This window comes from Lipophrys pholis (genome assembly GCF_963383615.2).
Source record: "Lipophrys pholis genome assembly, chromosome: 10".
NCBI classification, from domain to species: domain Eukaryota; kingdom Metazoa; phylum Chordata; class Actinopteri; order Blenniiformes; family Blenniidae; genus Lipophrys; species Lipophrys pholis.
The window spans coordinates 2,427,576-2,496,767 of NC_137640.1; the positions used below are offsets into that span (position 1 = coordinate 2,427,576).

At 43.7% G+C, this 69,192-nt stretch overlaps 6 protein-coding genes across 9 annotated transcripts; 1 reads left to right on the top strand and 5 right to left on the bottom strand.

Moving 5' to 3' along the window:
- The first annotated feature begins 5,437 nt into the window (after window positions 1-5,437).
- Window positions 5,438-14,787, top strand: LOC308115709 (E3 ubiquitin-protein ligase TRIM65-like). Its single transcript, XM_080473389.1, has 9 exons — window positions 5,438-5,701; window positions 7,140-7,489; window positions 8,150-8,245; window positions 8,395-8,628; window positions 9,899-10,061; window positions 10,355-10,396; window positions 12,012-12,068; window positions 12,267-12,502; window positions 13,548-14,787. Exons 2-9 carry the CDS (start codon window positions 7,145-7,147, stop codon window positions 13,884-13,886), a joined length of 1,512 nt encoding a protein of 503 aa, XP_080329515.1. The 5' UTR covers window positions 5,438-5,701; window positions 7,140-7,144; the 3' UTR covers window positions 13,887-14,787.
- A 41-nt stretch (window positions 14,788-14,828) lies between these two features.
- Window positions 14,829-30,810, bottom strand: eef1db (eukaryotic translation elongation factor 1 delta b (guanine nucleotide exchange protein)). 2 transcript variants are annotated; one of them, XM_080473390.1, is made up of 8 exons: window positions 30,701-30,810; window positions 21,128-21,245; window positions 19,590-19,661; window positions 17,401-17,503; window positions 17,136-17,248; window positions 16,047-16,250; window positions 15,764-15,958; window positions 14,829-15,130 (listed from the first exon to the last, which is right to left on the bottom strand). In XM_080473390.1, the coding sequence occupies exons 2-8, from the start codon at window positions 21,239-21,241 to the stop codon at window positions 15,092-15,094; spliced, it is 840 nt and encodes a 279-aa protein (XP_080329516.1). In that variant the 5' UTR covers window positions 21,242-21,245; window positions 30,701-30,810; the 3' UTR covers window positions 14,829-15,091. The 2 variants fall into 2 exon arrangements, with proteins under 2 accessions (XP_080329516.1, XP_080329517.1); XM_080473391.1 differs by lacking the exon at window positions 30,701-30,810 and adding an exon at window positions 30,053-30,158 and having other exon boundaries at window positions 14,838-15,130.
- Window positions 30,811-31,768: 958 nt separating this feature from the next.
- On the bottom strand, window positions 31,769-40,642 carry pycr3 (pyrroline-5-carboxylate reductase 3). 2 transcript variants are annotated; one of them, XM_080473392.1, is made up of 7 exons: window positions 40,558-40,642; window positions 36,436-36,517; window positions 36,273-36,337; window positions 35,977-36,156; window positions 34,365-34,577; window positions 32,333-32,425; window positions 31,769-32,178 (listed from the first exon to the last, which is right to left on the bottom strand). In XM_080473392.1, the coding sequence occupies exons 2-7, from the start codon at window positions 36,509-36,511 to the stop codon at window positions 31,981-31,983; spliced, it is 825 nt and encodes a 274-aa protein (XP_080329518.1). In that variant the 5' UTR covers window positions 36,512-36,517; window positions 40,558-40,642; the 3' UTR covers window positions 31,769-31,980. The 2 variants fall into 2 exon arrangements, with proteins under 2 accessions (XP_080329518.1, XP_080329519.1); XM_080473393.1 differs by having other exon boundaries at window positions 31,850-32,178; window positions 36,312-36,337.
- Window positions 40,643-41,623: 981 nt separating this feature from the next.
- Window positions 41,624-46,835, bottom strand: LOC308115912 (GDP-L-fucose synthase-like). 2 transcript variants are annotated; one of them, XM_080473782.1, is made up of 10 exons: window positions 46,778-46,835; window positions 45,738-45,883; window positions 45,539-45,653; window positions 45,330-45,422; window positions 45,178-45,251; window positions 43,942-44,075; window positions 43,582-43,713; window positions 43,428-43,507; window positions 42,294-42,393; window positions 41,624-42,192 (listed from the first exon to the last, which is right to left on the bottom strand). In XM_080473782.1, the coding sequence occupies exons 2-10, from the start codon at window positions 45,866-45,868 to the stop codon at window positions 42,137-42,139; spliced, it is 915 nt and encodes a 304-aa protein (XP_080329908.1). In that variant the 5' UTR covers window positions 45,869-45,883; window positions 46,778-46,835; the 3' UTR covers window positions 41,624-42,136. The 2 variants fall into 2 exon arrangements, with proteins under 2 accessions (XP_080329908.1, XP_080329907.1); XM_080473781.1 differs by having other exon boundaries at window positions 45,330-45,458; window positions 46,778-46,829.
- Window positions 46,836-49,980: 3,145 nt separating this feature from the next.
- On the bottom strand, window positions 49,981-56,922 carry LOC308115914 (GDP-L-fucose synthase-like; the record flags this gene model as incomplete). Its single annotated transcript, XM_080473784.1, has 9 exons — window positions 49,981-50,118; window positions 50,220-50,319; window positions 52,855-52,931; window positions 53,004-53,135; window positions 53,370-53,503; window positions 56,232-56,305; window positions 56,384-56,512; window positions 56,593-56,707; window positions 56,792-56,922. 9 exons carry the CDS (start codon window positions 56,920-56,922, stop codon window positions 50,063-50,065), a joined length of 948 nt encoding a protein of 315 aa, XP_080329910.1. The 3' UTR covers window positions 49,981-50,062.
- Window positions 56,923-60,626: 3,704 nt separating this feature from the next.
- serpinb1 (serpin peptidase inhibitor, clade B (ovalbumin), member 1) lies at window positions 60,627-67,075 on the bottom strand. Its single transcript, XM_080472805.1, has 7 exons — window positions 66,817-67,075; window positions 65,566-65,754; window positions 64,126-64,263; window positions 63,908-64,025; window positions 63,664-63,806; window positions 62,570-62,737; window positions 60,627-61,067 (listed from the first exon to the last, which is right to left on the bottom strand). Exons 2-7 carry the CDS (start codon window positions 65,731-65,733, stop codon window positions 60,660-60,662), a joined length of 1,143 nt encoding a protein of 380 aa, XP_080328931.1. The 5' UTR covers window positions 65,734-65,754; window positions 66,817-67,075; the 3' UTR covers window positions 60,627-60,659.
- Between the last annotated feature and the right edge of the window lie 2,117 nt (window positions 67,076-69,192).

Genomic DNA, 69,192 nt, shown 5'->3' on the forward strand with positions numbered 1-69,192 from the left:
GAGTTTGCTGATTCTGTCCAAAGCCCAGATAACAAGGGTTACACTTAAACCCAGGTTAAAAACATTTAGGACTAAGTCGTCAGCATATAGTGATGAATTCCACATATAGATGGTGAGGATTTCTGTGTAGTGGATCGGCGCTCGTGAACAACAGTGGACTGGCTGCATACCCTGACAGGTCCCCTTGACAACTGAGTTTGCGAATGCTTATGACTTGCAACGACTGAAGCTTTGGGGGAAGTGACAAAGACCTTAATCCATGAGATGAGATTAGGCCCATATCCAAATGTTTCCAAATATCTAAATGAAAATCCCTGTTCAACAGCTGATGGATGTGCTTGGCAAGAAGCTGAGTGGATGCAGGTGGATTGAGGGATTGAGGAGTAGGAGTACTGATATTAATATGTGTGTGTGTGTGTGTGTGTGTGTGTGTGTGTGTGTGTGTGTGTGTGTGTGTGTGTGTGTGTGTGTGTGTGTGTGTGTGTGTGTGTGTGTGTGTGTGTGTGTGTGTGTGTGTGTGTGTGTGTGTGTGTGTGTGTGTGTGTGTATACGCCACCTCTGCCCCCCACCCCTCATTTCTTTTCGTCTAACTGCACAGAAACACAGGCTGACATGTTTTCTTTATTCTTTCTCTTGCAGATCGTTCAGTAATAACTCTCGGACCCACTGGCTGTGCAGAGTTGATGTTGCCGTTGTGGTTGTTGGTTTTGTCTGTGCAAATGTTGTCGCAACAATGAAGAAGTGAGCGAATGAAGAGATGGGTGCAGAGAAGCAGGGTCAGATGTAGATTTGTCAACATAAAATGTCTATAAAACCTTTTATAACCGGCACGGGTAATTAAAATGAACTTCACTTCTCTGCACTTTATCGAAGAACTCTTTGTTTTCACATCCAAAGCAGGGCAGCATTGTGGTTATCGCCATAACGTCTCTGGTTCAATTCCAGACTGAGCTCTGGGGCCTTTCTGTTTTTAGTTTGGTTCTTTTTGTTTTTGTGTGTTCTACCCACACCTGTGACCCAGAAGCCCCTCCCACACCAGCCAAAACAATCTTCCCCATCACTCTTAAAAAAAACTTCCATCACTATGAACACGGCTCAAAACACAGGCGTAAATATGCCAGGCCTTTAGGTGGCGCTGTAACTCAGCCACAGAAATACTACAAAAACAGTGAAGAAGACAGAGACTATTGCTGCTCTTCCTCGTATTTGACTAATCTAGCATATCGTCTTATGAAAGCGATGCAGCAGCGGCTTCTGCAGATCGTCCGCCATGTTGGTGTTCAGTGACGACACAGAGAGGGAGGCGGGGCTAAAGGTCAAGAGGCGGGGCCATGACATGTAGGAGCTATTTTCTGTTTGATATATATATTCAATTGTTTGTTCCTTCGTGATTTCTGTGTCCAGCTGTAAACTGGGTTTATGTGCAGGTAATATGTTCACCCACTAGGGGGCGCTTGGGCAACGTGAGGAGGAAGTGTGGCTCCAGGTGATGGTTGCCAGGTGATCAGGACATGGAGAGCAAACAGTTTCTGGACCGTGTCAGCGTGTCAGAGGATCTCAGGAGTTTATTATAGTATATTGGAATTCAGTATTGGGCTGAATAGACCATGACAGGCATCGACTGTGGAACCTGAAGATCAATAAATGGATTGGTCATAACCAGAGACGAAAAGACACACTGGACATTGATTAATCCGTTATATTGGACATGTGTCTAACCCGGTTGCCCGTCCTCACCAGAGCAGCCTGAAATTGGTTAAAGTAACAGTTTAGTCCCAGTTTAGTTTTTAATTTGTGGCACTTCGCTGATATCCCGGGAGTTTTTGAACCGTTCTCAAATTTGTGTGAAAAGTAGAATTTATGAGAGTTCTACAATGTGTTAGATTTCTCACGTCAGAAAGAGTCGGAGGTCTAGAGAGTGTTTAGAATTAATTAGAAGTATTTAAAGGAGTATACAGGAGGGTGCGAAGGCGTTTGGACTGTAGAGGAGAAAGAGAGGCTGTTTGGACGCTGTGTGCACGAAGCGGTCGGTAACGTACCAGCAGAGCCGGCCGAGTTGCTTTAGGAACAGTGAGGTTTGTGTTGACAGGCAGCCCGGACGACTCTGAAGCACTGAGCCGTGGAGCGTCGTGATAACACCCACATGAAGGTTAGCGACGCTGCAATGGGCTCATTGTGAACGAGGACGGTCTACAGACCGTTACACACCCCGTGAAAAGCCAGGATGCACATTTCTCCAAGTTGATTTAGACTCAGGAGATCATTGGAAGCTCACACATTAGTTTTGTGGACACACAGAGCACGAAGGAGCTTTAAGGGAGACGCAACCAGAAACCCCATGTTTCCTTGTAGCGGCGCAGGTAAGAGCAAATATCATTAGACGTTCAAATTGTGAAATCTAGCATGAATGTTCTTTATCGTGCACTTTTTCAGAAAAGCACGCCAGCCATGCATATTTTCAAGATGGCCACCATTTTTCAAGATGGCGACCGTCTGCACTGTGAAATTCGATGGAATTCATTTGTCTGTGACCCTAAAACCATTCAAATGACCAAACAAGCACCAAAGTGTCATGGATGCTCCTCGTGGAGAAGGTGGAGAACCCCTGGTTCAGAGGATATGAAAACCTTTGAAGAAAAGGAACGAGGAGGAGACGAGTGAGAGCACAAGAGGAAGCTCTTGACAGTCTTCAATAGGAAAAAGGACAGGAACGGCTTGAGAAGAAATGAAAACAACTTGTGTAGCTAAGAACCAACTGGATGTTGTTTGAGCCGGTTGAACTGATTCCTGGAGCTCCGGTAGAAGACGAGTGATTCTGCTCGGTGGCTCGGTGACACACATGAACGATACTCATTTGTGCAATAATGTGAGTTTCTGGCACAACGTTCAGTCAATGATCAGTCATGTGTGAGCCCAAAGTTGATCTGTTCAGTGTTAACACACGAGTTTAGGGGAGATTCAACCCAGAACTAGAGAGGCGTTCCTAATGAAGTGGTCGGTAAGTATATATGGGGACAGTAGAAGGATAACTGGATAGTTGATTTTTTTTAAAGAATTGACTCGTTCCATGTCTGGCGCCCTCTGAGTGAGAACCTAACCCTCTGAGTGAGAACTTAACCCTCTGAGTGAGAACCTAACCCTCTGAGTGAGAACCTAACCCTCTGAGTGAGAACCTAACCCTGCGAGTGAGAACTTAACCCTGCGAGTGAGAACTTAACCCTGCGAGTGAGAACTTAACCCTCTGAGTGAGAACCTAAGCCTCTGAGTGAGAACCTAACCCTCTGAGTGAGAACCTAACCCTGCGAGTGAGAACTTAACCCTGCGAGTGAGAACTTAACCCTGCGAGTGAGAACTTAACCCTCTGAGTGAGAACCTAAGCCTCTGAGTGAGAACCTAACCCTCTGACTGAGAACCTAACCCTCTGAGTGAGAACCTAAGCCTCTGAGTGAGAACCTAACCCTCTGGGTGAGAACTTAACCCTCTGAGTGAGAACCTAACCCTCTGACTGAGAACCTAACCCTCTGGGTGAGAACCTAACCCTCTGGGTGAGAACCTAACCCTCTGAGTGAGAACCTAACCCTCTGAGTGAGAACCTAACCCTCTGGGTGAGAACCTAACCCTCTGGGTGAGAACCTAACCCTCTGAGTGAGAACCTAACCCTCTGAGTGAGAACCTAACCCTCTGGGTGAGAACCTAACCCTCTGAGTGAGAACCTAACCCTCTGGGTGAGAACCTAACCCTGCTGCCCTACGTCTCAATGTCGCCCACTTTCTCTCAGACTTCCCCCTATTCCCACTAACTGCCCTGATGCATTCTGGGTAAACACCAGCAGGGGGGCGGTAATGAAATAATTCATGTCTTATTGGCTCATCAATCTCATCCCTTATAGCCACTCGGTGTTTACCACTCAGACTGAAGTGCTGGTTGTTGGGTCGGCCTCCATTGAGGCGGTGGAGTTTTATGAGGCTGTTTTTTTTTAACGAGGCGATTCTTGGAAACTCTCCAAACAACAACCACTGTTCAGTTGGTCTTTCCACAGTGGGAATGCAGACTTGTTGCTGGGTCAGTTCATCCCAGTCACAAACGGCACAATCTTACTATTGAAAGAGACAAAATATTTGAATTGATTTGAAGCATTTCATCGGTGGTTGTGTTTTCTTTAGTGCTTGTTTGTCGGAGGTTTTTCTGCACACCTGGTCCAAATGATTCTGTCGTTTACACTTTTGAATTTTGTCCACACCAGTGTACGTCTACTATTTACGACGCCGTCACTCCGTCTGCCCGCTGAATGTTTCTGCGTTGCTAAACACACACACACACACACACACACACACACACACACACACACACACACACACACACACACACACACACACACACACACACACACACACACACACACACACACACACACACACACACACACACACACCTCTAACTACCAGCCTGGCATGCAAACCATGGCGTTTCTCACCGACTCATTTGTACAGCAATCATCATCAAATCCCTGATGTCTGCACGATTTCTCAAGACCAAAGTGGAAAAAACGATCATTTACAGCAGCTCGTTCTTGAATAAATATGACCTGGGTGAAGCACGTTCACTCATCACTGACATTAGTCATGTAGCTTTTATCCCGTCCAGAGGCAACGCTGTCTAACATGTACTTTATTGAAATATTTATTTGAAATACATTGATTGGGGGTTTCTAACTGAAAACCAAACCCGGCCCACCAGAGAGGACGATCTGGACCACCATGATCTTACAGAGTATAAAAATAAAGACCTGGACTGCCGCCGTTCAGCAAAGGAAACGTTTTGGACGATACGGACGCTTTCACACCAGGATATCTAGAGACGGTTCGACTGGAAGGGAAAACCTTTGCAGAGCACTTTTTAAAGTCAACAAATATAGACAAACTGATTGAATATGACATTGTAGATAATTAGGGATGCAGCTATTAGTCAACACAGGCGGGGTGTCACGGTATTTGTTTTTGTCCCGTGCCGTCACGGTTCAGGCGTCGTCACGGTTCATTATATGAAGTTGAATACGTCTGAGTGAGTATTCAAAAAGCATTTAAATACCAACAGTCGAAGGAGGACGAGAAGGAGAAGAAGAAGAAGAAGAAATGGATGGAGGGCAGTCTTTAGGTTGTGGTGCAATATCGCCCTCTTCTGGCTGTAATCGAGCCTCACAGCAGGTTGATTCCCTTCAGGAGAACTAATCCAAACCAGGGGGTGCGTCCTAACAGTCCCTCCTATCTCCTAACAGTCCCTCCTATCTCCTAATAGTACCTCCTATCTCCTAACAGTCCCCCCATTGCATCTAATGTATCTTTTGGGGTGGAAAAACTGATGAATTAAAGCTTGAAACTGCAAGCTGAAGTGACGCAAGCCCACCAAAAAAAAAAGAAAAGTAATCACATGTCAGGTTAAACTAAAATGTTGTGAATTTATCATTTAAAGATGACAAATAAGATTATTTCTTATATCAAACACTATCATATAAAGGATCCTGTTAGATAAACACCTGTGTCTGTTTCATTGCAAATTGTCATTTTCTGATTTATCTTTTCAGAAAGGGTTAACGTCCTGAACCTTGCAGTTACAGTGTTTGACCAGCAGGGGGCGGTCGAACACAAAGTGCTTGTCCTCCTGTTTCCGGTTCCTCTGACTGACTGACTGACTCCTCTGGACGGTAAGAAAAACACTAAATAATCAATAAAGTCATGTTATCATCGGATTAAAGCTCAGGAATCTGCCCGGCGCTTAATTTAAATGTGTAAATGTCGAAGTAAACCGCGTAGCTAATCCCAGCGACTCTTTAAAACTGCTTACTACTGTGACATACAGAAAGTTCAACTAAATAGTGTACTGTACAATAACACCAACACATTTAGAGATGTAAGCATTTCACGTTCACTAAACCATCACCAATATATACAGGTTAAATTCACTAAACTGCCAACAACATATTTGTATAAATAATTTATAATATAAACAACAGACACATTAAAGTGCCACTAAAATATTCACCAATAAAAACAGAATTTACCAAGCTAGTAATAACATATATAAAAATATATGCAAAAAGTAAAGTATTATGCATTGGCACCAATATTTTTACCAATATAAACAGGTTAAATCCTCTAAAGTACCACCAAATATATTCGAAAATATAAATAGGTTAAACCGTTTGCATATATAACAATATATAGAGATTAAATCCTATAGAGTAACACTAATATTTAGCATTATAAACAGATTCACTACTGTATAGCATAAAAACACTAACTTACTGATATATATATATATATAATATTTCTTATATATAATATACACTGAACCTACACTGGCCTTTTGAAACAATACAAATGGTTTATGCATTACTTTGCTTTTACTAATGTTATCTTTATTTAAAAGGGTAATATTTAAAACTTTGTGTCACACTAGGTAGACGCTTTGTAAATATATGAATCCTTACAATACAATAATAAGTTGTATACATCTCAATAGTAGCAAAAAAAGGAACATTGTCAATTAAGAACAAGTGAAGGTAAATTGATAGTATTACACACCTTTTGTTGGGTTTATGTAAATAGTTATTTTTTTTAAATGTTATATTTTTTATATAATTTTTTCCCCAATACAAAGCTCCACTAAAATATCTTCTTGTGTATTTACGCAGCTCTTCTGCTCATTATGGCTCTAAAGCCGGTGCATTTTGAGGCGCTGCATCGGGTGCTTGTGATTTGACACCAGCATCATCTCCTCACGTGGACGACGAGCTCATGAAGCAGCTCACAGTTCTTACAGTCTGCTGCCTGAGCTGCCTCTGGAAATTAATTACTTAGACGTTTGGATAACGATCACATCTTCCCCAACAGTGCATGCGCCTGTAATTTGACACCAGCAGTTTAACGCTGGAGCTCCTTTCTACTTGAACGTGAATAACTCATGTCACTTTCGATGTTTTCACAATTATTTAACTATGACTAAAGAGTCAGAAAACAAAACATTGTAAGTCTCCTTTAACGCCTAAATATTTACAAGTGCCCAAGATGAGGATGAGGATGATGAGGATGAAGATGTGCCACTGTTAGTTTTTAACAAAAGTGATTCTTCGCTCCGCCCAGCCGCCATGGCTCAGGCCCTGTTTGCTTCAGACGACAAGCCGTTCAGCTGCTCCATCTGCCTGGAGCCCTTCACCGATCCGGTCACCATCCCGTGTGGCCACAGCTACTGCATGAGCTGCTTGAAGGACTACTGGGACGGGCAGCGAGCGGCCAGCTGTCCGCAGTGCCGCGCCGCCTTCAGCCCCAGGCCCGCGCTGGGCCGGAACGTCGTGCTGCTGGACATGATGCGCGAGCTGGAGGCGGTGAGCCTGAGGGGGGCGCCGTCCGCTCCACCCATGCACGAAGTCCCGGGCTTTGAGCACGCCACCGTCGACGTGTCCTGGGAGCGCCCGGGGAGGAATCCAGTCCAGGTGGGGGAAGTCATTCACGTGACAACGGCGCTCGGAGACACTGGAAATGAAGCTTTTTGATAACGCGCCATCAGTTCTCCAAACAGTGCTACTGCGCACCACGGTTGTAGTATATAGCTCTTCTGCACATGCTCAGTAGAGACAATCAGAACCATGTTTCCTCCAGAGTGTCATGACTCCCAGTCCACATTCTCCTGGGACTTGGTACTTTTATTTTGACAGTCACTGCGATAATAATCCAGATTAGTCGTCTGTCTACTAGAGCGTCAGTGTTCTCCCGTTAACGTTCACAGCGTATTGTTCTCTACGTATATATGTGTGTGTGTGTGTGTGTGTGTGTGTGTGTGTGTGTGTGTGTGTGTGTGTGTGTGTGTGTGGTTTCATTACAAAAACAACCAACTAGTGGCCAAACATGAAAACTACATCATTTTCAGTGTTTCTGCCCATTTCTGTGTAAACAAGCATTTTGTATTTGAACCGCTGTAATAATATTTATTTCTCTTGAGTGACCATTTATGATAAACGCTGTTCTGTTGATGTTTTAATCTAAATGTGGCACAAAGCGATATTTACAAAAGGCTTTCAGTGGCTTGTCCAGTTCTTCTTCTGAAAGGAAAACTCCCTAATCTGGTTCTAATCCACATTATCTGGCCGTTTCAGAAACTGCTGGAGGAGACACGGAGATGTCTGGCGGCGCAAATCGAGGAGAAAGGCCAGGAAATCAAGCTGCTGCAAAATACTATACAGTCCTTCTGTGTGAGTAGAAATACAACTTCAAAATCTGACTTCTTTCAAAGGAGCAAAAACTAAACTTTAGTCACAATGAAGCTGAAGAGTTCATATCAACTCTTCCTCTCCATGTTGAACTATCATGACGTCGGCATCAAACCCAAACTCTTCCTCAGCTCCAGGCCTCCGCCGCCACCCAGGACAGCGACAGGATCTTCACGGAGCTGCTGGACTTCCTGCAGCGGCGGCGAGTCGAGGTGAACCAGCTGATTCTGGCTCAGCGGGAGGCCGAAGTGACTCGAGCCGAGAGCCGCCTGCAGCTTCTGACTGGACACATGGTGGCGCTGAAGAGGAGGGACGCTGAGCTGATGAAACTCTCTCATGTCCACGACACGAAACTCATCACAGCGGTGAGGGGAAACACGTCTTTAAAGGTCCTAGAATATATTTCTTAGAATAATGAATACTTCCTATATTTCCATATACATACATTCAAAAAATACTACTTATACTTTCTTATACATACATTCTACTTCTTATAGTTTATTTCTCCAAATCCAGACCTTGGTGCTGGAATATAGTCGACTGAGCCGGGTTCAGTGGTCAGTGTTGCCAGATCGGGCAGGTTTCCGCCCAATCGGGCTTCAAGAGGAGCCTGTTTGTGTTTCTTGTTTTCTTTGTTTATTCGGTGCAGTTGTGCGTCCATGATGTGTTAATTACACGGGTTTCTCCAGAGGTTGAGACCAGAGCTGGCTTTACGTTGCGTTTCTGACGGAAACGGCGAGTCAGATCTGGCAACCCTGGAGAAGACGCTGCTTTCCGTTGCCACGCGCTGACGTTCTACGGTGGATTTCTACGCTGTGGCTCGTAGAAACTTGTGTTTTTCAATGATTTTAAACCTGAATCTGACCCAGAAGGTGAAGCTCCTGAAGAAGTTCAGACTCACCGGCTGCAGCAGGACGTTTCAGAAAATGTTTAGTTAAAAGTATTGTGTCTGAATAATTTACTGAGTTCGGTAGTATGACCTGTTACAGTTACTAGCAAGTAGCTGAGGAACGCTACTGCAGGGAGAACTATTGTGGTTTTTCATATTATACAGAATTTATTCAGTGTATCAGTAAGGCAGAGCTCCAGCACCAGAGGGAGGGGCTATTTCCCCGCATGATGTCATAACGGGAAAATCTCTGATTCTCCTGTACGAGTGCAAAAAGTAAAAAAAGTGGAGGAAGTGAGGGAGACGACAGATTCTCCTCTGTCATTCAACACACATTACTTATATATTGGATTTTGTATGATATATAGGACCTTTAATTCAGTCTTGGTCTTCAGAATGAGACATGATAAGTTAAATGTGACATTTGATTTGTCTGAGCTGCAGGTAATATTGTTGAACTTTTATTTTTAGCTAAAATAAGTTACATGCGTCCGTGTGACATTTAAATATTCTGTACATTGCACATCAGTCCATTTAGTTTTTTTTCTGCAGTTGTGTAGAAAAGGAGCACCAACTACTAGTTTTATCTTCTTTGTGCTCCTTTTCGATTATGTGAACATTCAATGGAATGAGCGTCATGAAATCTGAGAAGAAGAAAATAGCATGACGGGACATTAATGAAAAGAAAGAAAGAAAGAAAGAAAGAGCTTGTATTCAGTTCAGGTGTTTCTCTCGCCTTGTTTCAGATGTGTGAGTCACTCGGCGTCCCCCCGGTTGCTTCTGGTGGCGGCAGGTCCTGGACTCTCAGTCCTCACGTCTCCTTTGGACCCGTGAGGAAGACCATCGCAGACGTGAAGGAGCAGATCCAGAGTCTGTATCGCGACGCCTTCCCGAGTGTCGCCTCTGCAGGTCGGTTGTGTTGTTGCACACTCTAAACTGTCGCATCACTCCCTCCCAGGACCAGGAAACCACGGAAACCTTCGGCGGCGTTCGGGAATGTTGCGTCTAACTACCGCCAAGCGGCTCGTTTTGCCACTCCAGGGTGTTTAAATGGAAGCAGAATGAAACTCGCCACCAGAGGGAGCCGTTGTCACGTCTTGCTTTGAGATGGTCACATATGGAACGTTGACAAACGAGAACAGTCGTATTAGCGTGAGTCACTGCATTCAGCCCTCATTTGTCTCCATTTCTTGTCTCCACAGTAAAAGCCGTCAAGCTTCGAGAGATTGAAAAATCCCCCGAGGGTGAGACTCCTCCTTACGTTTTGTCGTATTAATAACTTTGTGAGGTGGTGAAGTCTGTGTTGGCTCACGTTGTTGATTGAACTGTATTCTCTGAGCACAGCAGATTAAAGTACCGTGATGTCTGGACTTTAAGCCACGGGTTTTTTCACAGGCTTTCAACCCTGCGGCTCAAACAATGAGGCTGACTCATGGATTTTTACGGGTTAACGAGTTTCATGGGTGATGCGTTCAGGGGCGTCACGTAACTCTGACCTTTCTTTTTTTATTTGGTGGGTGTGGGTTATATTCAGATGCGCGCAATAGTCCAGAAATTACGGTAACTAACCAGTAATATCTCAGAAATGTAGTCAGTTTTTTAATTATCTAAATATAAAAAAAATACACAAAATGTACCTGTACTTTAGTAAAAGCAAATCAGTAATTCATTCAAAAGGGATTTTAAAAAAAAGGTTGAGGCACGTTACCAGCGTTCCACATCCCTAATAGCCCTGTAATTCCACTTTGCATCACAAGGTGGTGTCGTGAGTCGTACTGCACCTTTAAGGCATAGAAAGTAAAACTACTCATTTGATTATTAAACTTGATTTAAAATGTGGAACGTATATGCAACTGTAGAAATACGTCCGTTGTAGCTCTCGTCTCCGTGGAGGACTAAATAAACCCTAATTTAAATGAATAAATGCACCATTACAAACTTAAATGTGTCATTGATTACAATTGGAATTAAATATATAAATGTAAATTCATTAGAAGACCAACTGATGACAGACTTATGTATTTAATTCCAATTTTAAATAAATGACACATAAGAGTATTTATTTAATTGTGGAGCATTTATCAGTGAGAAACTATTCAGCCGTGAATCTCAGTGTAGCCCGTCTATCACCTTGTGAATAGAAATAGGTCCCGGAGCTCTTTTCGTATTATTTTAGAAGATCCAACTCATTAAATTATCAAGATATTAGTTTTGGTTAATTGAAAACACAATGAAACCACAGTAGCAATAGATTATGAGTATAAGCAATTAATGTTTGTGGACTTTAAACCCATTGAAAAACATCCAGTTACAGCAAACAATATCACTTGGAAATCAGAATGGAAGTAAACAAATAATGTCTTACTTTGTTAAAAACAATAAATTTCACCAATAAACAACACAAAAGGCTGGGCGAAGCCGGCATAATAAAAGTTCTTTAAATCAAAATAACCCGTTGCAGACCCGTTTAACTGTGAAGCTTCAGTTCAGGAGTCTTGATGCAGCTTGTCGGTCAACAATCCTTTAACAGGAGCAGTTCGACGCCGAACTCCCTGAGACCTTCCTGCTGCGCTCTCACCTGCTGTGTGAAACACACCAACCCCTGCTCACCTGCACCTCAGGACCCCTATTAACCAATCAGCAGCGAGCTGCAGGCAGGACCGCCGACAGCTCAGAACATTGGTTTTACAAAATAAAAAGAAAGGGAATCCACTAAAAAAAATCAAATAAACATTTACAAACCAAAATGATATGTATTGTAATCACTTTTAATACGCTTTTATATATTTAGTAATATATTTTACTGGCCGACACCTGAATAATTTTTTCTTTCTTTCTTTATTTTTTTAACCTCAACAGAAGTTTGTGATCCTGCGTCGGTTCCTACTCTGGACAGCAGAAACGATCTGATGCAGTGTGAGTTGTTCTGTAGCTTAAAACAATAAACAATACATTTTTTACTATATATAATATAATCTTGCCTTCGGTGACATAACGAAAGGCTCAGGCCAGCAGTAACATCGATAGTAGACGTTTAAAACTTATTCGTCGCTGCTTTAGCAGAACAAAGAACCTGGAAACGTGCAGCGGCTCTATCTGTGCCTCTCCTCGCAGATTTCTCCGAGCCGTCTCTCGACCCGTTCACGGCCCACAAAGAGATCTCCCTGGCAGAACGGAACCGCGCCGCACGCCGGGGGGGGGAGGTCCAGCCGTACCCGGACCACCCGGACCGCTTCGACTCCTGGTGCCAGGCCCTGTGCAGCGAGGGGCTGCAGGGCCGCCGCTACTACGAGGTGGAGTGGGACGGGACGGTGGGTCTGGGACTCGCCTACGAGAGCATCGGCAGGAAGGTGAGTCCTCTGAAGAGGAAGATGCTCTTGAAATTCTTGGCGAACTTTCATGAACTAATGACGAGACGAAGACTTGGAACAAGTCTTATGAGAGAGGAGCTAATGTTGCTAAAGCTAACCGCAGGCTTAATGCTGATGTTGCCCTGAGTGGGGCATTTCTTCATATTGCTGTCAGGATGATTGTGTCTTTCCTTCATCGGACTGGAAGTTCGTAAAATAGTAACTTTGAAACAAAAAAGCTTTTGGCCATTTACTATTTTTTCCCTTCTTTTTTTTGTGCCTGTCTCTTTAAGAGGCGAGGCACAAAGATTACTATCCGAGGAGGCCATTTTAAAAAAAATATTTTTTTCTCCTGCCGGAAATTTAGTGCATAACTATTCCCACACCATTGCACGCACACATAAAGAACATCAAAACCTGCGGAATTTCAGGACGAGTGCGCAGTGACGTGTGTTTTTACGATTCGGCTAACCGTCTCCGCCAAAAAACTGTGAAACATTTGACAGTCAAGCACATCAAAACGTGCGGAAATTCCGCGACAAGCACGCTCTGAATTTTGCTTCAGTAAAACCGTTTCCACAACAATCCGCGAGAAATTTGAGACGGGCAAAAGATTTGAGAATGGTGCACAGCGACTTTCGTTAAAAGGATTCAGCAAACGGTTTCCGCAAAAATGGCAAAGAAAATAAATAAATTTAAAATTTGAGAGTGTAGAACATCAAAACGTGCGGAAACTTGAGGGATTTGCTTTTGTAAAGGACTGGTGAAAGTGGGAGAATGTAACACAAAACGTGCAAAACCCTCGGGAATAACGTGCTGCGACTTTTGTTAACGATTCAGCAAACCGTTTGTTCAATGGGAAAATTTTGGGGGGAAAAATGTGCCGGTCGACGTGGAGTTTGGTGAAAAACACAAAATGGAGGCGATGCTCGTCGGCAGCAATAAAAAATTTTTATACGAAATCTTCTAGTTTAGCTTTTATTTTTGTGATTTTAGATTCAGTGTTCCTTGTTGCGAGTGTGAGGTTGTTGTTGTTGTTCTCCAGGGATCAAGTGACGGCTGCAAGCTGGGACACAGCGACACCTCCTGGACGCTCCAGTGCAGCGCCGCCGGCCTGTCCTTCCTGCGCAGGAGGCGCGCGGTGCAGGTCTCCGCCGCCGGCCACCGCCACCGCAGGATCGGCGTGTTCCTGGACCACGGCGCCGGCGTGCTCTGCTTCTACGCCGTGACGCCCTCGGAGCTCCGCCTCCTGCACCGGGAGGAGACCCGATTCCAGCGGCCGCTCTTCCCCGCCGTGTGGCTCGGCAGCAGGTCGGCGGTCTCCTTCTGCACCGTCGACTCGCTCTCCGCCGACGGATCGATAAATATTTCCACGTTTAAATGAGTTCTATGTTCTGCCAGAAACAAGAAAATGATACTTGAGTACTAACAAGTATCCGTACTCACCAACTGCTTATATAGACGTCGGGCACAATTTGCATTTTACTTTCTCCCGGACTCATAACCAGTCTTGTTCTTCTAACTGAAAAGTAGACATCGATTACAGTAACTAGTTACTTTTGGAAAGTAATTACACTTCATTCATAAGCAGCACATTACCCGTTCAGTTTGTAGTTACCAGTCACGTTCTTAAAAGTAGTGCGACACATTATCCCTGGTGAGGTTCTCCTCCCCAGAGAGCAGTTTAGTGAACTAGTTACTGAAGTGACTTGGTCAGAGTAGAAAAGTGTTAATCTGCTGAGTTATAAGACCAAAGTATTCATACTTTCAACTAAAACACGATATTTAATAGTTGAGTGGATAATGTGTATATATACATATATATTCTGTCACTTTGCAAACAGAGACGTCTTCAGGCTGAACGTCCCTCACATTGTCAGAACAGGTGAATAGAACCTGTTTGTGCTGATTAACTAACGTGACGCCGTCAGAAAAACTTTAAATATTTTTTATCTCTTTATTAGAGCTGCTTCTACCTCCACAAACTACCGACCATCAACCTCAACTGGAACGTTTAGGAGGTTTAATTCACCCTGAGAATAAACATCCACTTATCGTGCCGCCGACTGCCGAGAATTTTAAGAGTTATTTTATAAAGTCGTGTTTTTTTATTATTATTATTATTTTCACTCCAGTACAAGAGGATCCTGGTGTGGACGTTTGTTTTTTGTTGAACACTTCAAGTGAATGATTGTTTTGTTCCGCCTCGGCAACGATCGGGTAAAAGGATGTAGAGTTCATGCCGAGTGTTAAATTAAACATTTATAAAGTAACTTTGAAGGTTGTATCGGCCTCGTTAAATAATCCACATCTAAAAAAGAAAATTAGACTTCTTCAGTGCAAGAGTTTGATTTTATTCTTCTTAACCGTTGATACAATCAGTTAGGGATGTAACAGTTTGATTTGGAACCTCGCTTTGTGAAGACCTAGATGGGGGTTGGGGGGTTGGGGGGGTTGGGGGGGGCGGCGGGGGGGACAATGAGTTTCTAAAGCCGAGGAGGTTTCACCGTGTCGCCTTCAAACCGTCACACCCCTACAATCAGCAGAGACACGAGGCGGGACGACGAGGACGGGAAACACATGGTCGTATCAGATCTTGTTGAACGCTGCGACGTCGACACTCTGAACCTGCAACGACACAAAAACAATTGTTTGTTTAAATAATTGGCCCAAAGGTGCTAAACTGCCAAACATCTTTCTCTCACGTGAGCCTGATTTCAGCATCACTCGACTTTTTGTCTGAAAATGTAAGTCGGGTTCACGACACCGCGGCCAAACGTCGTTCTTATCGTCACTCTACTGAGCATGTGCAGGAGAACTATTCACTACAGCTGTGGTGAGCAGTGCGCACACTAGATGGCGCTGGCTGTCCCAACAAATGTTTGAAAACACTTCATTGCCAGTCCTTCAGCCTCCATCTTCAAACCAAGAGCGCCCTCTGGTGGAGAATAAAGAAAGTGCTTCATGCTGTCTCCTCAGATTGTTACCGTTGGTCTGTGACGGCGGGAAATCGCACCACGTGAAGCGGGAATTGCTCGTCTACCGATTCCCCTCAAAGCCGTTTCCTCTCTACTCTTATTTATTTTCGTGTCCCGAGTCATTTTAAAGAACCTGAAATAATTAAATCAAGCTGACGACACAGTTTGTTGATTTTAAACCTCAATCACGTTCCTACTTTGGAGGACTTCAGTCCTTTTTAAGAGGGAAGACAAAAGTTTACAGAAACATCGGAGGAGTACTTTTCCCCGGCACAGTACTTACAAAGTCTTCAAACTTGGTGATCTCCTCCTCCAGCATGTCCGTCCCCACCTTGTCGTCCTCCACCACGCAGGCGATCTGCAGCTTCTTGATGCCGTAGCCCACCGGGACCAGCTTGGACATCCCCCATAGCAGCCCGTCGGCCTGCACCGAGCGCACGCACTCCTCCAGCTTCGCCATGTCCGTCTCGTCGTCCCACTGCGGGGGAGGACAACACCGGGGGATTTCAAATTAAGTGACAATGAAAAGAAAGAAAGAAAGATCCAGAGCCCGGATACAAACTCACAGGTTTGACGTCCAGCAGGATGGAGGACTTGGCGATGAGCGTCGGCTTTTTGGCCTTTCTCGCCGCGTATTCTTTCAACCGCTGCTCTTTCAGCTTCTCGGCCTCTTCGTCTTCATCGCTGCCAAACAGATCTAAGTCGTCGTCATCGTCTTCGTCTTCGTCGTCTTGAACTGGGACGCTGGTCTTCTGCTGGATGGCTGTGCCCTGAACCGACACCAAGAACGTCGGTCGTTTTAAACGTAATGAAGCCATTAATGTAGTAAAGAAGAACTACAAAGGACTCGACAGGAAGTCCTACGACTGCAGTTATTTGACCTTTAATTGATTCTGATCGATCAATGTAATAGAATGTGAACAAAACATGACTAAATGTTTTGTCTTCAAATGGACAAAACTCTCACATTCCTAGTTGCTCCTGCCTCTTTCTTCATCCTTTAGAGTGAGGATATATGATTAACTCGTTTCACTAATACGAGCTTGTTTATTGGAGGTTTCCTCTCACTTCTAAAAGTAGAACCGGAGGCGGAGCTTCACCATATTGACAAAAGTATTGGTTCACCGGCCTCCTGGTGACGGCCAAATGAAGCTTCATGAACAGCTTTCTATAGTTTATTCTATGTTATTAGATAGAGGCTGAAGGACTGGCAATGAAGCGTGCTTTCAAACAGTTGTTGAGCAGACAGCACCATCTAGTGGCTCCAGAAAATAAAGACTGGTTCATGAAGCTTCATTCGGCCGTTGCTACTGCATTCACACTCGTCTCCCGAGTCTTTTCTATATATAAATGGTAATATTAAGTATTGTCGTAATTATTTGTTTTCAGTGTAAATAAAAAACATTCTTGACTGACAAAGAGTCTCAGCAAAATATTAATTATAATCTATTCCGATAAAGGACGACGGACCAGACTCCATCACTTGATGACAATTTTGCCATTTTAAGAAAAATATTGGACGTTCAGCTTCGGGAAGGTCGTGGAGCTCCGTTGTTTTTAGTTTTTAAGCTCCCACTTCATTGGGATTATTTTGTAATTCTGGGTTATGATGAAAAGCAGAGTTGTTAGCTGTAACAGTGATAAACCAAACTCACGTTGGTGTAAGGGACTGACGGAGGTCGAGCTGGAGACGCAGCCGCAGGAGATTTTTCCAGAACAGAAACCCGACATTCCAGCTTGGAAAGAGCCGCCCTCAAGTCGTCCACCACTGAAGAGACGGAAGAAACAGAGTCCAACAACTCAAAATAAAGAAACTAGAGCCAAACTATCAGCCGGCTGTCCAATTCTATGCCGAATCAAACCTCCAACCTTCAGACTGGAGGCGCCGCCAGCTGACCCACGGCCAGTAAACAAACCCACCTTTGTTTAAACTCTGGTTCTCCAGCTCCAGACTCGATATGCGAGAAATCAGTTCACCTTGGTCAGCCGTGGCTCCGCCGCTCGAGGGGCTGGGGGCGGCGTTCTGCAACACGAGAGGAGGAGGAGGAGGAGGAGGAGGTCAACGCACGTCAGTGAGAGAAGATGTCTGATGTTAGGGGATAAGAAAACTGAACGTTGGTTCATGTTAAGGATAATCTGCAAGAACACGGCACACGGTCAGTATCCGTCTCGGCTGGAAGCTGAAGCTCAAACATCCAACCTGCAAATTGACCCTTTGCAGGAAAAACCAAGCGATCAGCAGCTACTTGAAACCGAGTCGGCGTCACTGCACACACAAGTCAGCAGTTTGAAGGGCGAGGAGGAACAGAGGAGCTTCCTGTGGCACACGAGGCTCGGAGACACTTACGATGTGGGACTGTTGAGTGAATGAAGGCTGAGCGGAGGCGGAGCCTCTGTGAGACAGTGTGGTCTTCAGCTGGCAGGAGGAGAGATTAAGGATGAAGCATCGGGAAAAGGACTGACTGCTGAGTGACGAATGGGGCTGAAGATTTAGAGTGAATCAATTTATAAACTTGGAATGAATCATGTCGTCGTGTACTTTTCGTTTGTTTCTCGCCTCGGCGATATGTCACGTTTCTTTTTTAGATTAATTCAAGTTTTTTGCTGCGGACAGTTCAAAAAATAAGAAACTCAAGTTTTTTCTTCTCTCGCCACGGCGACCTTCCGTAGCTTCAGTAGCTCCATGGCGCCCCCTGTCTTCTCTCACAGAAATGCACACACAGCAACAAGGTGGCTCCCGCTGACGGGAGCGAGACGTTTGCTCATGAAAAAGGAATAGTATCGTCAGGTGAACAGGTTTGGGTCTGTGGCGACAGACGTGCGACAAGTGAGTCGCACGTCTGTAACGTTTGTCTGAAGGCCGTTGCTACAACAAGCAGCAGCACAACCAACTTATTCTAACGTCTAAGAGACGTCCAGCCTCAATACGTCTTCAGGTTAAGACGTATTGAGATAATTCCTTGTTCATGTTTTGGAAAATGGTGCAGCGATTAATGTGAACAATTCAGTCTCTTTTCAAACTGCCGAATTATCTTTATATATATATATATATATATATATATATATATTTTTTTTTTTTTTTAAACAAAAGAACAGCTGGCCCTTTAATTCCAGGAGGTAAACATGGATTCATTTTGTTAAGTTTGATGAAATAAAATTAAAACTTGTTTTGAGACTGTGATCTGTGTCTTATGTACTTTTTGATTTCTTTTTAAAGTAGGGGAAAAACAAATTGGGAAAAAATCTTAAATTTTTTGTGAGAAAATCGGAGGTTATATTTTCAGGCCATATTGTCCAGCCCTACTTGTTTCCATGCCTCCTTCTTATCTTTAAGAGATTTTAACCGATGGAGTCGACGTCTCCCATTCATGCCCAATGAATCATTACGTCGGTACGAGTCTCGACAGTCAGGAGAGCAGACAGCTCACAGCGGTGGTCCCAGAACGCCGTCCTCCTGAGGAAACCACCACAGGGCATCCTGGGTACACAGTCATGAGTCTCCAAGTCCATGAGATGCATGTAGTCTGGACTGTCGCACCTCCAATCCCATAATCTGTGAGAGTCTCGAAAGGTTTGTCTGCTGCTCAAAGGCTGGGAGGTTCGACCTGATCAGTCGGGAGTCCCAGCATCACATCCACACTACTGTTCTCGGTCCATATAATGACGCATGATGAAGTATAGTGTAGTATCAGCACTATCACTCCATAAATCCAAAATGTCACGTGACAAGATGGTTCAAAAACATCTGCAGTCATTTTAACATCAACTTCACAAACCCACGACGAAAAGTCTCAGTAGTGAACTACTACTTTGGATCTACACATAATTTTCTTCTTCATAAACTATGTTCACATTGTATTTTGTTTAATTTACTAGTGTCGTGTTGCAAGAAAAACAGGGTGATTGTATTCCACTTGCAGAAAACTAAAGTTTACTTACAGAAGAACTGATAAGAAAAGGACAAGGATATCTTGAACCCAATTTGAAATAAGTATTTACTGTATCAGTGGCTCCTATATACATTCCGTTAAAGCCAACACTTCATCACTCCAGCTAAACGCTTTTAAAAAGGAAAGAAAAGGTTGATAAACCCACATGATGGTACTCACCCCTGCTAAAGATTTCTGGATGTTTTCCCGGGCTCGAGCAATGTCTTGCAAGATGGAGTTTGCTCCGACATCCTAAAAAAAAAAAAAAAAATTTAAAAGTTAAAGTTCTTCCATCTTTTATTGTTAAAAGAGCAGAACACTGAGGAGCGACACAGCTGGTTAACATGGCCTTGTAATTCTTTTTATACAATTTAAGATATCCTTATGGTTTTCTATAACTGGTCATTTTTTCCACCAAACCATCCGGTGGTTTATTTGCTTTGCGTGACCGGAGTGTTCAGAGGTTCATCGTCTAACTGTGACCCTGGTTGTGCGACAACGTGTCAGGTGAAAACGCATCGTTTGTACATCTTCGTTCTAGAGAAGTTTGATGGTAGAGCTGGGCGATACAGCCTTTTATCAATAGCTAAATATTCTTGCGCCATATCACAATATATATCTGGATGAACATACTTTTGTCATGTGATATTGGCGCTATCTGGAAAGGGAAGACGCCAGACTCGCCGGTTGCTTCGGCTCCTTCGTTGTCGTGGAACCGGCCGGAGGCGTTGACGTGGTCGCTTCAGACACTCTTCATCTCTTAGTGGCGGATTTAAAATGGTGATATCAATCTGTTGTGCTGCTTCCGTTTGTGGCGACGCCGCTAAGACATATTTTGCACAACACTGTTGTTTGTTCCACATCTTTCTTGAATCCAAACTGCCGCCAATACGATGGATCCCCCGCTCTTCTTCTCTGGAATGAACTCGTCTTCTTCCGCCTTCCGTGTCTGTTTGCACATTCCGCTACCCGCGAGCTCGCTGCTAAGCTAAGGTGTGTGACTTAGCTCTGGATGACTTGGAGTTTCACTGAATTCGTCGCAGAAACTCACTAATTCCCGCGGTTAAAAGCTCCAGTGTGAAACTCGAACGTTCACGATATCGTTGTTTTCTATATATCGCACAGAGAACAAGCCGCGATACACCGAGTATCTTCGATATATCGCCCAGCCCCAGCTGATGGCAATGTGTTTGAAAACGACATCCGGCAGAAACACTGAAAACAATGTCAATGTTGGGCCAGTAGTGGGAGCTGTTGTTTGTTTTTGTCATGAAACCACAACGAAACACTGACAAAGGGTCCCAGGAGAATAAGGACTGGGAGTCACGACACTCTGGAGGAAATATTGTTCTTATTAGCCGTCTACTGAGCATGTGCAGAAGAACTATTTGCAGCTCACGGTGAGCAGCATGTGTTTCCGAGCCCGGGTGTTTTCAGTGGCGGCGATCGCCGCTGGCTTGGAGCAGCGAAAGCTTTACTTCATCACAGTATCGTTCAGTCCGACTGACACTTTAGAGAATATTGTGTTTGTGTAAATTGTTTTTACTCTGCAGCCGGATCAACATAAAATAAATGGCCAATTGTTTGAAGTTGTGGAACCCCGATCATCAGATGACCCCAAACCCCCCCCCCCCAAGTTAAAACGATTGCACATATTTGTTGAACTAAACCCACCTCGTGCTCATTTAAAGGAGTTACATAAAGTTCAGCGCGTTTACCTGTGCAGCTTGCGACGAGCCATTCATGCGCTCGTAGAAGCGTCGCTCAGCGTCGTCATAGCGAGGTTTGTCGAACCAGATCTTCTCCTGGGCCAAAAAGTCTGTGGAGCTCATTTTTCTACAGGAAGTGAGAGCAAAGAAGGAGAAGACAGGGATGTATGAAAAGGACACGGGAGGTCAGGGAAAAAGAAAGCAAATGTGTATTACTACAAAATATATTAAAATATACTTATTTAGTCAAAAATAATTAACATTCTTTCATTATTAACTAGTCTACTGTATTATCTAAAATCTATTCCTCCTTAAAAAAAAAAAAAAAAAGACAAAAGGGAATAAAAAGGAAGTTGACAAAACACAATTAATGGTTCCAATCATCCAGAAAAATTAAAAGGCAAAAGAAGTGAATGAACCACGATCAAGGACCCCCCCCCCCCCCAAAAAAAAAAAAAAAGAAAAGGTGAACGGAAAATCTAATTCACACACTCCGAAAAAGAAAGAAAAGATGGTCTAAAGCAAAACAAGGATGAGCTGAAACATGTGGAACAGCTCCAATCTCCCGCTTTGTCATACTTGTCCCTGGGTGGGGCAGTGGAGGCAACTGACGAGGCTTCAGGCCTCCGATTCTTCTTCGCCGCCGTAACGGCTTTTTCGCCACGACAGCCATGGAAGAGGCTCTCCGCGGCGTCATAACGCCACTTGTCCGACCACACCCGCTCGCTCTCCGGGTGGAGGAAGAACTGAACTCCTGACGCAAACGCCTCTTCCTTCTCTGGGACCTCAACTGGTTCCTCTTCCTCCTGGATCGGGTGCAGGGCGTGGAACACTTCGGCTTTGCCCTGCGAAACCGCCCGTTTTTCTTCCACCACCACCTCATCGTCTTCGTCCTCCTCTTCCTCCTCTACGAGGCTCTGAGGGTGGTCGCTGCTTCTGGAGGTGGAGGAGCAGCCAGGGCGTTTGGAGGAGTTGTTGCCGTACAGGTTTTGGTAGAAGGCCGCTTCAGCGCGGTCATACAGTGGTTTCTCCAGCCACACGTCTCGGAGCAGCTCCACCGGGATGCGGGGGAGTCCATTGATTGATTGCCGAACGGTCGATGTGATGGTTGCCTGTTGGATGACGGGGGTGGCCGGAGTCGGGGCTAAAGACTGATACCCTTCGTCGGGTGTTCTGGGAGGAACGGAGCGGTTAGGCGGAGCCGGGAGGTCCAGGGAGTTTGGAACCGACGGCTGCGATGCCCCTTCGACAAAGCGACCTTCTGCTTGGTCGAAGGTCGACTTATTCACCCACACCGCCTCCACAACGTGGTGGCAGGCCACCTGATCGCCATGGCGACATGCCGGCCCAGTGGAAGGTGGAAGCGACGGGGAGGACGGCGCGTTTGAGCGTCTTCCCGAGGACGGAGGCGGCCGGTTTGACTTGGCGGTCCCGTTTGAGGAGTTTGCCAAGCGGCGCTGGTAGAGGCTCTCGGCTCGCTCGTAGATGCTCCGCTCAAACCACACGTTGGCGCACTCGGACTGCAGACCCATGAGCCCAGCGCGGGGGTCAGGCGGCTGGCCGGTTCGCTTCTCCGCTTTCTCGCCTTGCTTGCTCTTGTCGGCGTTCTCCTCCGCCCGGCTCTCGGGGTTAGACGAACGTTTCTTGCGGCGGCGGCTTTTACCGCTGCTGCGCTTCCCGTCCCCGTTCAGGCTGCCGCTCTCTGGGGACGACGACGTCGTCTCTCCATTTCGCTGCGCCGGTTCAGCCTTGTTCATGCCACCCGGTACCGACTTTTTGGGCCGATCCACCTGGCAAGCTGTCGGAGGTTGACTGAGCTCAGCCTGATCCTCTACAGTGCACCGGGGGGTCTTCTTAGACATCGTCTTTGATTCATTGCAGGAACAAAAAAGAGAATAACAGGTACAGGCTTTTGGATTAGTTACAGAAAGACAGGAAGATTTAGAGACAAAAGGGTCGACGGATTAGGCTGAATACGACGAGGCAGTGAGTCTTGCATGCAAACTTTACTCCGTCAGTATTCATGACATTTATGAGACAACAAAACTGAGAAAGAAATCCGGTTCAGAAGCACAAGCAGCATGCAAGAAAGACAAAGTTGCCCATGCTGTTTGACTCAACATCTTATCATTTGTAAATTCTAAAATACATCAATTATGTCATTCACAGTAGACAACGGCCTGTCACACTACAAGGACGGAAATGAATACAGCTTCTGTAATTGCAGCAATTGAGTTATTAAAGTCACTTTCTGTCTTACTAAAACTAAGACCCTGAATTTACAGGCGCAGCAGTGCAATGAGCGCCTGCATGATGATTTAGATGAGACTTTACACTTCTGGTCGGTCAGAAGCGATGTTCACGCAACACCTTCACCATAAACTGTGCGAGTTTCCAGGGGCTGTGTTGACCTAATATATTAAATCAATGATGACGTAGGGTTTTTTTTTTGTTTTTTTTAAATGATTGCATAAAAGATAATAATCCTGTCTGTCATTTTGACAGATTAGATTAATTACTGGAGGAAAATCTTTAGCAATGACTGCCAGTCAAAAAGACGGACAAGAACATATAGTGCATCTTCTTGTTTTTACATCATCCAGGTATAACTGGACGTTGAGGGGATCTTTTGCCTCAAAATGAAAATCTGAATGTGGGTTTGTTTGTTTGTTTTGCTTAAAAGGTTAAAAACACTTGATTCTACTCGTGTCTAATTTATGTAGGGCAGAGGAGTAAATCCTGGACCGACACACATACCTAATGAATGCATCGTCACCGCGCTGATCGTGGGCCTTGCAATGAAATCACTTGTGTTCTTGCATTGTTGTGTAAATAGATTCAGGACTCTGGCCTTCTGGGATCAGGAAAAAAAGATAATTCCAATATTCCAAAAAGACTGCATCTAGGAAAGGGTCTTTCTTTGCTCATCGGATGTGTTCTTGGTTATATTACAAGTATTACTTGCATGAATTACAACTACAACATAAGAGTATATTGAAGAAAGGCATCCATTCTAATACTGACTAACTTTGGCACAATGACACGAGGGCATGCACAGACCTAACAAGTATGACAAACGACGTGTAAAGAAAGAAACACTGGAATTAAACAGAATGACGAGCGCAAACATGCAAACCTACTGAATGCAGTATGTGCCCAGATCCTAACACAAAAAAATGCCCCGCAAGCAAGTCATGCTTATTGATGTGCAATCAGATTTTGTTGCAACACAGGAAATGTGTTCCTTTGCCGTTGATTACTTGGGAGTTTAGTGATATTAACACTTTGTTCCAGTTGTCTCCTGACTCGTAACCACATCAACTCCTTGGAGAAGCCACGTTGGGGAGTTTGATATCAGGGAAAGTCGTCTTTGCTTATCAAAAACACAAATAAATAACTTCTAACAAAACACAGCTTTCAGGAGCTCGTCACACTCCGTGAAACCACACGGAAATCTTAACCGAGTCTACTAGTATTTTCCGAGTTCAAACTTGGAATTCCGACTTCATGGCTGTGTTGCTTTAGAACTTTGAGTTCTATTTGAAATGGAGATTTTAAAACCCCTCAATTCATCTTGGAAATCCAAAGACAACTGGACGGTACCTTGACTCAACTCTGGATAAAACTTTGGGAAGACATTTCCTGCGAGACATTAATAACCAAAATATGTTCTTCAGGCTCTTAACTCACCTTCCTTATTGGAAGTGTTAACCTCGACCTAGAGTCAACGTCAAACACTCAACACGTTCTTTTCATCCAGTTTGCCGCAAGCCAGTGAAAAAGACATTTAACAGTCACTACCTTGGTAGAAAACCTCTGCTTTAACAAGATATACAACAACAACACAAAATACTCAAATGTCACAGGTCAACATTGAGACAAAACACTTTATTTTGAAAATCTTTGTGGAAGATTACGGGAGCGATGCCATGCTTTTAATATTTCACCAGAACAACAGACTTCAACACTGTTAACCCTGGAAAAATCTTTTCGTTTTGATAAAATCTGTGGCTGCATTATTATTATTATTATTATTATTATTATTAGGGATGTCCCGATCCGATCCGATCCAATTTTTCAGAATTGAGTATCGGCCGATACCGATACTTTACCGATCCGATACTCACATTGCTATTGCAAATATACTCAATAGTGTATTTTTGGAGCAACTAAGATGTCTGAAGCTAAAAGAGATATTGGCAGAAGCTTTGTTTATCTAGAAATTATTGTAAAACTCACTTATTGAATCAAAATTCTTCTCAGAATCACTTAAGAACTTATTTAAACTTTATTCAGTCAGAACAGTCACAACAAAACCCAGTTACACTCTGCAGTCTTGTTTCTCTTATTTATGTTAACTTAAACAACTTCACCTGGATTTTGTGGCAAATAAAAAAAAAATAAAAATGAAACCCAGTAAATCACTTTGACTAACATATAAACTACAAACAAAACTACAACATAAACAGTATTCAGTAAAACCAATCAGAAGAACCCAATTCCACTTCAAAGTGTGTTTGGCTGGTTGGGTTGAAAATAAGTCCTAAAAAAAGTGCAAATACAATAATAAAAATAAATAAATAAATCTTAAACATAAAAGCTCTCAGGCTCCAATGTAACTTCTTTGTGTATTAAATTTCAGTTTACCTTAAAGCAGTATGAGAGGTTTGACCTGAATGTCACAAAACATTTACATTTCAATGTGAATTATAAACACTTCATTCCACTTCAAAGTGGTAAAACCTGTTTTGACAAAAGTATTCTGAACATAGTACTCTCAAAAACTTAATCAGAATACGAGCTTTGTCCTCCCTGGCCTTCTCCCAAAAAACTTCCGTCCACACCTCAGTATGAACACGGCTCAACACGAGGCTTCAGGGCATGTAGTACACATGACACGCCTTTAGGGGCGCTGTGACTCACCAAACACAACAAAAAACCAGAAGAAGACAGACCACATAGAAATGTAGAAGTAGACTCCTGCACAGAAACACATAACCCACTATATATAACTCTAGTTTTATAGGTCTATGGCCCCGCTCCGCCTGCTTCTAGCTTCTGCAGCTCGTTTTTTTTTGTGTGTGTTTTTTTTTTTTTAGATCGGCGGGGGTGATCGGCTGGATTTGCCGATTCCCGATCACTCACAAATCACCAATATCGGCCCCGATCCGATATCTGCCGATCGGATCAGAACATCCCCAATTATTATTATTATTAAAACAGGAAGGTTTCAAAATTATACCCAATTAGTAAATCAAGCAAATTAGCCCACGCAATGTTGAAAAACAGAACTTTGAAAGAGTAATGATGGAAACAATGTCAGAGAACTGCTGCTGGGGCTAATTGACCTTTGGCTAAGCCACGCCCCCATTTATTACCGTTGCTAACTTTGACATGCCGTCGCAGCTGACCGCAGGTTTACATGCGATCATATAATAAACGGTGACAGACGGGAGACGAGATAAAACTACATACAGATTTAATCAAACCCATCAAGAGTCTACCTGCTAAAGACACCAAACTTCAAATCGGCCGCATAGAGTCGCACAACAGAGCGAGAAACGCCCAGAGGAGCTGGGCCTCGTTGTTCGTTAGTGCCCACATTTATGCATAACTTGATGCTGCGTTTGTTGGAGGCTATTTTTAGCCGGAGGTTTGATGTTTGGCAAGTATTTCTGGCTGCAGGGTGGCGCTCGTGAGATTAACTCAAAATAAACTACAGTGAGTGTGTTCAAGGTAACGAGACGACAACGTCACCGTGCCAACGCCGTGGCTCTCTGTGCATTTTCTTTCACCAGTTTGGAGAGTAATGAGACGTGTGTGACACAGAGGAATAAGATATATCAGTATATTAGTAGTTATTAGGTAAACTAGTGTGTCTCGGTCCTTGGTGGTGTGTAAGAGGGCTTGTGGACCAGAACAACAATCCATTTTGAAAGAGACATATTCTTGAGCTTGTTCTTAATGTACATGACCAACACGAAGGCTACGCCTGTTCATCACAGCAATGTCACCAACTCCCCCGTTGACGTGACACATTGAAAGGCATGTCATTTTTGGACTTCGTCCCGATATGATTTCAGCTGAGGACTTCAGCACCGGGTGTTAAAATCCATCTATATAGAGTCCACATTAAGACGTCAGTGTTTGCATTTACTACTTCCTGTTCCAGAGTAAGAGTGTTTGGGTAGCCGCAGATACAGAACGTCGCTATGAATACTTCATCAAATCGAAATTCTTAGAATTGCCTTTAAAAGTGATTTCTATCCATGAGCTGCTGTCGGTTCACTGCTGAGCACCGTGCAAAGAGCAAATTGTTCACACTTGAAGAATCGCAGCAGATCACACCGCGTGCCGCAGTATGACCCCCCCGACTCGTGTAAAATAACGTTAATTACACATTTTGGGACAATGGGACAGAGCAAATTGATGAACAGACAGCGAGTGCTGTAAATATGCCAGATTGAACTCGGAGCTCATTTCCATCTGCAGTACCGTGGGGTAAAACCACAACACCAAACACAAACTATAATACACGTAATACATACCACACACCAGAAAAACACACCACATTACAGTACATATATGACATAACACACGAGGGCACGTAGCACATTACCACAACAGACAGTAAAGTGTTTTTATAAAACATTACTACGTCCATCCCCGAAGGGCTAAAGTTAGTTGCCTGATCACACATTCCAAGTATTATCCATACACTCCTCGCTGCCCCCTCACACCCGTTCACTACGCATGATAACGAATGAAAATAAAAAGATATATGTCCACGGTTCCAGTGCTGGTTGTCGGAGACTTTGTGTGAATAACAACCATTGAGATCTTCCGCTGTGTTAAACTAACTGGTTTGTTTGCTTCTGGGTTCGAGTCTTAGACAACGGAAAGTGTCCTGGGGAGCTGCAGCCAAGTGGAACGTCACAAAGGAGGAAACTGGATCTCTAGGAACAGCTTATGTCACTGCGTCTGTTTTCAAAATGGTTTTTATCCAAACTCGACAGAAACTTAGGGAATCCGACGAGTGTTTCTATAAAACCAGAGAGGCAGGACTCGAACCACTTCCGGAGCGCTGGTGACTCACGGCTCTTAAAAACGCACCCTGCATGGAAACACGTGCCGCAAAGTGAAACGGAACGTCTCTGCGCCCAGTGGGAAGTTTACAGATGAAGAAGAGGAGTCTGCGTTGGCCTTATGCGGAGCAACAAACTGCCGAGAGACTGAGAGGCATTACGGCGGCCGTGAGGTCGCTTGCTTTCTGCAAACGTTTGATGTGGTCACAGTAGGGGTCGGGGCGATGTGGCAAAAATATATATTAATTTGCAAGTTTCTAAACAGTGCAATCAAACCATTTCAAAATAAAATCTTTTGTTCCCCACAAAAAAGAAAGAAAAAAAAACATAAAAGACAATTTAGGCCAAAGAACCTTTCTGAACAACTTCTCATTTATATAATTTGCGCAAATAAACGTAAACGTGCTAAAAGATAAACAGCAACACTCTGAAAAAGTGCACTCTTGCAACATACAGACTAAAATGCGTCCGGCTTTCGCCAGAACATGAAGTCATGAAAGGTGCGAATAAACTTATAAAAATTGCAAAGCAAAAAAATATCAAATAATACTTCAAATAGGTAAATAAACCCATCAAGTGGTATAAACTAATGCAAAAATATCATTTAACAGTCATTTTAACAGGATTTAAAATACCAAAACACTAAATAGCTTATAGAGAAGAGTCAAATATAAATGCAAACTTAAGTTCTTTTCATTTCTGCTTTTCTTTTAATGTGAGACTAATGTTCCGACTGCGAGTAAATGTTTAAGCTATAGTCATAATAACCTTTTTTTTTAACAATACAAGACCAGATGTTTTCAAAGTAACAGGAGTTTTTATCACTCTTTATGCTTTGACCCTGAAAAAAAAAAACAACACCACCATAATGGACCTGGACATGTAAACTCGGGCTGCACAATACATCCTTATCAGAATACAGATGGAAGAATATCAAAGATAAAAGCGTTGGAGAAGCAAAATCAAGGAAAATACAAAGTGGACAAACTGCTCAGGAAGCGCTGGTGGCGGAAACTTCAGACTCGCGTGGCGAGAAAATATTCACAAGTTTAACCAAAACCGACTGAATCACAGCTTGTGTGAATCACGGGTATGAGAAAACGCCGCTGTTATTTTGAAACAACAAAACACAAAAGCATTACCATCGTCCACTCATGTTTATCACTAATCATATCATCATCCTCAAGAACATTATTGCATATTTTACCGACCATCATGAAGCTCTGATGAAGTCGAGGGTTCTTAAATAATCACATTTCTTCACTACATGCAAACGTTTCTGACCTGATTATTACAATTATCTGATTATTATACTCTTGTAACACGATCACCATTAAATGTAAATGGTGATATTTTACTAGAAGAACTGTGGCTGCTGACTAGACTGTTCTTAATCCAACCACAGACTGATCACGACATGTAGAACATTCCTAGAAAGGCGGTGACATACAGCTTTCTGCATGTATATTCAATTCATTCCAGTGGATCCCAGGACTTCCTCAAGGATGACTGTGTGACTAAAGACCAGATTCACAAGCACATCGGTAACGTGAGCTCCCCAGGACTGTTGAAAACACGCAGTAATATCGAAGAACTTACAGATATAGAATATCAGCTCGGTAAAAGAAGCAGCAGCCCTATAAAAGTTGTGAAAGGGATGAAAGCTGAAAAAGCCCCTTTCAAAATAAAATGTCCATAATCACTGTGTGAAGCCTCTTTATGTAAAAGTATTCCTTGTTGCTGCGCATCGAGCGTGGGTTTCTGAATTCTGCCGTTTTCAATGTCAGGTTTTTGGATATTAATTTAGAATATTTACAGATATGAGAGATTGAATATGATCCAAACTGACCTGCTGTCAAAACGCGTTGAAACACTTTTCCCATGTTGGTAAATAAAAGGGTCTATTATTTGATGTCACTCCCGCCTGTGTGGCGGTGTGCTCCATTTATCAGGGTGAAATAAGGTGATGTTAATGGGTCAATTATGCTCACTAAGGGTGGAAAACCATTTACCACCATTCACTTTCTTTTTTTTTTTTTTATGAAATCAGCATTTTTACTGAATGTTAACACACCATTTAAACACCCGCCGTGGATAAAGGGTTAAAGGAAAACTGTTGGTATTGTATTTTTTTTTTGCTTTCGGTTGTAAAATTAAAAGAAGAAAAGCCTGAAGGGCAATAAATGAGAAGGTGCGCCCTGCTAATGTTAACATTAGCATCAGGACCTGGAAAAACGCTCCTCCGGTTTGGTTAAAACGGAACGACGTGAATCAAGAGGTGGTTAACGGGGGTCTGCGGGTGGTTAACGGGGGTCTGCGGGGCGACGGTGGAGCCGCCAAGCCGGCAGGCGTGACTGCCGCTCCGGGGCGAGCGCGTCAGTTAGCACCGCGGCTAGCAGCCCGTTAGCCGCAGTGCTAACTGTGAACCGGCCGGACATTCAGCCACGTTCACCCCGAAAACACACCGGGAGGAAACACCGGCGCTCACGTTACTTACTGCGGCGTTTTGGAGTGCTGTCGGTGAGGAACCAGGCCGTGGGTAAAAAAAAACACACACAGACACACACACAAAAAAACGTGTTTCTCCAGTGAATGACTGACAACGGGAAAGAGGAAGAGGAGGGGCGGGGGTGGGGTGGAGGCCAGTGGTGGGCGATACTGCAATATTTGGTATCGATCCGATACCAAGTAAATACAGGGCCGGTATCGTCAAAACCAATCCGATATCGATACTTTTGGATATTTAATGTTAATTCAAAATCCGGATGAATTTTCACAAGTTTTAAGTGTTTTTATGATTTTTTTTTTGTTCCTTTGGTTTATGGTTTGTTGAACCGAGATCAGAACTTGGGAAAAATTTGTAGCTAAACGGAAAATATTTTCTCATAATAATTTGTTTTAACTTTTTACTCAACTAGCAAAAAAAATTTTTTTAATTCTCCCATACATTGGAATGTCTGGATTTCTTTCTTAAATAAACAAACTGTAGAAAACTCCAGAACAAATTTGAAGAAAATATCATTCCAGGTAGAGCTCATGCTGGAGCAGCATACTATATATTTGAGAGAAACTTAAACTAAGTATCAATCCCATTGCACTGGTATCATTCAATGTGGATACCAACGTAGTTATCGATGTTATCGACATTTGGATCGATCCGCCCACAACTGGTGAAGGCATAGACTGTGTGTGTGTGTGTGTGTCAGTGAAAAAGAAGTTAACATATTTATTTATTTATAACCTGTAAGAAGCATATAGGTGAGTATGTGTAAAAAGAGCTGCAGAAACAAAGGAGAGAGTCCCGAATGGCATGAAATCTTTGATTTATCATCATCCAAGGACCAATCCATTAGATTTTGGGATGTTAACCTAAAAAAAAAGTGGATCGGAAAGGAGATAGGCGGGACTATTCGGATGTACCCTTGACCTACCTCGCGAGCATCGATATGAGCTAACGGCTATCATGCTATGCTAACCCGGCTCGGCGTTGATGAAGTAAGAAATCAATGGATCGTGATGATATCACATTGAGAATGATAACACAAAAGTATCGGACGTGTGAAATTGTGGTGGAATCACATTAATCTGCAACGTGTGTGTTTATTTGTATTGTGTAGGTTTTGAGCATACCAAAGGAAATGTTCTCCACATTTTATACTTGCAATTTATTTGAAAAAGAAAGAAATACACAAAAAAAGAGAAAGACATTTCAATTCTTTTTTTTTTTTTTTTTAGCACTACAAACCAATTTAAAGTTAGTCAGTGCAGTAGTAAAACTCAGTTGAGGGCCTGTGACCTCTGGCCAAGCTCTCTGGCCCTCTTGGTGGCGGACTCCACGGCGCTCATGGCCGCCGCCCTCACGCCGCCCTGCTCCAGCGAGTGCAGCCCGAAGATTGTTGTTCCGCCCGGGGTGCACACTTCGGAGCGGAGCTGAGCGGGATGCTTCCCGGAATCACGCAGCAGCTTCCCGGCGCCCTGTGCAGAGTAACACCAGTAACACAGGCGTTGGCGGTGGGGGGGGTTAGGGTGGGGTGGGTGGGGTGGGTGGGGTGTGGGGTGTGGGGGGGGGGGGGGGGGGGGGGGGGTGGATGGGTCCAAAGTGCAGCAAATTATGTTTAGCGAAACTGACCAGAACAGTCTGCGAGGCGATTGTGTTGGCCAGAGCGCTTGGCATGCCCATTTTGACGGCGCCTTCAGCCAGCGCCTCAGCAAACAGATAAACCTGCCGAGAGGACACACACACACACACACACACACACACACACACACACACACACACACACACACACACACACACACACACACACACACACACACACTAAAGGAGTTAGGAAGAGGTGATCACTTTGTTACGATGCGACTACACTTCCACTAGGCGGTGTAATAATTATCCGACGGCGGTGAAGGTTAAACATTCACCAAACAACAACCAAACATTTCTTAAAAAGTAGTATAAAGGTGGTTCCTCTCACGTTCCCCTGAGGTTCTAACCTCTGATATAATGTCAAATATCTCAAGGTTTGAATGTAAATCAAAAGAAAAGAGGAACTAAAGGGAAACGGCTGCCAGGTGAATAAAGAACCAATCAGAGTGACAATAGGCTGCACAGAAACTGGACTTTACTGTGTTGGTTCTACAACATCCAGAACATTCCTGGTTGGGAGTGTTTCCTAGGCTAAAGGAGGTTCTAAAGGAAGCATCAGTGGTTCCTCGGCTAAAGGAGGTTCTAAAGGAAGCATCAGTGGTTCCTCGGCTAAAGGAGGTTCTAAAGGAAGCATTGAGCCTCCTTTCCTCAGCTCAGTGAGAATTCCAACGCTCCAAATCATGGCCGCCACTTAAACACTTCTGGGGTTAAGGAAAGGAGATAGGAGGGACTGTTAGGAGATAGGAGGGACTGTTAGGAGATAGGAGGGACTGTTCGGAGATAGGTGGGACTGTTAGGAGATAGGAGGGACTGTTAGGAGATAGGAGGGACTATTAGGAGATAGGAGGGACTGTTAGGAGATAGGAGGGACTATTAGGAGATAGGAGGGACTGTTAGGAGATAGGAGGGACTGTTAGGAGATAGGAGGGACTGTTAGGAGATAGGAGGGACTGTTAGGAGATAGGAGGGACTGTTCGGAGATAGGTGGGACTGTTAGGAGATAGGAGGGACTGTTATTGAGACAGGAGGGACTGTTAGGAGACAGGAGGGACTGTTAGGAGATAGGAGGGACTGTTAGGAGACAGGAGGGACTATTAGGAGACAGGAGGGACTGTTAGGAGATAGGAGGGACTATTAGGAGATAGGAGGGACTATTAGGAGATAGGAGGGACTGTTAGGAGATAGGAGGGACTGTTAGGAGATAGGAGGGACTATTAGGAGATAGGAGGGACTGTTAGGAGATAGGAGGGACTGTTAGGAGACAGGAGGGACTATTAGGAGATAGGAGGGACTATTAGGAGATAGGAGGGACTATTAGGAGACAGGAGGGACTATTAGGAGATAGGAGGGACTATTAGGACACACCCCATGTTTTTTTTGTATTTGCAAAGAAACCTACTCCCTATTTTTCCTCTGGCCCTAACGGCAGTTTTCTAATTTTAGTTTATTTTAATTTGAGTCTGAGATCGCTGGTCGTCCAGTTTTGTCGTTTTCAGACTAAAACCTTTTTTCTTTCTTTTTTTTTTATTTGAGGGAAGTGCAGGGTGCGACAGCCACAGTGATTGGCCCCGTGCTCTTTTATTGCTTCGGGGTCTCCACCTCTTTTCTGTGTCACTTTTTCGGACTCGACCTTTTATTGTTTATTTTTTTTTTCCCCACAGCAAAAGAAAAATTACTAAATAAAACAATAGTTTTCTTGCAAATTGTGAAACTCTGGTGTGGCGTCCTTTAATGTGCTTTGTCGTGTCGCTTTTGTCATTGTATGAGTCCGTAACAATACGAACTACATTTCTTTTCAGTGTTTTTGTCAATTTGATCAAGGGTCATGTTGGGCCTGCTCCTGTTTTTATGATGAGGAAAATCACAGGAAATGAGTGAACTGGACTCTTGTTCCACACATTAAAACCTCTTGCTTGTTCCGTTATGAGGTGTGCTTCTGTTTTGGTTTGTTCCCGTCAGAATCGTCTGTCGGTCGGAGGAGGAGGAGGAGGAAGAGGAGGAGGAGGGGGAGACTCACAAAGGCCACTCCGCTCCCACTCAGCCCGGTGTGGATGTCTATCCAGTCCTCGGGTCCCTCTTCCACCAGACCGCAGTGGTGGAGCAGCGAGAGCAGCGAGGCGCCGTCCTCCGGCTTGGCGTGGGACCCCCGGGCGAACAGTAGCGCCCCCTCCTGGGCCACACACGGGAGGTTTGGCATCAGCCGGATGACGACTGAATTGTCTGGCAGCAGCTTGAAAGTAAAAGACAGAGACGTGATGCGGAAAATCTAGAGGTCAGAAGGAGGCGTTTACTGGAGGTTTAATTTATTGATAATTTCCTTAAAAAATGCATTTCTTTTTATTTCTCCCAGAAAGTTAGGACAAAGTTAAAGAGAATTTCAGGTTGGGCTGCTCTGCATACTTGTATGTGCTTTACACCCTTCTTTTAAATGCCTTTAAAAACACCCACCCCTTTTCTGAGAGGGTGTGTGAGTGAAAGACTGAGCGAGTCAGTAAATAAATTAGTCAATGAACGAGGGAGTCATGTAAAAAGTGACTTAGTGAGAGTGGAAGAATGGAAGTGAGTGCAGACTTTGTATAAAGAAGGTTCCTGTGGATCTCAATAGATCATAATAACCACAGTATGAGTTTCTATTGAGGCCTATTATTCAATGTAGTGACTGCTAAAGTGTGAGCTGAGGCCCCCTGGTGGATCCTGGAGGTACTGAACGTGGGTCGTGAGAGGAAATTTCAACAAGTTCATTAAAAAAACAAACAAAAACAAAAAAGTAGGGTTGGAATTTAAAACGATTATTACATTCAAAGGGCTGTAAGAATTGCCAATATGCGTTTTATATGATCTTTCTGAAGAAAACATTTCCCACTAAAAGAGTGACACCCAATCACATTTAAGTACACCTTGCAGTGAGAAACACACTTCAACAAAACACTGAAACACGGTTTTTATTTATTTATCTATTTATTTATTCATTCCAACAACTGTATTATTTCCCTTGGGGCAATTTTGACCCGCTGTTCAAGCTAACCCATTGGTTAATAATAAATAGGTCAGTTTTGCTCATAACCTGCTGTTGTGGATCTTGTCGAGTATCATTCTGGAGAAGTATATGTTGTTAGGAGTAACATCACTCGATAAAGTCTTTTTCAATTTACAGTCTCGGCTACAAAAGTAAAGATAGAAAGTTGTGCTGCCCGACAGCATGGAGGGAGACGTAAATATGCGCTGGGATGTACAGATACTGAAGCCTGCCATATCGGTATCCATGTTGAAAGTGAAAAAGCTGGAGATTGAAGTACTAACTGAATGATTGTATGATGTTGTTTTCATATTTTATTGCTAGATATTCTACGGGGCCAAACAAATAGTCTTGTACCACTCATATTTTATCTAAAAATTCCAGGATAGACTTTTCTTTTTCTATTTGCTCTTTTGTAAGTGACCATCTTTCCTGATATGTTCAAAGTTTGTGTTTGAGTTCCTGTATTTTGTTTCTTATTTTGAAAAAATTGTGAGCGGCAGAAGTACTCGTATGTAAAGTACAGTGTGTCTGAAAGTAAGTACTATGTTGTATTATGCTCTCACAAATTAAAAAATGTGAAAAAAAAACCACAACAACCTGTGGCTCTCACCCGCTCTAACGTGGCCAGGGTTACTCCTGCAGCTACAGACACGACGACGTGTCTTTCGGTGACGTGTGGCGAGATCTCACGGAGAACCCCGGAGATCAGGTGAGACTTCACTGCGACGAAGACCAAATCGGATCCACAGACCACCTCCACGTTGGAGTGAGTTACAGTGATCCCCATCTCCTGAAAGCCAGAGGAGGGGAAATATAATGAACTTCACTGTCTGCAAAATAAACCACTGAGAATTGAGAGAGAGAGAGAGAGAGAGAGAGAGAGAGAGAAAAGTAAAAAAACAATACCTGAAAGTTTCCCAAATTTCTGGACGACGGTGCACTCACTTTGATGTTACCCGGAAGAACGTCTCCTACAATAAAACAAACAAACAAACAAACAAACATCACTTTTCTCCTTCATTTTTAATTTATTTATTCATTATTAACAGTTTTATTTCTACAGACTCACCAGACAAGATACCCTTAGCGATGCCAAACGCCATGTTTCCTGCGCCGATGAAGCCAATCCTCCGCTGGGATTCCATTTTGAGCTGAGAAGCAAACGGCAAATCGGCGCGGAGTCAAAAATAAGGTCCCGTGTTTCACGTTGGGTTAAAAGCTGAAGGGTATAAAACCACTCAAAACTTCAAATTCTTCTTCTTGGGAACAAACTTGACTGCATCAACAAAGCCACCAGTTCAGGTGCGTCGATGATCCGGCCGACGAAATGTCAAAGTAAGAAAAGTTACCGCAGGCGATGATGTAATGCCATCAACAGATAAATTAACAAAGTATTGTGATGCACCTGAACACATCATATAAAGTGTACATTTAAACACAGATGAGATTTACAGTCGGGTCAAGGTGACTAACGAAACTCATTAGTCGACTAATCGGGTACCGTAAATCTTTGACGAGTACTGACGGTAAATAAAGTTTAAATCCAAGCAGTGAAGCTCGAAAATGACCTCTAACTGCATCTAACTGTAACAAGAGAACATGACGTTCACACGGAGAGACATAGACGAGACGAGACATCATGCGAGACATTAAATCATAAATCAGTCCCACCACGGAAACACACATGGAAGCCATAAACACACATCACCTTAACAGTATTTTGGTGAATCACTTGAACTTTAAATTGTAGAAGAATCAAGATAAATAAATTACCCGAATAGTAGAACAGCAGTCGACTAGTCGGGTTCTCGCTGGTCATAGTCGACTATTGCTGCTCGTAGTCTGAACCATAAAATACCGTAATTTCCAGACTAAAAACCACTACTTTTTTCACCCCCTTTGAACCCTGCGGCTTAAATAGCGGCCAGTACACGGGTGATGTGTTCATGTGCATCACGTAACTCTGACCTTTCTTTTAAAATTTGGCGGATACGGCTAAAATTCAGATGCGCTCAACAGTCTGGAAACTGCTCCCATTAGAAGTATATCTGTGCTACAGTTTACAAAGTGTTATATTTACATTGGGCCAAATACTACATGGTAATCTCTGGCCACGTTTACACGTACCCGGGTTTTTACAAAAACAAAAATTCCCCCTCTACTTTTACAATAAAATCTTCATTGACACGGATCCGCATATCCGCCTGGAGCAGGCAAACCTGTAGGGGGCAGTGTAACGAGAAGCATGAAACCTTGATAGCCAATCAGAATCTTGGAAAAAAAACTAAAAACATGATGTCACGAATTGTGACGTAAATATCCGCCTCCCCCTTTTAGATGCAACCAGAGATTTTTTCCAGATCTCCACTGTGGCCGGAGTTTTAAGAATACATCGTTAGTGGCGACTCGTAGCTGCGTTTATGTGTAAAAGCGCCCAAACGCAGAGAAATATTTTTTCAAATACCCGGTTACGTGTAAAGGTGGCCTGAATCTATTACAGAGAAAAAGCAAACAATCCAACATGGTTAGAAGATAGAAGGAGAGAACCGAGGAGGACAAAGACTGAGAGCTAAAAAAAACAAACAGACTGTCACAATAAAAGGGGGGAGTGTTGTGGGGAGGGAATCGGGCGCTGGTTCGGGCACGGCGAAGGTGTCCAATCCACCGTCCTGCATGTTTCTCGATGTCTCCCTGCTTCGGATCAGGTTAAACATGTTAGACTATACTTGTGACCTGCATTTAGACCGGATCGTATTCAATTAATACAGAAACTATGGGGAGGCCCAGAGGGTTCACGCAGCTCCCAACCTGCCATGAAAGTACTTTAAAAGAGTTTTAAATCTCCAAGTAGAGAGAGAGAGAGCGACACAAGCCAACTTCTGGGTGATTTTAATATTATCAAATCAGTTTGGGGTTTTTTTTTATTGAAAAATGACACCAAATATCACCAAATATCTCAAATGACTCCAGTAACCACACACAAGTACTTTTACTTATAAAATAGACGGAAAGAGCCCGAGGTAAACTAATAGTGCCGGCGTATCACTTTCATACGCCACACAAATGAGGCAGCTCGTTAAACTAAACCCAGTTGGAATGTAATCAGATTCCTCCTCCTGTAGCTGCTTTCTACAGCCGAGTTCAGCAATGAAGACTTACAAGACGAACATAAAGAAAAAATGATGGAAATCATCTCAAAACGACAAAAGAGTACAATGAGATTATTGCGTGTGTGGGTAACTGCTTTATTTGTTTCTTTTTTAACATGAAGATTTATTTCCACTTTAAGGAATCATGAGCCGTGACATATTACTACGCTTGTATATGAAAGCTGTTAGATCTGCTCTTCTCGAGACAACAGGCGATTTAAACAGATCTAGATTTTCTTTCACAACAGGGTGATTTTTCATATAATTTGAGGAGCTGAATTTGAGTTCACCCCGCCTTCGACCGACTGAGTGATCGCCAGCATGGGTTGTTTCATATCTGTGCCTGTTCCTCCGGCTTTTATAGGAAACACTACTAAGGAGTTTCCACTGATACTTCCAACTGCTCAACTGACAGCCCGCCGCGAGCATCTTTCCAAGCGCCAATTTAAAAGATTTAGCTGTTTTTAATCTTCATTCTGTCTCAACTTTTTTTCCATGTCAAGTTTTTGGAGGATCTCTAGAAAAATGTTCATTTTATAATCTGAAAAGTGCGTTTTGTTTTGGGGTTTTTTTTGTGAGAAGGTGTTTGGATCGACAGGGTCATTACCTTCGCCAACCAAAGTTGGCCGAGAAGGTTAGGTTTTCGTCTGCATGTATTTAATTATTGGTATGTATGTATGCATGCATGTATTGTACCAAGTTTTTGACAAAACTACTCGTTCAAACCCCATGAAATTTTCAGTAATGATTTGTCGTCATCCAAGGACTAATCCATTACATTTTGGGACGTTAACGGGTAACCATAACCGAATAAATCCTAAAAACTGGTGAATAAATGTCCCATACAAAGCGGATGAGAGAGGCACCTCATGGAGATCAGCGTCTGTTGTCATGGAGACGCTCCCTGCTCAGTGATGTAGCTACCTGACCGACCTAGTTTGCGTTGACATGAGCAAACGGCTATTATGCTGGCAATGCTCGCTCGGCTCCACAAACAAATGTGGTGTTGGCGAAGGTCTACCGAGTACAGCTCGAGTTGTAACCTTTACGTCATTATGTCATCGACATATATCAGATTCCTTCATTTGTCCCGACGCCGATCTGCTGCAACCGCATGGAGCAAGGAGTGGCTAGAAAATAATCCGAACAGGTTAAGTGGGAAATACTGTGGCGACCAAGGAGTCGGTTGCAGTGGCTGGGCTGTTGTCCTGCAATGCACCATGGGAGTTTGGGTTGTTGGAACTTTAAATGCCACTTCTGTGGGTTATAGTAGTCCTGTACTGATGTTAGTGATTGTGTTTTGGTTGTTTTATTTAGTTAGTTTAGTGTAGTAGTTTAATTCTAATGTTGCAACCGTGAGTGCCAAGTGTTGTGTCTTTAACCTGGTCCCGCCATGGTGTTCTAATTTGATTATATACAAGCCTCTATCATTTGAAGATGAAATTAAAGCTATAATTTATTCTCATGCATAGTTCTTCCTTGCTGCTCACCACTATGTTGTGTTGATGGGGCGACCATAAAGTAACACGGAGTGACACAATGGTGCTGGGTAAAACTATATCTTATCCTCCTGACATTTTATCTGAGATTGGCTGATATCCAACGCTTTATGAATAAGAAAACACTGTATTATGACGCACATACAAACTGATGTTACCTTCACATCAGTAACTAATGTGAGCCGCTGCAGCGCAGTGACAATCACGATCTGACACATGCCCATTACACAGGGACAGACACTCACAAAAGCTACACTTTATGACAACTTTATTGTAAAAGCAGTTAAACGGCGTTCGCCAGGACTGATGCAGATTTCTGTCGGGTTAATATATCTTTTTTTTTTATAACACCTGCAGCTGCTCGCAGTAACAAGGGAGGCGAAAGTGAGCCGGTCATCAGTTAAAATGGTAACAACTTAATCCGTGACACGAGACGTTCAAAACAACGTTGCACGTAACTTTCTCAGCAGGGACACTTCCTGGATGGACACGCCGCTCGGTTTGTAGATAAATTACAAAAGATGTGATGTAGGAGTTCCTCACCCGGTGAAATAAGCTCCCTTTTTTTTTTTCTAAATTCACTCCGGGAAGATGTTTACGTTACACGTTTCCCCAACTTCAGTGCTCTATCTAACACATCCGGCTGGAAAATGGCACCAAATCCTGGTTCCGCATCCCTCGTCACAGTCAACAGTCCGCAACAAATTAAATTAAATTAAATTAAATTAAATTAAATAACAGCAATCTGAGATTTCTGACATCTGCCAAAGGTTGACCTGGACTCAGAAAAAAAAAGTTTCCTCACTTTGACACGAATAAAGAAATCAAGAAACGGCAGGCATATATAATTTGAAATGTCATCTAAAATTCATACAGTAATGTTATTTTCGTGATCTTAATTTTGTAAACTCACCGCCCAGAAAGCACATTGACGCTTGATCCCTAAAAAAAGATATAAACAATGTACTACATGTATTTCTCATCCGAGTGCAACTTGCATCAGATTCGGAGGTTCCGATAGCATCCTGATCTTTGGTGTCCAATCAAATTAAAGGGCAATCCATGGCACTTCTTAAACGATCATATCTGGATCCAGAGAAGATCTGTCATGTAGTTTTGACGTAATCCTTAAAAAGTCTATAAAATCAAATCCTGATCCACCTCCAAAATTTAATGGAATCTTCAATGGCCTAATATCTATCTGTGGTAAAAGAAATTTTGGACAAAATCCTTGCAGTAGTTTTGACGTAATCTTGCTAACAGACATACAAACATAAATATACGCCGATGATCAATAACAATAACTATGTTAAGGAATTTCTGAACACCCTGGAAAATGTTGGGACTTTTCCAGCATGAAACAAATTCCACACATGATTGGGGACATGTTTTTATAAATTTAGGTTTTTTTTGAAAGATGGAAACATTTCTGAGGTTATGGTTCCATCACATTACTTTTTTTATATGCCGACTGCAGCAGAAGTAAAACAGAGGGTGGCCAACATCCAACAGGGTCAAAAAATTCATCAAAGACTTGCATGCTCCTCGCCAGCTGCGGTCGGCCACCGCTGTTCTTATGTTTTGAAAAAGACACACAAACCTGAGCGTTATCAGTATAAAATATTTATTTTGCTCAGTGTCAAGTTAAAAAACTAAACTAAGAACAGAACAAAACACCCCCCCCCCCCCCTTCACCTTTTTGATTATTAAAATGAATCAAGACTGAGTCACTTCAAGTACCAGATTTACACCCCTTAAACAATGAGGGGTATTTCAAGTAACACATTAACAGCTAGAAACAAAGAGACTAATGAACCTTAAAGCTGATTTCCCATATATAACAGTCCAATGATGAACACATACAGGTAGCAGACTACACTGCCTTTGACTATAGCAGAGATTTTCCTAAACTGTGGGAGGAACAGGTGTGAAACAAAGACACTGTGGCAGCGCAGAGCTTCAGACTTGACATATTGTCGTTCAGCTCAGAGAGGAACAATAGTGAGGATAAGGCAGCTTCCTTTCTTCTGTGCAGATAAACCCTTTTCTCCCCTTCAATCAACACCGACGTCCCAACATCCAACAGAAAACAAGTGATCGACCGAGAGTCCTGAGGGAGTCGTCACTTCCGTGCCGTGTCGTAGTTGGCAACAAACCAGTCGCAGGTTTCCTTTACAGCTTCAGATGAGAAAAAGAGAAAGAATCAGGACAGATATGCTTCTGATGCTGTCACTATATTCCCATTCAGACTGGATCTAGACTCTAAACTGTGTTCTCACCTTGTTTGAAGGGCGTGAACTTGAAGTCTGGCCGGTACTTGCGCAGCTTTGCATTGCTGGCTGTCTTTTTGAGCTGGCCGTCTGATTTACTGGTGTCATACTGGACAGAGGGGTCAAGGAAACCACCGGAATACATCCGGACAAGGAGAAATATTGGTGAACTGTTCTTCGGCCGACCTGTTTATTTATTTATTTAGCACCGACGATGTGGAACCACAAGTTTCTGTTAAGTGTCTAACAGATGAGATTATCTATTCCTGGAGTTTGCTTTGCACAGATTACTATTCCGAATTCCTAGGGCTGCGTTTTAAAAAAAATCTTAATCTTCTTCTTCTTCTTCTGCCGCTTTCTTTCCCCGACACAACTCGTCCCGTACCGTTGGGAGCACGTACACACAAAGCACATTAAAACGTGCGAAAAGTTCGGGAATAGTGTGCTAGGATTTTTTTTTTAATGATTCTGCAAACTGTTTCTGAAAAAATCCAAATAAAGCGGCCAAGAACTCCCCATTCAAAGGGGATGGGGATCAAGTAAATTCTCACTTTTCAAGGTGACGTCACCTTCAGCTAGAGACTTAATGTTGTTTTCTATTTAGATGTGAAAATATCTTTTTCCTGTCTTCGACCCATTTTAAGCAGTGAGCCTTTAAGTTTGATATAGTTTTCAGCCGTTTTTGGAGTTTAACATGGGAATGAATGAGAGCGAGCGAGAGTGGAGAGATTTCTGTTTGAGTGTAGAAGGTGTCAAGTTAAACTGAAAAAAAGTCTTTCTCTCTCTCTCTCTCTCTCTCTTGCTCTCTCTCTCTCTCTCTCTCTCTCGCTCTCTCTCTCCATATCGTACATGAAAACGTTGCTATCTTCTAAAAGAAGAATAAAACTTGATTGATCGCCTTGAGGAAATGTCATCATCGGTAGGGGTCTTGCTCAACGAACCCCTGGTGCATGTTCTTCTGATTGTGGGAGGAAACCGGAGTCGCCGGAGGAAACACACGGGGAGAACATACAAACTTCACACAGAAAGGCCCAAAGCTGGATTTGAACCCACAACCGTCTCGCTGTGAGGCGAGAGCGCTAAAGACTGCGCTACCGTACATAGATTTTATTTTTTTTATTGTGCCGTGAAAAAAAAGGATACGACTACTTCTCCTTTGAAGGCCAAACATTCAACAACTACCTCTGCTGCTTCTTTGATGGACACCTCATCTTCCTCTCCAACTGGGGAGGAAACAAACACCTCAGCGTTATTATGCTTCAATATGAACGAATGAAAATGGAGCGAGAGCACCTACCAGACAGAATGATCGGATCGACCTCTGAATACTCTCTCAGGACCCAAAGGAAGAGATGGGCCAGATCCAATGAGTAAATGAACTGCCTTCTGGGAGTGCCGGAGCCCCACACCGTCAGGGGCTTGCCCTCCTCTGGCCAAGAAAACAACAGAGGAGAAAATTATTTCAACAAGTACAAGCATCCATACAGCTGCTTGTCTGCTACCAGCACTTTCTAGGATCTCTAGAATCTTTGGTACGTCGGCGAGAGATAATATCTTCACCAATGGTGGAGGAGGAGTCCAGGGACTCCTGTTGAAGCGACCTGGGGGCCTCTACAATTTGGATTTGTAAATTCTTGCAGGTTAGGTTGGGACTTACTTTGTGTAAGGTATGCTTTGTGTATGAGCCCCGGCAGCACGTGGCCGTCTTCAATGTTGAAGTTGTCGTCGGGGCCAAACACGTTTGTGGGGATCACAGCTGTGTAGCGACGTCCATGCTGCTGGAAATAAGCCCTGCGAAGCAAAAAGTCACTTGACGCAAACATCCTGTTTTATAGTAAAACTTTGACTTTTGAGGAGTTCAGGCCACATGAGACCTGAAAATTTCGGTGTTCGGTGAGGCCATGGAGAGGGACTCTCAGTTGACTCTGACCTCGAATGAGGATGTCCTCCGGAGGCGGAAGGAACACTTTAAGATCTACTGAACCCGGTGGACATGCTTCCCTTCCAGTAGGCAGGGCCTGAAGCTTCTGGTGTGACCTCGTCCATTTCCCTGGGGGGGGTCACCCAGATCATCAAAAAACTCCTTGGCCGCAAGGCCCCAGGAGTGGACGAGATACGTCCGAAGCTGCTGAAGGCCTTGGATATTGTGGTGCTGTCCAGGTTGACATGCCTCTCCAGTATCGCATGGACATTGGGTATAGTACCTTCAGACTGGCTGACCGGGGTGGTGGTCCCCATTTTCAAAAATGGGGACCAGAGAGTGTGGGCCTATTATCAAGGCAACACAGTCCTCAGCCTCCCTGGGAAAGTTTATGCGGGGGAACTCAAAAGGAGACTCGGACCGACAGTCGAACCTCAGATACAGGAGGAACAAGGCGGATTCCATCCTGGCCGTAGAACAACGAACCAGCTTCTCACCCTCTCACAGATTATCGAGGGGGCATGGGAGTTTGCCAAACCAGTCTACGTGTGTTTTGTGAACTTGGAGAAGTTCTATGACTGCGTGACCTGAGATGTCTTGTGGGAGGAGCTAAAAGAGAGTGGGGCTTTCTGAGAGTACCAAAACCTCTGCTGCGGGCAATCCGGTCTTTGTACGCTCAGTGCGAGAGCTGCGTCCGTATACCCGGCACCAAGACAGGGTTCAGGGAGGGCGCTGGACTCCGCCTTGTCACCCCTTTTGTTTGTGATTTTCATGGACAGGATGTCGAGGCGCAGCCGGGGGGAAGAGGGCATAATGTGGGGAGCTGGAGGGTGACGTCTCTGCTCTTAGCAGACGATGTTGTTCTTCAAGCGACATCACATGAGGGCCTCCAGCGTTCACGTCTTTACAATCTTTCAACACTACAAACGGATCAATTTCTTGTTATTTGTGGAGAAGTGCACAATAACATACTTGTTTTGGACATCGATCATCCTCTTTGCGTAGGAATAGCCAAAGTTGGACTCGTGCGGGGGACCGTTGTGGATCTGTGGAGGAAAGTTTGATGTTTACAAACCTCGTGACGCATCCTAACAGTACGGAGCAGACCGCAGAGGGTTGTTTACCATGGTCTCATCGATAGGATAGGTGGTTTTATCGGGAAAGATGCAGGTGGACAAGCAGGAGACCACCTTGACCGTGCCCGCCTCATGCGCTGCCTGCAGCACATTATCATTGATGTAGACATTGTTTCTCTGGAGGGGACATGAACATCAAAAAGTATTATTGTGACAAATCTGATCAACTTAAAACAAAAAGAGCAACTTCTTCTCACCCAAAATTCCAGGTTGGACTTCATGTTCTTGAAAAGCCCCCCAACCATAGCAGCCAGGTGGATGACGTGGGTGGGTCGATGTCTCTCGAACACTGCCCGCGTGTCCTCCTTGTTCCTGTGGAGACAGAGGAGGTGAATTGGCAAAACCAAGCGTATCAATGGATTGTTCAGGATTGAACCATGTGCATGCGAGTCTCACGTGAGGTCGGCATCCTTGGAGGAGAGAAAAATCCACTCTTCTCCCTCCCTGGCTCCCTCCTCTTCTCTGACCACATGCTGGATGGCTTTCCCCACCAGGCCGGACCCTCCAGTCACTAACACCTTCATCATGTGATCGTCCTGACACTTCATCAAGTCAAGAAAACAGCAAGACGCATGATGACGAGTTCAAGCAGCACATTAGAGCAGTGTGTCTCAACTGAACATTTTTCTTGAAATTCTACTTTTTATTGAGTTAATACGTTAGAGATTAAACCCTAGATAATCGAATAGAATATCACAAACAAGCGTAATGTAAAATAATATCTGTTATGCTCGATTAGCTGCACTTTAATTAAAAATGAGTTCAGCCTTTTTCAAAACAGAATATATCAATTTCTTATTCACAAATGTGAAAAACACTGAAGTTTAGTTTTAAATGACACATACCAACACATCACTGCACAAAATACTGGATAAAAACATGGACAACATCTTTTTCCTCTCAATACAATGGAAATCAAAGTTCATGGTCTGGTAGTTTTGTTTGCTGAGGCAGGAATGCAGGTGGATCTATAGTAGTTTTAATGCAGGGTGTAAGTGGATTCATGGTAGTTGTTAGGTAGTGCGGATGCATCTTCTTGCATGTCTGTGTGTTGATGGTTGACAGTGACAGGTGGGTGGGTCGTAGCTCCATTGTTGTTTGCCCAGCTTTAGTAAAACGCCACGTCATTACCTCGATTCAAAGCTCATCTCAAAGAAGACACGACTTATCGTGTAGTCACAAGCACTAAGTAGGTTTTCATACAAACTATACATCAACTCAAAGTGGAGCAGGTTCCTGCAGGGCAACATCACAAAGTTTCTCCCAGGTAGAAGCTAGCAGCTGTCACACTCCGTTCCAGACATTTTTAACTGACGTAACTAGACAAAACAAACGTAACTGTGGCTCAGCGGTTAAAAACACTCCTCCACACACCGACAGAGCTGAATTACAGGTAAAGTGAAGCTGTTTCAGCAGATAAATAAGCGTTTTCTTACCTGCTAGCAGACTGCACAAGAACAGCCGGCAAACGTCACCCAAACTCAATACTTAACTTCCGGTCTGCGCACACAAAATAAAAGCTCATCCTAATGAAGATACGACTTATTGGCTCAAACATGCAGATAGGATAGTATGTGTCAATAAAAAACAGTAATAATAAAGAGAAGTCACTTGAATATAGGTGTTTACAGAAGAAACTAAATATTTTTCAGAGCACTGCTGTAAGTCCTATGACCTTTTATTTTACAAACAAGTGTGGTATTTCCGGTATGGTAAACTCTATATTAAAAATGTCTTAACAATTTTTATTTAATTTATAATAAAATAACATGCATTTACTTTGCAGAGCTTTAAAAATACACATCTTTGTTTATCTGGAGTCCACATATATTACATCCGCCTGTATGTCTGTTAGCAAGATTACATTAAAACTACTGCACAGATTTTGTTGACATTTCTACCACAGAGACATTAGGCCGTGGAAGATTCCATTAAATTCTGGACGTCTTCCTCAAACTTTTTTTTTCTGAGTCCAGGTCAGTTTGGCAGACTTCAGAAATCTGTGGTTGCTCTTGTTTATAATGTAGCAATCCAGTTGCTGTTGTGCTGCAATGCACCATGGGAGTTTGGGTCGTTGGAACTTTAAATGCCATAATACGCGCGCGCCCTCTAACAGATGGTGGGTGCACAGGTTGCTTTACCTTTGTGAGTGAGCATGTGTGGTGCACCTAAAAATATGTGACCACATTGTTTTTAGTTTCATTTGGAGGTAAAATAACATTTTTATTTTTATTATATTATTCAGATTTGGATATCTCTAATATGGTGCTTTCCTGAATTTAGGAGCAGTAAGAGGGAACTTGGGTCAAGAAGTGGAACCTTGTGTGTGACGCGTTGCTGCCGGGTTGGGTTTGCTGTGCACCTTCCTGTGTGGCAATGGCAGTTCTCGGGTATTCATTTCGGTGTCTATTGTCTGTCTATTTTCAGGTCAGTCAGTATGACGTATCAGGTGATATATAATCACGGCCGGTGTGTCTCGTGCATTGGTGAAGCTAAGTGTTAGCCACGAGTGCGTCGAGCTAAGTGCTAAAAGTACAGTTTGCCCGTGTGCCTAGATTAGCATATTGAGATTGAGGTACAGTATCTTTCATGTCGAGTTTCTCCTTGTTGTTAATGCTGTATATAGTTTGTGAATGTTTATGATTAATAAGAAACAGTGTTAATTGAGTGTAAGCCCAGTTGAAAAGCAACTAAAAGCAGTGATGGAAAGCAGTTGAGCAATCGTGTTGTAACACTATAAAATAGTGGTTGTTATAAATAAGTGATATGTGGAGGTTACGACAAAAGAGATGTTTTGTTGTGAGCAATGTAATGGAAAGTTGGTGACAAAATCACTCTGTTGTGCACTGTTAAATACTTGAGAACAAGTAAAGAAAAAAACGTAATCCGACCATCAATGGGAGCTCTCGGGTATTCATTTCGGTGTCCATTGTCTGTCTATTTTCAGATTGCATATTCACTGTTACATTAGTCCCAACCTGGGGCCTGTAACACAAGCATGTGTTGGAGGAAGCAGGCGATCGGAGCTGGTCGGGCTTCGGTACAAAGAGCTGTGCATGTATAGACAATGGCAAATAAATGCTACAGGTGCTGAGCATGAAACTGAGTCCCCTGTCAAGCTTCATGACTGCTGTGAAGCGAGGGAGTTAACCCTAAAGCTGAGGACAGCATTCGCCCCGGAGTAGAAGTTAGTCTCCCCTGTGTAAAAAAGTCTTTGCCCAGAAACAAGATACCAACCTGTTATGTGTGTGTGTTTGTGTGTGTCTTCCTGCGTCAGTGTAGTGTGTCTGCTTACTTTGTCTGTGCCGCTGCTAAGCACAAGAGTGCTCGCCGCTCCTTTAATCGACTTCATCTGTGGTGAGTGTCCATTCACTGTGATTGACCAGTCAGTGCACCCGCCTGCTTCTCTTCTTGGGCCGCCACCTTGCCCCGCCTCCACTGAGATGCTTGGATCACCTTGGACCTCCCAGATCCGAAGCAGCAGCAGCAGCAGTGGCAGGGTGAGGGCGGCCAGCCCCACTACTCGCTCGGACCTGGACGTTCCTGTTCCTCCGATCCGGCCTGAGGGGACAGACGGCATCTTGTCGCGTGGACCCATTCCGACTTCCTCCACCTTCAAGGCTGACCAGCACCTGGTATGGACCTCTCCATCTAGGGGACAAAGACACTTTGTCGAGACACTTAATAAACACATAATCGCCTACTTCAAATTGATGAAGAGGAACATCACAAGACCTTGGACATCTCCTGGACACCTGTTAATGAAACTTTCTCAAAAACTTCTGTTAGTTTCAACACACATTTTTCCATGTGGTCATCAGTCCACAACAGCGTTGTCTTGTGGGGCGTTAAAAGTGGGCTTGCCTCTGTGGACAACGGCCTCCACATCAACAACTTCATGAGAACTTTGTCCTGTTGTTGCATTCGATGTGCTACGGATCGCACACAGCACTAGTGGTAATGCGTCAACCCACTTCAGACCCGTAGCCATCGTTGATTTGGTCAGCTTGTCTTTGATTGCTGCATTCATTCTCTGAACTCTGAGGATGATAACGGACATGCCACTTCAACCCGAGCACTGCAACAAGTGATTGTGTTATCCTCGTCACAAATGCTGGTCCTCTGTCACTGTTTAATCCCAGTGGAATAACTTTACTAAAGTTTGAGCATCTTCTCTCCCAGTTCTATACACTTCAGGCTACTTTAAGAACGTAAATACAATCACCATCAAGTATTTTTAACCTTGGCCGTTAGGCATATGTTCAACATAATTTGCATATTTACAAAAGGACCCAATCTAACCTTAACCCCTTTTGTTCATATTGGCTGTATGCCCTTTTAATGGATCGAAGAGCTGCACACTGACTGGCAAAGACTTGCATGCTCCTCGCCAGCTGCGGTCGGCCACCGCTGTTGTTATGTTTTGAAAAAGACACACAAATCTGAGAGTTATCAGTATAAGATATTTATTTTGCTCAGTGTCAAGTTAAAAAACTAAACTCAGAAAGCCCCAAACCCCCACTTTACACTTTTGATTAATAAAATGAATCAACACTGAGTCACTTCAGGTACCAGAATTTCAGCTCAGAGAGGAACAATAGTGAGGATAAGGCAGCTTCCTTTCTACTGTGCAGATAAACCCTTTTCTCCCCTTCAATCAACACCGACGTCCCAACATCCAACAGAAAACAAGTGATCGACCGAGAGTCCTGAGGGAGTCGTCACTTCCGTGCCGTGTCGTAGTTGGCAACAAACCAGTCGCAGGTTTCCTTTACAGCTTCAGATGAGAAAAAGAGAAAGAATCAGGACAGATATGCTTCTGATGCTGTCACTATATTCCCATTCAGACTGGATCTAGACTCTAAACTGTGTTCTCACCTTGTTTGAAGGGCGTGAACTTGAAGTCTGGCCGGTACTTGCGCAGCTTTGCATTGCTGGCTGTCTTTTTGAGCTGGCCGTCTGATTTACTGGTGTCATACTGGACAGAGGGGTCAAGGAAACCACCGGAATACATCCGGACAAGGAGAAATATTGGTGAACTGTTCTTCGGCCGACCTGTTTATTTATTTATTTATTTAGCACCAACAATGTGGAACCACAAGTTTCTGTTAAGTGTCTAACAGATGAGATTATCTATTCCTGGAGTTTGCTTTGCACCCACTTTAATGATTGTGTGAGGGTTCTTTGTGTGTCTTTGCAAAGTCTATGTCTCTTACATGTTTGTCTCTTGCTGTTTTGTTTTGAAGTCTCCCGTCTCGTCTGCGTCTTCATTCACTTGCCCTTTCTGTTCACTCTCCCTCTCTGTGTCTGATTAGTGTTGATTGGTGTCACCTGTGTTTTCCCTTCTCGTTGTGTATTTAGGCCCCTTTTCCCCTTGTTTTGTAGCTCGACTGTCATTCGTAGCTCGTCTTGTGGCTCCAGCCCTTCCTTGTGTGCTCATTAGATTTTTCCCATGTTTGGACTTCTCCCTGGTTAATGACAACTCGCCTGCGGACTGCCCTTCTGGATTTGTATGCTCTGATATTAAATACACTCTGTAAACTGCCTGATCTGAGTCTGAGTCTGCGTTTGGGTTCACCGCAATAGGTGGGCTCCAGGTCCTCTCTGAGGTCAGCGACCACGTCCAGAGCCAGAGTGGGTACGTCATTCTCCCATCTGTGACTCCTACCGGGAGTTTTCCGAGGCGCTACTTCAGTAGTTCCAGACCATGTCACCCGGTCGTGCAGCGGCTCAGAGTCTCGCAAGCCTCCGCCAAGGGAGGCGGAGATTGTGGGACTCCGCTGTCGAGTTCTGGACCCTCGCCGTACATTCCAACTGGACTCAAGACGCTCACTCTTGCGTTTGTTTCAACCGTCTCCCAATCCCGAGCCCTTGGACACCATTTTGCCTACCATCTCTTACATAGGGGCAGTATCTTGGGACATCTCGGAGAGGGTCAAGCAGGCGCTGGAGTGCCGGCAGGTCCCCGATCAGTGCCCACCCAACCGTCTGGTTGAACCTGAGCTCCTCTTGGGGGCCAGAAGGACGTTGTTTGTGGCCAGGCACAGTTTTGGTGGGTTAGGGGCCTTTCACATTGGATAGTCCGGGACTAGGTTCACTTGGGAGGGAGGAGAGCTGAGAATTTCCACACCTTCATTTAGTTCGGGCGGCGTTGACGCTCAAGTTTAGAGGCCGGACCAAACCATCTGTAAAATGTCTCGCAATTACAACAGCTGCTGGTTGGGGGGTGCTGTCGCCTGACAAGCACACTGACCAGAGAGGAAGTAAAGAAGAAACACAGCTCATTGATTGGTCCAGACCGAAAGAGGAAGTCCCGCTGCTTTAACCCGTGGTGGCTAGACTAGTTAGCCCGTGGCTAATAGGCAGCCACAAACCACTGCGACATATAGTCTTCAGACCAGATATCAATAAGACCCTTTTTCACTTCTTCTTCCTCTTGACTTCTTCCTTACTACCCCATGTCTGCACGCAAGATATTTCTTTCTGTGTCTGCTTCTTCTGATTTGCAGGGTTAGCTGTCTATTTACTACCCAGAATGCATCACGGCCTCCCCTGTCCTCTCACCGCACCCGCTAAAAATATGGCTTGTAAAGAAATCACTTCCTCGCTACTCCACGTCTGTGCACGAGCCATTTTCCAGGACAGAACAAATGTTACAGGACTCCCGCTTTCTTTTTCATGTCTTCTTCAGATTTGTGAACCCAAGATGCATTGCGCTCCACGTTACTTCCCCTTAACCCTCACCCCGTTTCAAAGAGGACAGAGACCGGTGTTTTGAAGGGGACCCGATTCCACTTGAAAAATCCAGAATCGAGTTTGGGGTGTGTTCACCTTTCCCTAAAATGAAACGGACTTTCCCAGAAAGTCCCTGAAAAGAACTCTGGTCAAACAGGGGAATGTGAACGCGCCTTTGGTCTGCAGAATGATGTACGTGACTATCTGGCCGTCTGCCCCGTCTGCGCCCAACACAAGACTTCCAGTCAGCTTCTGCCTATTTGGCTTTGGGTTCACCGCGATCCGTGACAGATTGCACTTGTTTCTGAACACTGTTAAACTCAAGAAGTAGGTTTCTTTTCATAAGTGATTGATAGGGAGTTTAGTTATACTCACTTCCAGAGTCGCCATGTTCAAAGCCTTTCTGACACATCCCGAGCAGGAGGGGGGTTAAAATATAATGCATGTTTGCTTGTTGTTCTGTCTCTGTTCGTCATTTTCTATTTCTAGCCCATAACAGCAGAAAGTCTCCTCCTCTGATTCTGGTTCTACAGAAAGTCTGAGTCTGGTTCTCCAGATCTGGTTCTGCAGGTTTCTTCCTGTTTAAGGTTGTTTGTTGGGTTTTTCTCTTGCCATAACTATGTTTTTAAGATTAAGGGAATTGCATTAGTAAGCCAATCGTTTATTAAATTACCCCAGATTTTTCCTTTTCAGCCACAAATATCAACTTTAAAACATATTAACTTTGCTTTGTGTTCATTCAAAAAGGTCTCAGATCAGAATGTGAATAAAAGGATACAACGACTCCTTTGAGGCCCAAACATTCAGCAATCGCCTCTGATGCCTCTTTAATTTGCATCTCATCTTCCTCCCCAACTGGAAACGACAAACACCTCGGTGTTATTATGCTTCACTGTGAACGAATGAAAATGGAGCGAGAGCACTCACCAGACAGAATGATCGGATCGACCTCTGAATACTCTCTCAGGACCCAAAGGAAGAGGCGGGCCAGATCCAAAGAGTAAGTGAACTGCCTTCTGGCAGTGCCGGAGCCCCACACCGTCAGGGGCGTCCCCTCATCTGGCCAACAAAACAATAGAGGAGAAAATTATTTCAACAAGTACAAGCATCCATACAGCTGCTTGTCTGCTACCGGCACTTTCTAGGATCTCTAGAATCTTTGGTACGTCGGCGAGAGGTAATATCTTCACCAATGGTGGAGGAGGGGTCCAGGGACTCCTGTTGAAGCGACCTGGGGGCCTCTACAAGTTGGATTTGTAAATACTTGCAGACAAGTGTTAGGTTGGGACTTACTTTGTGCAAGGTATGCTTTGTGTATGAGCCCCGGCAGCACGTGGCCGTCTTCGATGTTGAAGTTGTCGTCGGGGCCAAACAGGTTTGTGGGGATCGCAGCTGTGTAGCGACGTCCATGCTGCTGGAAATAAGCCCTGCGAAGCAAAAAGTCACTTGACGCAAACATCCTGTTTTATAGTAAAACTTTTGAGGAGTTCAGGCCACATGAGACCTGAAAATTAAACATACCGTATTTTCACGACTATAAGGCGCACATAAAAGTCTTAGATTTTCTTCAAAATGTGCGGCGCGCCCTATGGTGCAGTGCGCCCTATGTGTGTGTTGTTGTTGTAAAGCGGACGTAGTAGAGAACACCATGAGAACGTTAAAGGGGGAAGTGTGGGCGTGGATTGTATATAAATGAACGGGTACCGGTATGTGCGTTATACAGAACATCGTTGTTTTAACAACCCTGAAAATGGCGAAGAGACACGCTTATGAAGCACAGTTTAAACTGAAGGCCATCAGCTACGCGGAGGAACATGGAAATCGAGCAGCCGCGAGAGAATTTAAGATTAATGAATCGATGGTTCGCAAGTGGAGGAAGCTGGAAAACGAGCTCCGACAGGTGAAGAAGACGCAGCTGAGTTTCCGCGGACATAAGGCGAGGTGGCCCGAGTTGGAGGAAAGACTCGAGCAGTGGATCATCGCACAAAGAACGAGTGGGAGAAGCGTTTCGACGGTCACCATTCGACTAAAAGCAGTAACGCTAGCAGAAGAAATGAAAATTGAACATTTCCAAGGAGGTCCGTCTTGGTGCTTTCGTTTCATGAAACGGTGCCATTTTTCCATCCGGGCCAGAACTACGGTAGCGCAGCAACTTCCAGCGGATTATAATGAAAAGCTGGCCATCTTCCACTCCTACTGCAGCAAACACATCGCCGACAAACACATCCAGCCCAGCCACATCACTAACATGGACGAGGTGCCGCTAACTTTCGACATCCCGGTGAGTCACACTGTGGAGAAGAAGGGGACCAGCACGGTAGTGATACGCACAACGGGGCACGAAAAGTCTTCTTTTACTGTTGTGCTTAGCTGCCATGCTAATGGACAGAAACTGCCGCCTATGGTGATTTTTAAGAGAAAGACTTTGCCTAAAGAGAAGTTTCCATCAGGAGTCATCATTAAGGCAAATCAAAAGGGCTGGATGGATGAGGAAATGATGAAAGAGTGGCTGAGGGAGGTGTATGTAAGGAGAACAGGTGGTTTTTTCCACGCATCACCATCGCTGTTGATCTGTGACTCTATGCGTGCCCATCTCACAGCCGATGTGAAAAAACAAGTGAAGCAAATGAACTCTGAGCTTGCTGTCATTCCGGGAGGCCTGACAAAGGAACTCCAACCGCTGGACATCGGTGTGAACCGGCCGTTCAAAGTAAGGCTGCGAGCGGCGTGGGAGCGATGGATGACCGATGGAGACCACAGTTTCACTAAGAGTGGAAGGCAGCGCCGGGCGAGTTACGCCACAATTTGCAAATGGATTGTAGATGCTTGGGCTAGCGTGTCTGCTGGCACTGTTGTTCCAGCTTTCGTAAAAGCCGGCATCATTTCCAAGGAGCCGCACGGCACGGAAAGTGACTCCGACAGTGAAGAAAATGAACCTGGTATGTTTGATGGAGATTTAGCGCAGCTGTTCAATTCAGAAACAGAGGATGAGGAGTTCGATGGGTTTGATTGATGACGATTACAGGTAAAAAAAATGTTAGTACTTTGTAATCAATACTTAAATAAAGCACAACCAAACTCAGTTTTGCTCCCGCTCTATTTTTAAATACGCACACTTGTATGCTTGTTGTTGTAATGCGGACACCATGAGAATGTTAAAGGGGGAAGTGTGGGCATGGAACCCGCGCCCTATGAGCAGGTGCGCCTTATGTGTGTGTTAAATGCAGTAATGGCACACATAACTGAGACTGCGCCTTTTAGTACGGTGCGCCTTTTGGTCCTGAAAATACGGTAAATGTTTGTTTCAGAAACAGATGGTCTTCCTAAACACTCTGGGGATATTTCATGTCTGTATTTATATTTGTCTATAGGCTATTAAGGATCTTTACTTTAATTCCACCACCACAGTATTGTTCTAGAAAATGTGCATAGACAGAAGGAGAACATTCAATCTTAACAGCCTTTCATGGAAGAAGCCTTTAATCACACACAATAGATCTAATATAAATCTATCCATTTATCTGTCCGTCTCTTCTTTTTTTAAATTACATAGACAGCAAGATGTTGATTAAATGAACCAAAAATGTCAATGAATTTGAAAATAATACTATTAAAAAAAAAAGGTAAATGTAGCCAAAAAATATATATTTTTTCTTAATTGGTGCACTGTGTTTGTATGTAGACAAAAGTTTAAGTTTCCTATAAATAGACAACCAGATCACATGCTGGGATTAAAGGTGTAATCAATTTTCTGCCGTTCAGCTGAGATATGATTGTTGGGGTTCCGGGTACATAAAATACTCAAATAGTACTTTCTTGCCTCAAATGTCACCTTGCCTCACCGAACCACTTGAAAAATCCTACTACTGTGGCAAAACAACCCAAATAATTAATCCACAAAAATGATGTGAAATATAGAAATGGATTAAACTAAGTTAGGTTTAGGGTAAATCACCAGCAATGGAGCTAATTTACACAATGGTACTTGAAAGTAAAGTTAAAGAAGGCGATCATGTGCGTGGGTGTGTGTGTGAATTGACATTTTGCTATTTGTTTACAAACTTTCAACACTACAAATGGATCAACTTCTTATTTGTGGAGACGTGCTAAGTTTTGCTTCATTATCAAGTAGCAGTGGAATCCACAATAACATACTTGTTTTGGACATCGATCATCCTCTTTGCGTAGGAATAGCCAAAGTTGGACTCGTGCGGGGGACCGTTGTGGATCTGTGGAGGAAAGTTTGATGTTTACAAACCTCGTGACGCATCCTAACAGTACGGAGCAGACCGCAGAGGGTTGTTTACCATGGTCTCATCGATAGGATAGGTGGTTTTATCCGGAAAGATGCAGGTGGACAAGCAGGAGACCACCTTGACCGTGCCCGCCTCATGCGCTGCCTGCAGCACATTATCATTGATGCAGACGTTGTTTCTCTGGAGGGGACATGAACATCAAAAAGTATTATTGTGACAAATCTGATCAACTTAAAACAAAAAGAGCAACTTCTTCTCACCCAAAATTCCAGGTTGGACTTCAGGTGCTTGAAAAGCCCCCCAACCATAGCAGCCAGGTGGATGACGTGGGTGGGTCGATGTCTCTCGAACACTGCCCGCGTGTCCTCCATGTTCCTGTGGAGACAGAGGAGGTGAATTGGCAAAACCAAGCGTATCAATGGATTGTTCAGGATTGAACCATGTGCATGCGAGTCTCACGTGAGGTCGGCATCCTTGGAGGAGAGAAAAATCCACTCTTCTCCCTCCCTGGCTCCCTCCTCTTCTCTGACCACATGCTGGATGGCTTTCCCCACCAGGCCGGACCCTCCAGTCACTAACACCTTCATCATGTGATCGTCCTGACACTTCATCAAGTCAAGAAAACAGTTCAAGCAGCACATTAGAGCAGTGTGTCTCAACTGGACCCCGATGAAGAAAAATATTTGACTTTATATTAAATTAAAATATTAGAGATTAAACCCGAGAGAATCGAATAAAATATCACAAACAAGCGGAATGGAAAAATTCTCTTTTTTCCAAAATTTTCCAAATGTGAAACTTTCCACTGAAAAGTAGTTTCAATTGACACATCCATTTTGAAACACACCAACCATACCACCACCACTGTCCAAAACGCTGGACAAAAACATGGACAATGGGGCGACAGTGGCTTCTTCCCCCCACAACACAATCGAAATCAAAGTTCATATACGGGTAGTTTTGTGACACACGATGGAGGTGGATCTATAGTACTATTTGTGATGGAGGCATTGCAAATAATCCGCAAGCGCAGCTACAGTACTACTCTAAGTTAGAATAACAGAAAAGACCTGCAGAAAACACAGCAGTGGAGTCACCGTGACCAAGGCACTCCCACCACTGGCAGTTAATACAACTGTGATCTAACAGGCTTACCATCCATAATATTGACTCCACAGATCCCTGGTTGCTCTAAACCAGCAACACAGCAACAGCTGGATCCTCCACAGATCCCTGGTTGCTCTAAACCAGCAACGCAGCAACAGCTGGATCCTCCACAGATCCCTGGTTGCTCTGCTTCACCCACTCTGCTAGGACAGGCATCTGCCTTCTGAAGGTTGAATTCGCCGTCTCTGGATGACGGCACATGGCCCACCTTTCCACTATGTAGATACTGGTACACCTCAGTACTCTTAAAGTATATCATAGCTGCTCCGTGAGCCGCTAACGACCAGACGAAGACGTAGGTTACCACAGTCCACTTTCTCATGCCGTCAGGTCAAAATAAAGGAAGGATGAGGCCACATGATGCCGTCCGGTCATCCCAGCTCAGTTTTCATGTGTTGATATCCTGGTAGCAGCGTTGCTTATTATGTTTTATGGTCGTTTTATAGACGGGATAGAAACACTGGGCTGCCGTCGACCACAATGTAATTTACCAGTAAATTGAAATGCAGAGACAGAATATGGAAGAATGAAGACTTGAATGTGGGCAAAGCAGAATAACGGAGTAGCTATTGTGATGCAGAATGCTTGTTCTTGTACATCTTTGCCCTGAGGCGTTGATGGCTGACAGTGACAGGTGGGTATGTTGGAGCGCCACGACCACGTTGTCATTTGTCAAGTTTAAGTAAAACGCCACGTCATTCAGCATCTAACTTCCTGCTGGGCTACCATCACCAGCCAGAGGTCAACTCAGTTACCAGCTAGTCGCACTAATTCTAGCGGTTTGAGAGCGAGGCCATTGCCACGCCCTCAAGTGGCACTACAAGTGAGAATCGTCATGCCACTCACCAATTCTTTTCCTATCCACAGAAACGAATTTGAAATAAGTTATAATTATTCCCTAAGATGAGTTTGCTCCATTCTTCTGGCACATTCTTCAACTTCCTGTTGAACTTTCAGTATGAGTATAACAGACTTTTGTTGTGCTTCTTGTTTTGTTCCATACGTGTGCCAAATGTTGTAGCTCTTGGTAAAATGTGATGTGGGAGCTGACTTGATCAAATATAACCAGTCAAATGTGAATTTCCTCCAAATTATAAATTCTTTTGCCGGGTCTGATGCAAGGGTTTGTAACTTTTCCAGCACATTTAGGCGCTCAAAAACGCGTTTACCCGTGGTGAAGAAAGCACAATAATAATCCGAGCAGCTTCAACAGGGTCCTCTGGTACTTTCAGTGCTCGAGCCCTAATAAATATAAATAAAGCTGCAAGCAGTGTCGAATGGGTCCCCGTACACCCGTTCACTTTGGAATGTGGTGCATAACGGGGCTCTGTGTACACTAGAGTGTGATATCAATGTGGACAAACAATATGACATGAAAGTGTGAAAAACATCAGATTTGTAATACGCTGTCGGCGGAGATTCCCCCGCATCTCACTGCGGGACCGAGTCTCTGTCAGACGCGACACGTCAGCGTTCTGAGGGTCGCCGCGGACACGCAGTGAAAATCACAGTTTTCACTGCGTCGTCGTCAACATAGTTTAGACTCACAACATCACATTTAAGGTTAATACGGTCAAGTAGTTATCAAAACCTATACCATTATAGTAAGGACACACACACGCACGCACGCACGCACGCACGCACGCACGCACGCACGCACGCGCACACTCACGCACACGCAAACTCACGCACACGCACACTCACATACACACACACACGCACACACACACACACGCACGCACGCACGCACACGCACACCCACACACACGCACACTCACGCACACATACACACACACACACACGCACGCACGCACGCATGCACACGCACACTCACGCACACGCACACACACACGCACACACACGCACATTCACACACACATACACACACACGCAGGCACGCACGCACATACACACACATGCACACACGCACATAACACAGTGTTAAACACACAAGTAAAAACTGTTGTTTTTATGGAAAAAAGAATGGAGAAACCAATACTACAAGCAATATTGATCTAAACACCCACCTTTTTTTCTCTTTTCTATTCTTTATCTTAATGTATTTTGTTGCCGAGATCTGTTTTGGTTTTCTAAGTACAATTGTTTGTTCTATCAGACAACTTGACAGAAGTCAGAACTCAGCGAATGTCTATGATATCAATTTAATTTATATGTGATTCTGACATTAGATTTATCTTTAACTTTACTGATACGTTGTATAGAACTATAGGTAATATGAGTTCCATTAAGTTGACTATATATTGAAACAGGTGTGATTTTATGTTACATCTTCATATGCTTTGTTTAAATTGAATAAATAACATTTCACAGTTGAAACACAATGAACACAGACAACAATTTAATAAATGTGGAACAAAATATATATTTTTTCAGAAACTCTAAATCATTCATTAAAACTGGAGTATGGGGGGGGCTTGGGGGCCCTGGGGGTGGGGGTGCCTCCCCCTTTCTGGTGGGCTGGCCCCTGCTGCCGCGCTCCGGGTCTGCCTCGCTCCCGGATCTGGGGGAGCGGGGGACAGTGGGGCTCCGGGTTCTGGATGGACAGTTGACTGAGAGTGACCTCCAGGGCCTGATATATGGGAGGTGTGTGTATGTGTGTGTGTGTGTGTGTGTGTGTGTGTGTGTGTGCTTCCAGCCGGGCTCGCACTGGCCCCTGCGGGTCTCAGACTCTGCTGTCTGGCCGTTGGGTGGGGTGGGACCACATGTAAATTATAAGTCATGCTTCAGTTGAACACTGGGTGGCAGTGTTGAGTCACTATGGCACTTTCAAGTAAAGCATTATCTCTTTTATGTGGTTGGTTGCAGTGATTTAAAGACCTTTTGCTATTGTTACTCGTTTTCTTGCTTCTCTGAGTGACTCAGTACACCATCTTGTGGTGCAAACGTGTACTGCAAGACTAACCTGTATCTGAAATGATTTGCAAACTGTTTTATTCTGCTCATCAGTTGAGGCTACCTTGATTTAATCCAAACTAAACTATTCCATTATTTGCAATGTAAAACAGACATAACAGCTGAGTATTGAGCAAAGTTTCACACACAAAAAAAGACTCATTCATATTGTTTTACTTTTTTTTAATTATTATTATTATAATTTTTTGTATTTCAATGCGACATCATCTCCTTCCACAGTTCCTGTCTACTGAGGGGATGAGAACTTGCCGAGGAAGAGGATGGTCTTGGTCTTGTTGTGCCTGATGAAGAAGAGGAAGGGGTGATCTGCCATGAAATGCTCCTCCCTGAGCATGCAGAAGGACACCATGCCGGCGGTGGCAGCCGCCGCCTCCGTGCCCTTCTCGTTCACCTCCACGAAGGCCTTGTGGGCCACGGTGGACAGAAACAGTCCCCCTTCGCCGTTCATGCCGGACAGATCGGCCTTGGCCGCACAGAACACATCCGTCATGCCCAGTTTGGCCAGAGGCTCGTTCAGCTCGTAGTCCTCCTCCAGTTTGAACTTCGGCAGGTGGACGATAACGTCGCTGTGGACGTCCATGTTCTCCCTGTTGGTCCACTCGTCCAGCCTCTCCTGTGTGAGCTCACTCTCCAGCTGGAAGAAAAAACAAAAAGCAAAACGTCTCATTCTATCAAGTTTCTTGTGATCTAGTTCAGTTATGTCGGAGATTTTGCCAAAGTGTGTGCGGTGGAGCTTCAGAGAGCTCCGGCGTACAGGACAGTGGACGCTTCATCCCAGCATGACTGTTTGTAACTTTTTTTTTTTTTTTTAGACGTCATGATAAAAACTATTTAAGTAGAGAGTTACACTACTAGATATTTTATTAAAATACATCAAAATTAAAAGTGAATTTATTGTAAGTGTAAATTTTTTTTTATTAAAATTATCCAAATCTATTTCTATTCTTTACAGAACAAGACATTTACTGAATAAGAACTGCCTACATTTGCTGTACTTTTCACTTGTGATGCCATACATGACATATTGTGTTGGAATTTGGGGTAATACATATAAAACAAACCTAGATCCAATAATCAAACTGCAAAAAAGAGCTATTAGGATAATAAATGAAGTTGGATATCGTGATTCCACAAATCAGCTGTTTAAAAGATCACATACAATAAAATTTTTGGACATTGTATATTCAAAAACATTAGAAATTATGTTTAGAGTGGTAAATAAGACAATTCCAGGTTGTATTCAAAAATTGTTTAAACTAAGGCAGGGGATTTATAACCTAAGGGGTTTGCTAATGTTTGACACTCACAAAGTAAGAACTAATATCAGGTACAGATGTGTGTCAGTTTTGGGTGTAAAATTATGGAATGGACTTAATGATGAAATAAAGATGTGTAATTCTATGTATGTTTTCAAGAAGACTTTAAAGTCTAAAATTATCAAAGGTTACAATGAAATTTGATTGAATTTGATTTTTCAGTAGTAATGGAGTATTAGTGATGTTTTATTGTGAATTATTCAGTTAATCCTATGATGGTACAGGATAGGCACAAATAAGCCTTGAGGCTTCAGCCTATTCCTTTTTCGGATGCTGTCTGTCTATTTTGTATAAACATGATTTTGTTTTTAGTTTTTATTTTTAACCGAAATAAAGCATTCATTCATTCAAAATAAGCAAAAAAGGTAATTATATCGATATATATATTACAGACTCTTTCTCTCTCGCTCTCTTTCTATATATATGTATATAGATAGATAGATAGATAGATAGATAGATATAGATAGATATAGATATATAGTAAAAAGAAACAAATTCAAACTAATAAATAAGCAAAAAAGCTAAATATATACATTTGCTTTTTTGTATGTATAAATTTTTTTTACAAAATTATATATCATTTTGTAAAAATTTTATACTAACCCTAACCCTAAATATTACATTTATTTAAAAATTAAATTTTTTAATTAATGAATGCCTCTCTAGTTTTAATTTGCTTACTTTAACTATATATATATAGTCCCAGTTTGATACTGTAAGCGGTGATCATTTTTGAAAGGAAAAAAAAAGAAAGTATAAGGTGAACCATGGATTCATTCTTTGTGTTTTGGAGGTGGACATTTTATTTATTCATTTTTACCTTCAGCAGAGGGTCCGATCCATCACGGGCCTCATCGGGGAGCAGGATGATCATGCTGAGCTCCTCCTCCTCGTAAGGAAGCTCCAGGATCTGTACGCCGTGGTCCGGGATGTAGTTGTAGGGAAGCTTGTTCATCTGGAACATCATCTGCACCGGCACGGCTGTGTCCTGACACCGAGGAAAACACAAGAGGTTCTGGCCCTCTTCCACGACCTCCTACTCAGCCTCACTCGCCTCGGTCGTTTTCCATTACAATATAGTATGACCACGGCGTGGGTGGAGTCATCGAAGCTTTTCCCCGTCGTGCACAAGTGATCACCACCGATATGATGTGGAGCGAACGTGCATTGGATATCGGCTCAAATAATAAATTAAACAGTATATATTTAATACACTTATTAATAATGTGGATCATTACGATGGTGCTTCACTGTCCTGTGTTTCGGTTTAACTGGTGCCCCTGTTAATTAGTGACTTCTGCCACCAGCCGTTAGCGGCGGCTGATGTTAAAATAAGACAAACAAACACTACGATACTTTAAACTTGAATGGAAATGTGGTTAAACGGATTCTGGTCAGGGTTTTAACATCTGCTGTGAGAAGGGGACGCTCGAGGAAGCCGGTCACCAGTTAACAGGGAAACCAGTTAATCCAAAACACCTCAGATCTGAGACCTCTTGATACTTGTAGCGTGTCGCTCCGTCGAGCTCCTGAATCCTCTGGTCGGCACGGGGTTTACTTCTGTGCGTCTTTCTCTGTTTCGGAGCGTTTTTGTCACGATCGGGTTTTAAAAATGGCGGAGTGAATGACCCGCCCTCTGACTGATGTGTGCCGTCATGTGCCGGCCAATCGGCGGCCTGCCGTCTGCCGACGTCACATTGTCTACTCGCTTCAGCTCGCTTGGAACCTCGGCTGCGCAGGTACCACGAAAGCGCCTGTTAGCGGTGACTAACACGTAGTGGGAAAGCGTCAACAGCGAGTGGCGTCAAGTCGAGTAAGGCCGAGGAGGAATTAGTGGAAAAGGGATATTAGTGTGACGCAGGATGACCTTCTGGGATGAGGAGGTTTAGCCTCTGAATGAGCATTAATTCCCACCTGCTTGACTTTAAAGGGCATCTCCTTGGTTTGATCTGCAGGGAAGAGATTCAACCAGGTTCCTTTGAAGTAGATGGCATTGACCAGAGCCAGTCTCGTCATGGAACTGACGGTCCCCGACTTCAGAAGGTCTTTTATCTTATCTGAAATGTTATAAACGGAGTGATAATCCCAGTGAGGCTGCTGTTGGATTACGTCTGGCTGCACATGTGACGTTAAAGAATGAAGAACCAGGTGGTCTAACTTTCTGTCTGCTGCTGGACCCAGTCGTTGATCTCCAGCCTGCACTGCTCCGCAGCCCCGATGAAGTCCACGGCCTTCAGGTCGGCCCGGTAGTACTTCTGCGTGGCGTCGAGGAACTCCTGCAGGAAACACGCGTCACAAGAGTTTATGGATGCACTTTTTTGTCAAGAGTGTGAACTGAGCGAGGATATTTGATGAGCGGATGTGCGTCGGCGTCACCGTGAGGAAGCGGGAAGTGGTTTCTCCATACAGGCGGTTGGCGAGTTTCAGGATGTACGACGCAGACGAGGAGTTGATGGCGGCATTCAGTGTCTGGAAGTCTTCGTGAACGGCTCCTCCAGAACCGAGTGACAGGGCCTGTGCGAAGTTATGACACACTTTATTTGAATAATAACACCACAAATATTGTATTTTACATTTACAGACAGTGAAGTATCCATACCAACGGGACATCCCTCAACACTGTGGTATTAATACTTCAACGAGTGAAGCGACATTCCCTAATAATGTACTCTGTGATAAGGCAACCTTATCACTGTTGAAGCTAAAACTGATTCTATTGGCCAACCCTACATAGTTAATATATAATTACATCATCAGTGTTTTACTTACTTACATCAGTGTTAAAGTACACATTATTACTGCTCCAGAACTTAGCATTCCCACGTGCAATATTACGCTGCAGTTTACTGCTTCTTTGCATCTGCTGATCAGCAGTTCACTGGAATGACAATAAAGTTGTATCTAATCTATTATGAATATATCCATATGCATAGTATGTGTATATCAGGTTTTTATTTTTCATATCAGTTAAAGCCATTTGAGTGACATGTCATCTTATAAATTAATCATTTGAATATTGGCTTATATGAATATTTGCCTAATTGTGGGAGGAGTCAAAGGGAGGGCCTACCTTGATTGGGATTGGCTAAACCCCCCGATGACACTATATAGGGTTTGATTTCTGATTGGCTGGTTGGAGCAACACACTTTTTAAAACCTGAAACCAGCCAGGGACAGAGAGGACAGACTGTCTTCACTTCTGGGACGTCAGTCCAGGTATGGGGACGATTAGTACTGCTGGAGAACCTTTAGGAAGTGAATTTAGCATCATATGAGCCCTTTAAGGCGCGTGCAGTCTTAGGAAGACGTATCCACTTATTCACAAAGATATTTCATCGTCGTATGTCTACATCCCACTGGCAGCAGTGTGTTAGAAAGTAAAAGGAAGATGTTTAATTTTCTTCATGATTCTAGAGACTGACAGATTCTACAGGCGTCACCGAAGGAAGCAACGTGATCCTTAGAATTAGGCTCAATCTACCAAATTCATTTCCCCACAGCGACTGGATGTTCATGTTTTTACAATGTTCCCTATTTAACAAACAATGTGCGCCTTGTTCCACCTGCGTTTATTGAGATCATAGTGCAGTCCTGAGTACACACACACACACACACACACACACACACACACACACACACACACACACACACACACACACACACACACACACACACACACACACACACACACACACACACACACACACACACACACACACACACACACACACACACACACACACACACACACACACACACACACACACACACACCCTGCCTTTCAGGGCATGTCTCCATTGCACAAGCGCAGCTGACCTGCGCCATCTGAGCCGCGGTGTCGCCTTTGGCTCCCAGGTAGACCATGGCCAGTGCCGAGCTGATGCTCAGCGGGGAGACGAAGATGTTCCCGGAGGGCTTCGCCTGGCTCAGGGTGCGGAGCAGCTCCAGGGAGAAACACGTGTTGGAGGCGCTGACGGAGGCCATGCTGGATGATGAGCTGACGTCCTGGAACGAGCGCCGGAAACAAACATCTGCTGATCCTCCAGTTACAGGCGGGACCTTCTTTTCTTTAATTCGTTTTTATTCTATTCAATTATGAAAATGAAAGGATGTTGGGACAAGGCCTCCCCCTGACCCCCACCCAGCCCCTCAAAACTGTAACCTAATCACAAAAGTAGAGATTACCACAGTACTAACCCTGATTACTTCATTAGCAGTTCCCTTTATCTCACTGACAACTAATGATTACGGCTAAAGCCGCGATAGTTACAGCTTCAAATAGTAGTGGAGTTACTTTGCTAGTTACTAAAAAGAAGCAGTACCTAAATAGTTACTGGTTAGCACTTTAAATACTGGTGAGAAAAAGTGTCAAAGGTAAAACTAGAACTTAAATACAGCAATAGTCACTAGCTGGTAAGGAGCAACTTTACTAGTTGCAGAAGATTAGTAATTGAGTACAAATATTGATACTAGTTGCGATTTTAAATAGTAGTGAAGTACGTTTACTAGTTGGGGAAGTTTAGTATTTCAATACAGCTATAGTTACCAGTCAGAAAAAGTACTTCATTAGTTACTCCTTGATTACAATTATCATTTTAAATGGTGATTTAATTACTTTACTAGTTATTAGTACTTGATTACATTTATATTCACTGTTAACATCTTAAGTAGTCCTGGAGTTATCATAGTAGTTACTAAAAATTAGAACTGGAATACTCATAATATCTTTAATGACTGAAAGTAGAATTACTTAATTACAGGTACATTTATGAATTTTAAAAAAAATACTATTTTAACTTTACTGACACACAATTTCTTTTTATTGTTCACAGCTTCTTTTTTTTTTTTAAAGGTATATTGGATATGTTTATACATTTTACGAGTAATCTATGAGAATTATGTAACGAAAGTGTGACTTCATTACTGAGGATCCTGAAACAATAAAGCGCGACAGAGACTCTTTCCATGTTTGTGTCACAGCTGACGCGCACAGCGGATAAAGGACGAGGCTGTGCTGCCTTCCTTTCCTCCTCTTGGATGATGTGACTAGATACGATGCCGCCTTACCTGCTCTTCTTCCTGCTCGCAGCAGATCAGTCCGGGAGGAAGAGAAACCAAAAGGCAGACTTGACGCGGTCACAGTGGTGCCGAAAGCCCCCGGTAGCAGCGGATCCCTCCCCGGTGCGCAGCCGCGGCTCATCTATTTATCCAGGGCGCAGCCTGCTCGCGCTCGGTGGGAGTGGACGCGTGACTGCGCGATAAGTCACCGACGGTGACAAAGCACGCCGTTTCACAACCGGTTAGAAACTAACAGCGCGCGCGTCTCTGCGCCGCCTGTCGGGGCGCAGCTGAGCGTCCAGGAGTCCAAAGGTCACCTGCAAGCCCCGCCCACACCTGAACCAGCCACCGCCCAACACCAGAGACCCACACAAGGGAAGGCACAAACGTTACTTCACCAAGTAAAGAAACTACTTAGGTTACTCTTCTACTATTTAAAACATTAGATGAATAACTTTGGCCGAATTCAATTACTATTTTTCAGTAACTAGTAAAGTTGCTCCAATGCGCCACTACTATTTGATGCAGTAACTAGCAATTATAGCTGTGTTCAAATACTCATTTTCAGTCACTAATAGTTACTCCACAGTTTAAAGCAATACCTAGTAATTCTCTCTCTCTCTCTCTCTCTCTCTCTCTCTCTCTCTCTCTCTCTCTCTCTATCTATCTATTTATCCATATATATATATATATATATATATATATATATATATGGGTCAGTGTTTTCTAGAAACACTTTGGACTGTACATCTTCTCATGATAGTGAAAATGGACCTTCACATGTATTTTCTTTAAATTTTTTAGCATTTAGAAAAGTCCAATTTGAATTTTTTTAACGGATTTAAGATTAGAATTAATTGACGCATCGCCATTTTACGATCGCTGGCTGCCGATACTGCTTTTAATTTCAGACCTTTTTCTTCTCTTTGTGAAGAGGCTTCACTGAATCGACTTGCAGGAACACTTGAATGGAGGGAGTGGAGGTCAACTCTACTCAAACTCTCATGTGCAGAAAGGTGTGTCAGCAGGATCTACTGCGGAGGGATTACATCTCGTCGCTGAGGATTACAGTATAGCCTTGGCAACCAGCAAAACATGATAAACATTTCCCATTCATGTCGACCGTTGGACTGCAGGCCGCTCTGTGACATAACTCGCATCCTAAAGCCAGTCCCACTATAGAAACCATTTGAATTTTAAAACTTAAGCTGCACCTTTATTTTGGAAAACATTTTTTTAGTAAGATTCTCATTTCTAAATCTTGTATTATTTATATTTAAGGAAGAACTTAAGTGAGGTTTGGCACGGCTCAAGTTACATATGAGTATTGAAGATTCTCCTTTTCAGCAGCAACATCTCAGGGTGAAGAACAAACCAGATTAATTGTATGAATAAATAGTACCAGTAACTAAAGGAGTCACACTTTAATTAGTTTAGATCAAGTGAGCAGAATAAATCAAACATGTAACTTTTATAGGGAAAATAACAACTAACAGGTCAAGAGTTGTTGTTTTTTAACTACAACTCGTGAAATACGATGTCAGTTGTGTCTGTTTTACGCTTGACAACAATCTTTTTTTTCTTTTACAGATGAATAACATTTACTTGAGTGTATGTATCTGTGTGTGTGTGTGTTTTAAACTGACACTAAAATGTCAGAAATGCAAACCAACAAGTCTGGAAATATTCCATAACAACACCCGAGTGTTTAAATTCTCAAGATATTTGAAAGAGTTCTATATAAAGGGGCTACCTTTACGAACACAAGGAGGCCCATTCAGCCACTTCTCCATTTTGACTGGGCCATGTGTCGAGGTGTCCTTGGGCAAGGCACTGAACCCTGATTGGGTCCCGCTCGTCCAAACGTCTCACATGGGAGTGTGAGTGTGTGATTGATGTGAATGCCACGGGCGTTGATAAGGCTGAAATAGTATAACGTGCTGTATAAGTCAAGTTCATCTATAAGAAGTGACGGGACAGGCTGCGACCGAGCAGGATGTGGCGGGTGCTACGCCTCAAATCTGGACTTCAGGGGGCTTTTCTGCGTGTAATCTCCCAAATGACATCCTGTTGAGTTTATGTATGTACGCGTGTTTTACACTGCGATGGACTGACAGTCTGCTCAGTTGGACAAAGTGTGTGAAAAAGATCACTGGTGGTACAGCAGTCGCTGCTTGAAGGCTCATGTTTGGGGATACTTGATAAAACAAAAAAAGCCTGGCTGAGATCTTTGCATCTTTCGACCACAAGAGGGCGCCACAGTAAATGAGCTGTGACAATCAACACTGTTCATGGGACTCGACACAGGTTTGTTTAGTTTTTTTCTCATCGGCCTGTACAGCATCGACGCTGCAGTCTGTGTCAAAAAGGAAGTTAAATATTCTA

What these genes read in the sequence shown, in the direction of transcription:
- LOC308115709 (XM_080473389.1), top strand. Translation starts at nt 7,145, where the DNA reads ATGGCTCAGGCCCTGTTTGCTTCAGACGACAAGCCGTTCAGCTGCTCC. An exon ending in ATACTATACAGTCCTTCTGT is followed by an intron (nt 8,246 to 8,394) that starts GTGAGTAGAAAT and finishes ACTCTTCCTCAG; the next exon opens with CTCCAGGCCTCCGCCGCCAC. An exon ending in ACGAGAGCATCGGCAGGAAG is followed by an intron (nt 12,503 to 13,547) that starts GTGAGTCCTCTG and finishes GTTGTTCTCCAG; the next exon opens with GGATCAAGTGACGGCTGCAA.
- eef1db (XM_080473390.1), bottom strand. Translation starts at nt 21,241, where the DNA reads ATGAGCTCCACAGACTTTTTGGCCCAGGAGAAGATCTGGTTCGACAAA. An exon ending in GCTCGTCGCAAGCTGCACAG is followed by an intron (nt 19,662 to 21,127) that starts GTAAACGCGCTG and finishes TTTTTTTTTTAG; the next exon opens with GATGTCGGAGCAAACTCCAT. An exon ending in TCACCAAGTTTGAAGACTTT is followed by an intron (nt 15,131 to 15,763) that starts GTAAGTACTGTG and finishes GTGTCGTTGCAG; the next exon opens with GTTCAGAGTGTCGACGTCGC.
- pycr3 (XM_080473392.1), bottom strand. Translation starts at nt 36,511, where the DNA reads ATGGAATCCCAGCGGAGGATTGGCTTCATCGGCGCAGGAAACATGGCG. An exon ending in CGCTAAGGGTATCTTGTCTG is followed by an intron (nt 36,338 to 36,435) that starts GTGAGTCTGTAG and finishes GTTTTATTGTAG; the next exon opens with GAGACGTTCTTCCGGGTAAC. An exon ending in TCGCCTCGCAGACTGTTCTG is followed by an intron (nt 32,179 to 32,332) that starts GTCAGTTTCGCT and finishes TACTCTGCACAG; the next exon opens with GGCGCCGGGAAGCTGCTGCG.
- LOC308115912 (XM_080473781.1), bottom strand. Translation starts at nt 45,868, where the DNA reads ATGATGAAGGTGTTAGTGACTGGAGGGTCCGGCCTGGTGGGGAAAGCC. An exon ending in AGTCCAACCTGGAATTTTGG is followed by an intron (nt 45,459 to 45,538) that starts GTGAGAAGAAGT and finishes TGTCCCCTCCAG; the next exon opens with AGAAACAATGTCTACATCAA. An exon ending in GTTCACGCCCTTCAAACAAG is followed by an intron (nt 42,193 to 42,293) that starts GTGAGAACACAG and finishes TCTCATCTGAAG; the next exon opens with CTGTAAAGGAAACCTGCGAC.
- serpinb1 (XM_080472805.1), bottom strand. Translation starts at nt 65,733, where the DNA reads ATGGCCTCCGTCAGCGCCTCCAACACGTGTTTCTCCCTGGAGCTGCTC. An exon ending in CCACTTCCCGCTTCCTCACG is followed by an intron (nt 64,026 to 64,125) that starts GTGACGCCGACG and finishes TGTTTCCTGCAG; the next exon opens with GAGTTCCTCGACGCCACGCA. An exon ending in GATCGGACCCTCTGCTGAAG is followed by an intron (nt 61,068 to 62,569) that starts GTAAAAATGAAT and finishes TTTTTCTTCCAG; the next exon opens with CTGGAGAGTGAGCTCACACA.